The 71,689-nt window shown below is 48.1% G+C and overlaps 1 long non-coding RNA gene across 1 annotated transcript; it reads left to right on the forward strand.

Annotated features, from left to right (window-relative positions):
• The first annotated feature begins 2,320 nt into the window (after positions 1–2,320).
• On the forward strand, positions 2,321–25,068 carry LOC129784944 (uncharacterized). The gene is made up of 3 exons (XR_008748246.1): positions 2,321–2,578; positions 17,981–19,636; positions 22,233–25,068. It is a non-coding gene; the product is annotated as an uncharacterized LOC129784944 (long non-coding RNA).
• Positions 25,069–71,689: the final 46,621 nt, after the last annotated feature.

A 71,689-nucleotide genomic window follows, 5' to 3' on the forward strand; every position in this document is an offset into this window, starting at 1 on the left:
TTGAGCGCACAGGCAAGAAATGCAGGGCAATAGGGAGAGAGTGTCTTCAGGAGCTGGGGTGAGGGGAAGGGTGTCATGAAGAGGACAAAAGTGAGGAAGACCTCTAGAAGAAGTAAGCGCAAGTTTAGGGGGCCTCTCGGTGTGAGTATAAGGGCAAAAAACGTGCCAGTGCCAGACTGAGTAACTGGGAAGCTGTGAGTTTCTGGACATAGTCTGCAGGTTTAAGATAATTTAAAAAGAGACTCAGTAGTGTATGGGAGCAGGGAGGTGGACTGTGCTGCCCATGCAAAGTTGGCTTGGAGAGCCTGAGAGGTGCAGCGGCATAGTTCTGCATCAGGAAAAAAAGAGTGAACTGAAACAAGGTACTTAGGAATTGCTGTTCTACCTGACTGAGAACAAGAGGGATGCAAAACAACTGAGAAAATGCAGGTGGGAGGGAAGAGGTTATAGGAGACCTCCTGCTGCCCAGTGAGCCTGGCCCAGGGCACAAAGGTGAACTTTCAACAGGATCATTAATAACAGGAATTGTTTGAACTCCAGTTTCCAGGCACAAACCACAGCAATCCAGCGTGAAGAACAGCTGAGATGCCTTGGCACCAGCTGAGGGCTGAGGACAGCGTCTCTATGTACAAAACGTCAAGGAGGAGAAGGAAATATATAATATCCATTGTCCCCTTGACTGGAAAGGACATTTTTATGGGACTGGAGGTTGCCTGGAGCCTGTGGAAACTCGGGGGAAGGCACTACCACTTCCCTCTCCTTCAGACAAGGGGGGATTTCGTCGCTGGGAAGGATCTGCCCTGCCCAGGCATGGGGCTGTGCAGGGCATCGATCCCTGCAGCACTGGTTCCTGAATCTCAGCAGTAACCAGCCATAGTGTGTCGTCGATGAGTTGGTAAAAACCCATTTCATCATTGCATCTCCCAGAATGTATTTCAGGTAAAACAGACCTATGTTCACACCGCCTTGGGTATTACCACAGGATGGGTCATTTTGGCAATGCACAGGGGGTATTTCTTCATGTAGGATGACAGGCTGCTCCCCAGACAACAGGGAGGCTGCCTGGGGTGTGTTTAACTGATAACATTTATCGCCTTCTACAGGAATGGTGTGTGTGGTGGACATCCAGTGTCCAACCAGAAATCTGCTAGTGAGGTGGAAGAGAAAACATGCTCCGTCACGCAGCCGATGTGACAGACAGCTGTCACTGTAAAGTCACATTGTTTATGACTTGAGTGAGAGAGAAAAACGGAAAGTAAGAGAATAAGGATTCATTTTAGACAAACAGGGTGGAAGAAGTACTGGTAAAATCTAGCGTTGTGAATCCCCTAGGAAAGAGTTAATTCCTATAAGGCTTCTCTCTGCACCAAGCTGGGAACACTGACATTCCCCTCAGGCGATTATCAGCCATTGAGATTTTTTCCTGATGATGTAATACTTGTAGCTGACATCTTGCATACACTTCCTGGTTGGGGTGGTTATCTGCAGAACCGGAATGATACCCCCACACGTTGCGCTGGCAGTTGCCATGATGCCACGTAACTCAGTCGATTTGCTTTCTTTCTAACAAATTCAGTTATTATTTTATTAATCATTGCTTTGTTGTGTAGCACTGTGGGCCAAATTATTGATTTTCAACTATTCCAGCATGGACCATTTATGTTACAGGACATAAATGAGGGGGTGCAATGGAGGGAAATTATTCCAGCTACCCCAAAAGTAGCAATACTCATCTTCTTGGTAACAGGACAGCGAATCCAGGATCCTTCGCCTGGTGTCCAGGTAGCATGTGGGAAGGGCATTTGTCTCCTGCAGGTTGCTGTACATATATGTATATACCTGCCTGCCCGCACGAATGTTTGATAAGGTAGGGTAGCTCAAAAAGCACCAGGCAACCAAATCCTCCAATGCGTGTCGAGGGCTGAGCTGCTTTTCCAGATTAAATTTATAGTTTATAGAGGGAAGCAATTGTTTTGTGATTGCTGTGGGTTATTTTAGGTATCTACCATAGGAGAAGATGAATTGTTTCCTGTAAATGCCTGTTTATCTCTATTAACTGAGCCCAGGGTGTCTGGCTCACATGTAGATGTCACTCACGTGTAAAGACATTTCAGATGAAGCTACTGCAAAGTCTGGGAAGCGACCGCAGGCCAATTTCCCAAGAGTACCCAAGCCCCATTTTACAAAGAGCTAAGTGAATAAGTGCTTAAATTTCATGGAAACCACCGAAGACAGGGCTTCTAAGGCTCCTGAAGAACTTCCCCTACATTAATTAGAGGGTGGTGGAAGTCTTTATCTCTGTCTCTCCATTGGGGTGAAGTGCTGGTGGCTGAGCTCACAGGGCAGTGCTGGCAGCTGCAGCACAGCCCCAGCTTATCTGCTGGGCACCTGCTGGGGAGCTCCCGGAGGCAGGAAGGCCAGGACGTCTAGGCAGCTAAGTGCTAAGTATTCCCCAAAGTTTCTGCAAGAGTGCCTAGTGGAAAAAAAAGAAAAGGCTAGCAGGAGTTCTGCGTGAAGTGCAGGTCAGCGGAAGATGATGGCGTGGTGGAACGGCTGGCTGGGGCTGCCTTTGGAGCAGGTACACGACTGAAGTGGAAAAAATACGACAGGGTGCAACTGGAATGCAGGGGGATGGAGGGAACGTAACTAGGCAGGAGGTTTAGTAATGCTGGGTCTGTCCTCTCGGGAGGAGGGGGTAAGGAGGTGGGGTTGTTGCAATGCACAGAGTGCTCTTCTCTTGCGCCTTCCAGCTCAGGGCACACATTCCCATCCTCACATCGCTGCTGGTTGCTGCTGGTTTCCACCTTCTGCAGAGGGCAGGGCAGAGAGGGCCTGATGTAAGTCAGCTCACACAAAGCAAGGCAATGGCAGTACTGGGATCAGAGCTATAGCTCCCAAGGCCTCATCCTGCAGGCTGGGCTGCGTATGCTGGAAGACGGAGGCTTTCAGACTACCTGCACAGCATGGCGCACAGCAAGATACAGGTACAGCTTCAGGAAGACATGAGGGTCAAAGAACTGCAAGAAACGTTTCAAAACATTGCTTGTGCAGGGCTGCAGGGAGATTGCTGAGGTGATCAGCAGTTCTGGGGACAAGTGGGGTGTGCACCAGGGTTTGCAGTCACCGTGTGAATGTGTCCTGAACAGGAATCTCTGTTCGATTTCAATTAAGATATGGCAGAGGCTGCCTACAGTACTGATCAAGGTAGACAGTCATCGTGAGCCTTGCAATCATCCACTAACTGACTTTTTTTACTTCCCCAATGAGAGACATCTTATGCCACCTGAGTGTGCCTTAGTTTCCTTTCCAGGATGGAGAGATCAATACTGCTTGTCTGTGGGAAAGTGAGGGGAGGAAAAACAACGTCTTTGATACAGTCACACCTTCAGTTTCTGATGCTGAGGCAGAAAATGCTCAGAGTACAAAGCCTTGTCGTTGTTGCTTGGACAGAGATGGATAGAGCCCTTCAAGAAGTCAAGAAGGGTATCTCTGGGCTGGGATCATGGGATTGCAGGATCATTCTGGTTGGGAGGGGCATCTCAGGAGTCTTTAGACCAACCCTTGCTCGAAGCCAGGACAGCTTTGAAGTCAGGCCAGGTCAGGCTGCTTGACGTAGCTGGGGCTTGAAAGGCTCCTGAACTGGAGGCAGCACAGCCTCTGCTTGTCTGGGTTGACTGTCAGGCAAACACAGAGGCAGAGAGAGACCCGGCAGATGCGGCTCCATTTCGGAAAGGCATTAATGAGCTGTGAGGCTGAAGGATTTCCTGCAGCCAAACTTCCATGCCTGGTGAAGCCTGCTTGTCCCCAGTTTCACTGCAAGACCTGCAATGCAGTGCAGTGCAGTTTTAGGGTGCCTGGCTCGGCACAGAGCAATGGCTGGAAGATATTCCCAGCAGATGTTGCAGGCTACCCTGACCTCACTGTAACTACTAGACCTTGGTTTTATTAGCCTGCTATTAGAGCCTGGATGTATTAGATGTATTAGATCAAAAGTAAGGTGGGTACGTCTACAACACAAATCAGTGCGATGACTGCACTGCAGACATGCCCTTAGAAAGAAAATAGGTAAATATTTAGGGAAGATATGCCCCTGGCTTCTGAGAGAAAATAAATGGTAACTTGTGCTGTATGATGAAAGCAATGAAATCAGATATTCTTTCTGGCTTCTTCTCTGCTTAGGGTTTTTTTTCCTCTTCCTAAGTGAAAGCCCAAAATATTAAGGATTTATTCTGCAGAAGACTGATATTCTCTGCTTAAAGCCCTAAAGGCTTAAAAAAGTTCAAAACCAGACATTTGTCAAGTGAAGCGTTACGATCAGTTTGAAACTCAGCTTAAATACTGCCTGCGTTATCCCGTTAGCGAGGCTTCTTTGAATCCCACTTGCACGTCAGAGCTGTACGTTGCCTTACATATTATTATGGCTATTTACAGTGGCTGCTGACAGCACTCCTAGTTTAACAGAGAGCATCTTGTTCTGCAAAAGGGATGCTTTTAGACAGGATTCAGGGAATGAAAAAGAAGACTGGGAGTAGCAGCACACATTGGGTGCATCCTCTGCATCCTTGACACAGACCGGCACCTTCACTTGGGGCCGAACATAAGTCTTAAAACCATCGTCCACAGAAGCTTCCCCATGATGCCAACCTCCCACTGCCCACCCCAGCCAGCTCCTGCCTTCTGCACCGTGCTTGTTAGCCTCTCCCTTGCTGTGATCTAAAATCAGAAGTAGGCACAAGTTTGAACCTATGAACTCTGCGCCCAAACAAAAAGAACACCCTTGGGCTTTTGAAGGGTTCAGCTCCAGGTAGATGGAAATCCACCCTCATGCTTTGCTGCCTGCTGTCTGTAAAGAGCAGAGATGGGGCAGCCCTGCACGCTTCCAGCGTGCCCTGGAGCAAGCAGGACAAGCAGCCTCCAGGCACAGCTTGTTCCTGCAATAGTGCAGCATGGGTTTGCACATGTGAGCACTGGGCAGCTGAGCACGTGCAGCTCTGTGTGCGCAGAGGACCTCTCTCTTCCCATCACTGGGAGCAGCTCCACAGGAGATGTGGGGAGTTACACCCTGTCCCTGTTAGTGCTGATGAGGAGCACAGCGAAGGTCCTGGCTGCTGGAGCAATGTGGGGCCAGGAGCACTTGTGGTTGCAGACAGCCTGCCTGCGTGGGGTTTGTCACTGCCCTTCCTCCCGTGATATTCAGAACGTCACCGTTCAGCCCCCTCTCCAGTTAGGGATGGAACATGCCTTGGCAGGCATTTGCTAGCCTTCAGTGTTTTAAGGAGGGAAGGTAAAAGGGAGGAAAGGGTTTAAACTTGTTTTCATGGCTTGGGCAGCCATTGCTCCATTTTGTCCTTGCACCCAAAAGGCACCGGCCTGGCCCCCCCCCGCCATGCCTGTGCCCAGGGCTGGCAAACCCCAGCTTTCCCTTGTACCGCCGCATGCACACAGAGCACCCTAAATCTTTGTACCAGCCGCCTTCTTCACAAAGTCAAAGCAACGACCTCGTCAGGGTCTCTCAAGGTCTTCACAGAACATCAGGACAGCCAGGGCCAAATCCTGCGCTTTGAAATCTCCAGGCGGTTGTTCTCTGTGACAATTGTCTGTCTTGGGTGTGAGTTGCCAATGATAGCTGCAGAAAATCTGTGCACCTCAGATCAGTGGTCAAGGTAGAAGTGGAGGGTGGAGGCATCATACTCCCCAGGAGCTGCAATACCTCTGTAGCCCCAACCAGATTTAAATGAAGGCGAAGTTTGGTCTAAGGGTTCAAATTCCTAGCTGAGCTGAGCTGACCTACTGTTTCTCCTCAAAGTCTGGGCGTATAAGTAATACCAGTTTAGGATCATCAGAGTCCCTTAGATCCTGCTTGCATGACCTTCAGCTCTGAGCTTCCTACACTTCATGTCTAGCTTAGTCTCTCCACTGGAGAGATGTTTGGAGGAGAACCAGGGGACTGTCAGAGGGACCCAGGGCAGGAAATGGTTTCATGAGCCAAAGGGAAATTGGAGAAGGTTAAAAATTAGCTGTCTGAATTCTCTGCTGATATCAGTTGGCTTAACGTAATGGAGCTGCATTAATTTACTCTAGGAAACCATATGATACCACTCCTCATGCAGGGCTATGCGGGCTGAGCAATAACCTGTCTGGGAGAGATGGGGAGGGTGTCTATGTCCCATTCGGCTCTGACCCTTTGGTGCAGACTGTTGCATACACATGCAGCAAAAGACAGTGAGTTTTGCATATGTGAAAAATATTGTCTGGATGTAGGAAAGCCTTTGGAAGCACTAAGTCACATCAAGTTTTCTTTAGTCTCCTCTGAATCTGGCCCAGCGTTACTAAATAACTTAATGCTCTGCAGATTTACAATGTTTGCTGAAAACAGTTTGTATGAAACCTGACCAGCTAAAATAGAGTCTGAGAATATCTCCAGCTTGCAGAGCTGTCATTAAACATTAACAGCAAGCAGCTGGGTCTCCCGTGGATAACGCAGGCTTGCACTCCTGTCACTGCTAGCAGGAGCGAGCTTCAGAAGGAGTGGGAAGAAAACACACCCTGGCATGTACAACCCAGCCTGCGAGTCAGAGGAACAGAGGAGCCATGGGTTTAAAGTGGGACTACCTATCTTTGCCTCTGAGGCTGAAGTGGGAGGCACATGTCCCCAAGAAAAGTTAAACGGGGATGGAGCTGCCTCAGACACAGCTGTTCATACCGCTTTCCTTCGGTGTTCACATTGCTTTCCATCCAGCTCAGCACTGCAGCATTGTTAGGGGAAGCAGAGACTTTGGCAGAGAGGACATTTCACAGGGGCTCAGGTCCAAGATCAGGCAGCAGAAAGCAAAATAAAAAAGAGGGGTTTCACTAGTGGCTCTTGCGATGGGAGCTGTGTGGCATCCCTGTGCTGTGCCAGCTGCTCCAAGCAGATTTGGGCTGCTGCAGACATCTTCCTGTGGCAGGACCAGCGCAGGAGCTGGCCACCACCAGCCTGGGCACCTCCTGGGCTGCCATTCACAGCAGCCAACATTGCTTTGCCCTACAGACCTCATTGCTGTGGCACAGACAGGTGATGGCATTTGCCCCTACTCACACAGAGCCATCAGCAGCTCTCCTGCCGCCAGTCCTAGATACAGTTCAGAAGACAGCTCTGCTAACTCCATGGAAACCCTTCAGAAGAAAATTATTGGGAAAAGATGAAGGCAAGTGGAGGCTTAGGGGCTGAGTACATGAGTGTCCTGCATTGGATTTGCCATGTTCTGCATTATTCTGTGGTGAATGCCCATGGCCACCTGCTCGCTGATGGGGCAAGTAGCTCAGCCAGCTAAGGAGCCTCTCATCCAGCTGTGCTATGACAACCCATGAATGCAGGCAGTCACCACAGGTAGCTATGGCACAGTGCCCGTGGCTTTCACCTTCCCCTGGGTGTGCAGCCGTACCTCCGGGCTTGCCTTTGGAAAGGTCCCTTTGCAATCAATACGTCAGAGATTGAAATGTGAGGTAGTGACCCTGCAGACCACCACGTCAACCCATCCAGAGCCCTGACCACTATCTTCCTCCTGGCCTCTTCCCTGTGTGGCATCGCACAAGCACAGGGTGAAGGCTGCAGGCTGGTAGCTGCAACGTGTGGGGCTTGCCCATGTCTGTTTATGGTGGGTGTCTTACCCCAGGCCTCAAAAAAGACACACATCAAGCCAGGGAGGGGATGCATTTAGTCTAAGCATCTTCTGATTATGCCATGTTCAGCACTGCTCCTAGCTGAGGTGGAGCCTGTTATCCAGTGAAGACTGGCCGGATACTGATCTTCTATGGTACAGCCGAAGGAAAGAAACCCCTAGGTTTGGATTAGTAGATTGATTTAACCTGAAATCTCCTGTCTAAATGGGATCTGCTAGATACTTGTGTCACGTCCTTATTCATTTGAAATACACATGGTTTAACTGTGTACATTCAGGAGTCACTTGGGGTAGCACCACCCAGCTCCGTGGAATCCAGACAAGGTGGGCTCAGGATGTGCAAGCTCTGCATCGATCCCAGCCGCTGTGTCTACACAGGAACTTGACAACTCTGTTTCTAAAAGGCACCTCTTTCAGAGTGGAATTTTCAGAGTGTGATGCCACAGCTGCACAGGTAGACAGGCAACTTCAACTGAAGTTAATGAGAGATACGGAGCTAAGAACCACCACCCCCACAAGCCAGCATGACTTTAAAACTGTGCCCCATAACTTTTTTTTTAATTTACTGGACATTTCTTGGAATGGAAAACACATTTTGTAAAGACTAATGTGTGTCTCATGGGTAGCAGAGGTGGTGTTTCCAATGTAGGCTCAGCAGCAATTGGCATTAGAGCGTACAGGGGAAGACAGTGAAACAATACACAGGACGTCTTTAAAATACAGTTTGAGAGCACGTGCACTGATGAAATAATAATTGGAAGTCATATTCAGCAGGGTATGTAAGCATCTGCCTGATTCTGCCCAGAAACAGTTCCACTTGCTTCAGTGGAATTAATCATGAGACTACAAATTAATACTTTAAAACATCCTGCAGAATCATGGCCTGACCAAACAAAGTACATTCATTTGATATTTTTACATACACTTGTTTCAGGGCCCTTGCTTTGCTTGCTGGAGACTCTTGCAAGAGCTTGTTTTACTGGCAGACCTAGAGTACATTTCAAAATCCTGAGCGAGGAGTCATGGAAAACAGATTTCAAATGCCCGTCCTTGGGCAGCCACACCAGGAGAGCTGGTGCCAGTAGGGGAAGAGCCCCAGTGTCATGTGATTTATTTGTCTGGACAATGTAGCTTGGATTTCATGTACCTGCAATCCAATACTTCATGGAATGAATATCCAAACTGAGTTCTGTTTTAGACACCTAATACGTACTAGAAGCTTGAATAATGAATAAATCTGAAGAAATCCCAATATTTTCCAGGGTATTCTACCCACAGGGAAAAAGAAGTGAAATGCTTCCCTACCCTGCGAGCCACTCATTTAATTCCAGTAATAATAGTTCAGTTTCAAAGCCCTTTTCAAATGCTAATTAACTCTGACCACAGTCCTGCCAGAAAGGGAAATATTATCCCATGCTAGGCAGGTGAGGAAGACAAAGACATAAAGATGCTCCCTTCCTTGCCCCAAATCTCATAGGAACTGGTGGCAGACAGAGCTGGGGAGCTCTTTTTCTTTTGGTTTCTCAGTTTCTGGTCTTGTGCTTTAGCTGTTTGCCTAATCTGTGTCTAGACACTGCTTCCTTGTCCGAGCAGGAGGGCTGTGGGGGCTGCCTGCCTCTGAGCAGGGGTGAGGAGCAGGAGGCATGCACCTCCACAGCACCAGGCTCACGCTGAGCTTCACCCGTGGGTGAGGAAGAGGGGCAGTGACTGAAAGGGGTTCAACCTCTGCCAGGGACCAGATGGGCTGGCGGGAGCGGGAGCAGGGGGATGCTGTCCAGAGCAGTGCCCGGGTCATCAGCTCCTTATCCCCCAGAACAAGGAGGGGACAACTGGACACTCGCTGCTCGGGTCTCCAAGCCCCTCTGGGAAGGGGGCTGCAGCCTGGATGGGCACAGCTGGCGGGGCTGCAGCAGGTCGGGCTGCCCGCCAAGGCTGGATGATCTCCAGGCTTCCATGAAGGGCACCCCTTGGAGAAAGGAGCACTGAGAGCCAGCCAAACCACAGTACAAGGGTGAAGAAACCTAACCCTCAGCTGTAGAAGGGAAAGTCTTGAACCTCAGGCTGGGTGCTTGGGAACAGTTCACAGACCCTTTCTTCCCCTTCCCCCTGCCCTGCAGCATGGCCACGCGCAGGAGGAAGGGAGAGGGTATGTATTAAGGCTATTCACCATTACAAGGTGACAGCCAGCAGCTTGAGGGCTTGCCTATGGTGAAAAGGGCTTGCTGGGCTATCCAGGTGAAAATACAGCCTCATCCTGGCAAATAAAATCCAGATTGTCCTGCTGACATAGGCTAAAGCTGCTCCCCCATGGGGATAAGTTGTATCAGCAGCAAGATGTAGTTGCCCGTATAACTAACGCTAACAAGAGCATAGGTTAGGGAGGTAGTATGTTTTTCTTTTATTCCCGTGACTGACGTAGTTATACTGACCTACCTTTTAATTACAGTGCTAGCACTGCGCCTGCTGCAGCACACCTTATATTTTCCCATTTCTCTGCCCAGCAGGATGTGAACCACTTCAGATGTGGTTGAAGCATCTCAGGGCTTTTTTTGCCAAGGTTCTAATGAAAGGCATTTAGTCGGCAGAAGGTGGTGACACTTACATCCCCACAGATGGACTCCCCCCGACCCCGAGCCCTGTGCTGGCCCAGCACAGTGTGAGCTTGCCCAGGGGAAGGGCTCCAGGAGGATGCTCCCAGGAGGGACCGTTCCCGTTTTATGGATGAGCGAACCTAAGACCAGGAAGATTAAGGAGTCCTATTTCCTCCAGCCACCACTGATCTGGTGGTTACTCAGTTGTAATTAAAAACGCAGGTGGACCAAGCTATGGGGCATTATGCAGGGGGAAGGAGCATTCTCTCCATCACGTTAAGGCAAGAGCTAGGGGCTGGGTTGTTAGAGGTGGGCATCTGTCTGCTTACAGACCTAGGTCTCAGGACCCAAATACTCCCATAATTAAGTGTACAGGTCTAGTGGAATGAGGCACCAGGGTTAGACTATTAGAGAAGACCTGCACTGGGGTGGAGATGTGAGGCGAGCGTGCGGGAGCCTTGTTGGGATGGGGTCACCTGCACTGTGAGGAGATGGGAGCCATCCCATCCCTGCTGGCAGCTCCCTCGCTGCTCTTTCTCATTGTAGGAATGGAGAAGTAAGTGTGGATGTGTGCATGATGTGTGTGTGCGTGTGTAAGCCACCTGTGCTGACAGTCTTGCCTCAAAGGGTAAGGTGATTCCAGCATAACTCGCAGAGCAAGGCTGCACTTGGCGAGGGTGCCATAACGATGCCTAAAAGGGGAGAAATCAGAGCGTGGAAGCCCACGCGTGCATCTGTTTTAACTCCCATTTGTGTGATAGGAAGAGACACTGAAAAAAAAGAATGGTAGAGCATGTGCATGACAGAAACATTCTCTTTAATATTCCTGTAATTTGTGGTTTACATTGCTAAATAAATGTTAGTGAGCTTATAGGAGAAGGTGGAGGTGACAGTCTGTGTTCATCACAGATAGAGAAAGCAAATTCGCTGGATCCACCCACAAAATTAGGATCTTCCGGATTTTTTTCCCTTAACATATGCACAAGGTTTTCTCTGACTAGAAAACTCCAGAACTATTTGGCAGGTGTGTCTTAAAATGTTTATGGCCGTACTCATGACTTCACATCTGTGAAACACTGTCTGTGCAGGAGCCTGAGGGACAACTGCAGGCATCTTTCCTGGCCGCTCCTCTACAGTCCTCTCGGCAGATTTTGGCACCTCTAGTTTTTACATGAAAAAGCAGATGGGAGAGAGAGCACTTCTGAGACAGCCTAACACCTTCTTAGCCCAAAGATATTTTAAGCATAAATCTGCTAAGGGATCTCAGGAGGTTCCAGACTCCAAACTCTCCCAGGGCAGCAGACTCAGGTCTGGTGTCCCGCGCTGTGCAAAGGCAGCAGCGGTCAGGAAAGAGGTCCAGAGGCAGTGGGACCACTCCAGCCATAGTGGAGTCACACCAGATGAAGCCAACGTGAAAATTTACTGAACCAGAGGTGGAAAGACAAATCCTCCACACCAGAGAAAGCACCAAGTTGCCTTGAACTGATAACACATTTGCCTGTACGAAAGCAGCCAGTCCGTGGCTGGCCTGAACGAACGTCAGGAAAAGCAATCATGGGATAACACCAATTTTTGGAGCTGGATGTCAGCCTCTGCTGTCACACAGCTTTGTTTCAGTGCTGGTGGGAGCGGGGTGACCCCGGTGGGAGGAAGGTGGTGTGCCAGGAAGGCATTGTGGCTCAGCCAGGAGCCGCTGGGCCATCAGGACAGGCTGTACCTGTGCTCCTGATTTGTTCCAGCTGGGTGGTGAGGGTGCTTTGGCTTAGACCTCGGTGAGAAGAAAGTTATTTGTTGAGGGAGGAAATGCACCAGCAGCTGTTGATTAAATGAAGCAGGGGCCATGATCTGACCACCGATTTGAACGCACTTTCCTGAGAGTGCTGCTATTCAAGCCTGCTGCACCATTCACTTCTCCTTCCCTGTTAATAATTACAGTTGCAGTGCCACTGGTGTCAAATCGCTGTAGAGGCACTGGTTAAGCTCCTTTGTGAGCTGTTTGATGAATATAAAAGGATCTTTCCCAAGTGTTTCGAATGTCCAGCTGCAGAGCAGCCCGACTCCTCACTGCCTCCCGGCTCCCTCACCTGCTTCAGCTCAGCACCCTGCTCCGAGTGCCTTGCCCCAGCTTCAGAGCCAGGAAACCTGCTTTCCTTAGCAAAGTCCTTGCTGACTTCGGTTGCACACAAGTGCCTTTTCAAGTGGAGGAAACGGGGTGTTGCTTGGCCAGCGTCAATACGTTGCCTCTCGGGACTGGCACCATTTACTGATGTGCTCCCATGTGTGCCGCTTTTCTGTCCCTCTGCCGTACAATGATGGGGCTTGTGCCTCACCTTACTGATGTCACTTCACAGACCAAATACTTAAGCATTAACCCTTGATTTCAAGGTGAGGTTGTTTTTAAACTTCACATATCTCCCCACTCCACTACACAGTGCTTATCCTCTCTGTCTTCAGGTTTCAGCCTTCCCCTGACTGAGCTGGAAGCAGCAGCATCCCAGCATGATCGCTGTTTCCTATTCCCATCACTGGCTGTAATTAATGGCTGTTAAAGGAAGATTGGGACTGCCTTTTATATACATTTCCCCACCCAGCACTCCCTCAAGCTCTGTGTTACTCCACTGGAGCCGTGCTGATTTATTAGCACTCAAGCAGACCTGTAGTCATAACAGGCTGGGGAATATTTTCTGTACAGGCTCAAGATTAACACAGGGGGCTTCAGACCTTGCCCAGAGAAGGGATTACAGCATGGGTAAGTGGACTTCTGGTAGATGTATCTAATAAGCCCAAAAAGCAATGGCTGGGGAGCTGACAGAAGATGCCATGCAGAGCCCAGGCCATTGGGTCAGTGCTGCCAGAGCTGTAAGCTGCTCTCTGGGCATGCAGCATGTCATATCATGGCATGGGCATGGGCACTGCCACCACCCTCACAGGCTCACCCGGCTCTCCCTTGACTCCATTCATCATCCACCAAAGCCACAAACCATTCTGCTGTCCCTTCAGGAGGCAGAAAATGGGGTGTATCGTTTCACAGGGGTGTTTTCTGCCCTGTAGAAGAGCACGTTTATATGCCCCTATGATCACTGGACACATCATGCCATGAATGGTTCCAGTCAAGCCCGTAATGCCTTCCAAGGAGCCAGGTACTATCCAGAAGGGGTGGCCTACAGTTTGCTGCCCTGGGTACTTACATAGTGCTAACTATCTTCACAAAACCACCACGCTATGCTGAGTTACATCATATCATAGTGTAATGCCTTTAAATCATTAATCTGTCTTGCTTCTGGACTAGTGCCAGAAAAGCTGATGAAGGCCAGGCTGAGTTCACATCAAACCAGAGGACATTGTGGTTACGTTTATGGTTTTTCAGAGGATCTCTCACCTGCAGCCACAAATCTGCCTTTATTTGGCTTGAGCATGATCCAAAATTACCTCAGAGGTCAGCAGTGCATGTCTTGCGGATTAGTGAATACTACTGACTAACCTAACGTAATGCATTATTATTATTCCTGGAAAAAAGGGTGGCTGTAGTCTGTTGTTTTGTAAGAAAAGTCTAACGTCCATTTTTTTCCCTTTTGCAAAAGAAAAAGGAAAGGGGGGGGGCGGGGAGGGGGAAAGACAGGGCAGTGATTTGCACCCTGCATCTTGCTGAGTGCTTGTAGCTCTTGCTACAAAGGATTCATTGTAGGCAGCACTCTAAATCGGCTTTGCAAATGTGAATTAATGAAACCTCCCAGCACTTCGTCAAGGTAAGTCAGAGGGGCTGAAGTCGGTCTCTGCAGGAGCCGTGTCAGGGAGAGGAACGGTGACTCAGGCCCGTGGTGCCCCAGCCTCCGAGGGAGGACAGTGGCACTTCCCGGGATGCCTGGTGATGCAGCCAGGGAGCTCGGCTCCTGCCCGCAGCCAGGCTGGCTCTGGCTGTTTACTCCAGCTGCTCCTGTTCAAAGTCCCTCAGACTTGGTGGTAAAAGCACCGCTGACTTTCCCCAGCTTGAGATTAAGTCACCTTTGCCCCAGTTGTGTATCTGTAAAATGGGAGCAATAATATTACCCTGCTGCCCCATGGCCGGGGAGAATCTGTCATTGTTCCCGTGGATGAGAAGGGTGCAGGAAAGGGAAAGGAGAATAAATATTTACCCAGAATCAGAAACAGATAAATCTATTTGTGCTATCGTCCCCTCCTCCAACGGCATTCCCTTCCTACGGCAGAGGAAAGCTCCAGCCTCTATTTGGTTAAATCATTTACGTACATTAACGAACAATTAGGGAGGGAAGAAGGGGGAACCAGCCCAGAAAGCCTTCCACAAAAGAGCTGCCCTCGCTTGGGCTTGTTTGATTTAGGGTAGGAGGGGAGCAACCTGACTGTGATAGATGAGCACTCTGTCGTGACCCTGAGCGTCTGTAAAATCAAGTCTGGGTGGGAGATTTAAGACAAAGGGCCAGACACAGTGTTGATTTAAACTATTGTAGTTTCTCTGGAGTCACTGGAGCAATGAGAGTCATATTGGGAAGGTCCGGTCCCGTGGGTGCCAGAAGAGAAGGGCAGGGTCGGAGCAGCCCCGCACTCTTGGCAGGGTTCTGGCTCTGTCAGAAGAGTTGTGGGCTTTGCTCTTGGTTCTTTAATTCACGCAGCTCAGCCTTGCGCCGGTCCCCGGGGCCCAGCTGCTATTGAGAGCTTTCAGCTTTTCACATGAGATCTATTGAATGTGACAAGGTACACATGGGTCATATGCTGCTCTCTAAGTAAGCCATGTTTAAGTGCAGCATCGCAATAAGAACAGCAAAAACCCAAACCCATCCTTTTCACCCCAGTGCAAACCGCCCCACATCCCAGCTTGGTTTCTGGACTCTTCTGGCAGTGTTCCCCGCTGGGAGCTATGCAAGGGAGCGCTCTGCTGTCCCTCCGTGCATCCCGGGGGTCTCTCCGTGCAAGAAGAGTATTGAGTGCAGAGTAAGAAGCTGGTGAGCTGGCACACTCTCCTAGCACAGAGTGGCCAGAAGAGGCTAAAGCCCAGAAGGCATGTCCCTGTTTTATGATCATTTGGGCTGAGTAAACAGATCTCTGTGAGTTGGAGCTTTGGTTGCTAATTCCGACTGAAGTTCATCAAAGCCCGAGAGATGGGGGTGCAGAACGTGGAGTAAACTAGACCGGCTTTGTGCTGAAGCAGAGGAATATAGATCAAACAAATGCAAATTCGAGGAGAAACCCTGAACCCTAGAAATCCTTGTTTGAAACCATCTTTTTTTCCTCAAAAACAAAAGCATGAGTAAAGCAAGGGTAACACTGCTATGCCAAAGTCCTTTCTGCCCTGAGCACTTTGCTAACCCTGTGCAGCTCAGTTAATTCCTACCTTGGGGCACGCATCTGAACTGTTATTTCAAACCACCTCCTCCGACCAGAGAAAATCAGTAGTTTAGAAAGAGGGCACTGAGCAGGACCTCCGGGACCCCCCAGCTCGTTCTTAGCATGGCTGATCTGCCCCTTTCTTATGTGTTGGAGTCAATTCACTCCCACTTTCTCTGTCACAGCAGCCCTGGGACAGTCTGCTGGTTTTTGGGACGGGGCTGTGAGGTGACTGGGGGCACAGTGCCCTCCACGAGCCAGGCGGGGATGGCTGGTGACACTGCCAGCCTGACTGAAGTCTGCCCCGTTGTGTAGAAATCCTTTGACGTGGCAAGTGGCCATAACAGAACAGAGCTGACTCAAATCCCGGCGGGTGTTTGAAGTTAGAACTCTAGAGGTTCAAATATTAGCCTACTCCATCACCTGTCCATCAAACATTAACTTACTCCACCAAAACCACAATTACCTGGTCCCTTGGCTTCACTGCTTCCCATACCGGCAATTTTTCTTGAGACAAATGCAAACCACTGCACCCTGCACACTGCTGCTCTTGCAGAAGGAGATAAGCTCCAGCCCAGTTATGGGAGAACATTAAATACCATCGGTTCACAGCTGGGGATTTATATCTGGCTGAGGACTGAGGGTCAGGGTAAAGAAAAATAGTTTCAGTACATCTGTGAGTTAGTTGTACATCAAGTCTGCCTTCATCTTGGTAGTGAAAGCTGGATTGCCAATGCCATATATTTAAAAAAGCTCGCTTGAAAATCATACGGAGAGGTGTCCTTTTAATTGGCTTATGGTCCTGGAGGTACTAGGAGTCTGCTATTTCCATGCTACTTATTTTTCAGGGTGAGTTAGGTCCGTGCTGCTGTTCCTGGGAGTGGGGAGAGTCTCGGATAACCCGTTCCCTGGGGATAGCAGGGCTTGGAGGAGAACAGGCTATGACTCATGACGAGAGCTGGCAGCGCTGCACTGGCAATGCAATCTGTCCTGTCCTTTTTGCCTCCATACATCAGCTGAAATCTTCTGGGAGCCAGAAAGTCTCAGAGGAGCTTGGGCCATCCAGCCCTGTCTCGCCCCAGGGCTGTGCCCCCGAGCAGGTGAGGAAGCAGCAGGGGAGCAACGGGGCAAGTTGGTGGGATGCCCTGGAGGTGGCCTGCAGATAAAAACCTCTGCTCTCTCTCAAAATTCAACTGGTGCCTGAAAGGTTATAAAAGTAACAAGCTTTCCCTGATTCTTCTGAGATGCTTACACAGCTTGGGTCCCATTGCTTTTGAGAGATGGGAAACGGTGAGGTTGCAGGAGGCAGCCTTGTCCTTGTTCTAACGTCAGGTCTTTGCCCAGCTGTGAACAGGATTATTTCTATGTGTATTATCAAGATCATGTATTATACTCACAAAATGTTATTTTTAACCTCTATATATCATGTACTCCAAACTCAGTAATGTTTAACTGTGAGGGTGTATTCCTGGCCCTACTTCTCAGCAGCATTAGGAGGTTTGATTGAAGTGCTTTGAAATTCTGGGATAAAAAATACTGCCAAAGTGCTATGTATTATAATCATTACATATTTAGGAGACAATTCAGTGATCTGATGAATGAATGGGGATTTCACTCGCTATTCCCTCAACCATAAACATTCTAAATGAACAGAGATTGCAGAATGAGAACCTGCTTAATACTGTAAACTTTGACATAAACATGTAAAGCTGAGCTGGTGGTCACATTTCCATCGCCTCGCTGAAGGAATGCGCTTTGGACTCATTTCCCTGTGCCAGGATTTAGCACTTGCAGCTTCCATTCTGCGGAAGGTTAAACTCTGCTGCCAATGTTACCATGCTATAATATTTGAAATGGTTTTGCACAAGGACTGTGCAAGGCAGCTCTGGCTGGGGTGATCGAAGCAAAGTCATCTGGCTGCCGAGCAGGGGGGACAGGCTCCTTTCTCAGGCAAATTGCTCGGTGTTATTTTTAGCTGCAAATATACTGTCTGGTGCATTTAGTTTTTGGCTTGCAGGGCTGCAGGACACATCACCACGGCTCCTGCTAGGAAAAGTGACAGACATGTGTAGGGTGCTTGCCAAGTGTGAGCTCCCTGCTCAGGTGGCTGGCCAGGAGCTGACAGGGAGCCTGGCATCGCCGGGGAGCTGCTCTCGGCTCCGGGAGCGGGAAGCCATGCCAGGCAGGCTGGCAGCACTAGTCCCTACATAGGAGCTCAATAGTTGTGTGTTACAGGACAAAACATCAGTTCCTTTACTGGTAATAACATAATCATGAAAATTACGTCAGCTGCTGTTAATTACAGATTAACCCTTTCCGACCCCGAAGCAGACAGAGGAGTGGGTTGTGCTTCTTGCAGAGCTGAGCTGCCCCAAACTTTCCTTGCAGGTACAGGTGACTGTGATGGGGTACAGCCCATCTCCTTCCCACAGGGTGTCCAGGCTATCACTGTGACTTCAGCTACAGCGAGGGGAGCACACCCAGCGACGTGGTGACACCCCACGACGTGGTGACAAGGGAATGGGACGGTGGCAACTGGCTTTGGAGGTACCAGGTTATCTGCAGCTCGTATCAGGGAAAGATGCAAAACCCCTTGCTCTGTTCCTCTCACCCCTCGCAGAACCGAAACCTGCACTTCTGCAGGGGCATGCTCTGGTGTCAGAGCACAAGGATTTTTTTCAGTGTGAACGACAGCAAGTTTCCTTGAACCTGTTTTTCTGGAGGAGTATCTCCAAATGGATAATCACCCCTTGTGCACCTGGTAGTGGGCTGGAGTTGCAGTCAGGTGGGAGTTTACAGGATCTCAGGCCCTCCTCCTATGGGGCTGTGATGAGAAGGAACACCTTTGCTAAGGAGGCATTTATGGGTAGCAGTTATTTCTTGCACCCAGCCCTCAGGCAGGTTGCAGCTTCCCTCCCAGCAGGAATGAACTCATTGCAGGAGGTGACAGAGCGCACGAACAAGACTTTAAATACATTTCAGGCAGTTTGTGGTATCTCTTGCACCTTTAACACAGCAGGCAGCCAGAAAGCAGGTGCTGATAGACCAGGTGATAAGATGCCAACACCTGAATTACGCCTTGCGGTATTTCTGGTACATTACAGCAACAGACTAAAGATCTTAAAGCCCAGGAGAGTATCACAATGACCTAGTCAGTCCATCTGTGTAAAACAGCCCAGGAATTCCACCTCAGTTTTTACTCCACCAGCTTGAGTAATGTGTGGCTGAATTTTAGTGATGATTTAGAAGATCTGCTCTTGAATTATACAGGCTTCAAGTGGTGGCAACTTCATGCCATCCTTCAGTGAATGCTTTCAGCAGTCATTTACCACAGCTGTTAAAAACTGGCACCTCGCTCCTTGTTCATACATTGCTCTTTCAACTTACAGTTTCTGGCTTGCCAAGTGCTCTGTAACCTCCTGAGGAATTAAAAGTAGTGGGTAAGACCCAAATTCTCGCCTCTGACCCCTCCAGCATCCATTGATGCTCCCCGGGGAGCGAGCCGGGGTGCAGCCCTGCAGTGCCCTGCCTTGCTGGTGAGGTGGGCTCTGCGGGACGCGTCTCCCGCTCTGTGTCAGGGCTTCCTTTGGTGTGGATCGGTACAGCTTAGGTCTCCTGCAGGAAAACAAAGCTGGTTTAGTAACCTGACCAACCCGATAAAGTTTTCCCTGAGCATCAGCAAATATTTTAGAGGTGAGGTGGCAGATTGCTTCTTACTGCTATGCACATACCTACATATGTAAATAGATATAAATTTATATGAGATGTAGTCTTTCTGCTACTCCTTTAAAAGATTTAAAAATCCTTTTCCCAGGGGGTGTGTGGAAGCTGTCATATTTCTAACATGTTGCCAATCTGCATTTCCTATTGATCTTATCTACTCTGCTGTGCCGCAGCAGTCTCTGTTTCACATTGTAGCCCTGGGGCCTCCATCCTCATTAGAAATCCTTTCCCGGGAGACTGCAGATCACCAGCTGATCACAGATCCAGTAGTAACAGACAGCAACCAAACTCTCCGAGCCCCTGAAATAAAAGCAAGAAACGGTAGGTGAAGCACAAGGTACCTTACAAGCAGGTTTCCCCTGGTCCTGTTTAGCAGCCACAACAGTCACCAGCCCTCTCAAGCACCTCACAGGCATTAACTGCCAAAGAAAACAGCATGCACTTATCACTGGAAAAAGCAGGCTTTGGGGATTCATTGGTCAGAGGTTTTCTCCTCGAGGAGCTACACTGGCCCCAGAAGTTGCTAAAACACTTGGTTAATGCAGCCTAACACAGCACAGCATCTGCCTGGCCCAGGTGGTGCCTGAGATGGGTGACAGCCGGGGCAGGCTAGGGCATGGCAGGCTCTGCTCCATCCTGGCTCTGTCCCCAGCTTTCTGGCAGAATGTGCTGATGTCCTGGGACTTGAGTCAGGGAAGGGTGTAGGGACTGTAGGTGTGGTGGTGTAGAAGGGTCCCCTAACCCCAGAAAGGGGGTAAATTAGTTCCTTTATGCACATGATTTGCTTGCCAGAGTACAGCCAGCTTGCTTGTGGCTTGATGATGTTTGCAGGGGGTGAATCTGCAGGGCAGCACCCTGATACAACTGTCTGGTGGGCAGACCCACTTCCCTCCTGTGCTTCAAGCCAAAAAAATGAGCAAGCAGCTCACGCCAGGGACAGTGATGTTGTCAGCAGCCCAGCCATGGGTGCAGCTCAGGCTCAGGCTGGCCCCAGGACCACAGGGTTGCCTGTGCCTGGGATGGTGCCTGTCCCAAAGGTGCTGTGGGATCAGTGTCTCCGCAGTGGGGCTGATGTGCCCTTGATGCCCAGCCAGCTGCTTCCCAGCACTGACAGCTGGGGACAACGCTAGAGTTGCTAGTGATGCTCTGCATGGGGACAACCTTGTCCCGCCCTCATCCCATGCCAGGCTCTGCCTTGAGGTTTCCCACCCTCTCAAAACCTCACCAGCCCATGCAACTCCTTGCTGCCTCTGTGCTCCTTACACCCAGGAGCACATGCAGCTGAAACTTTTTTTGTTGTTGTTGTTGGTTTTTTTTAATTTGGACAGTAAGGAGTGTGCCCACCTCTCATATAGCTCAAACAGCAGAGTTATCCCACTTCTCTATCTCTCACAGTACTTGTGGGTAAACCCTGCTGTCCCGGCAGCACAACCCCCACAGCCCCCAATACCCTGAAGCCTGTGGGGCAGCAAGTGTCCAAAGGGCCTGAGACTGCGAGAGCAGGTGAACAGTCTCTGCAGTTACAGCAGCAAGAGCACAGTTTATGGGAGCTAAAAATGCTGGTGCCTCAGCAATTAACTGATCTGACTGGGCTTTTTCAGCCTGTCTTCACCCCAGAACTGCTTGCCAGGCACTGCCTGAAGTTGCTGCTTTTCTTTGACATGCCACCTTCTGAAAACATTGTGGAAAACAACTCCTGGACTGCATCAAGCTACCTCTCCCTCTTGTTGGGTTAAGCCACACGTGTATGGTTTTCCCAGCTACAAATCTTAACTGTGCTCCTTAGCAGGACGTTAAAACCCATGCTGAAATCAAAGTGGTATCCTTCATCCTTACGGTCGCAATAAGCTCTTGAGCCCTGCGCTTGTACCGTGCCTAATGCAACATGACCCTGGCTGAAAACTGGGGATCTGCTGAATCCAATAAAAATAATACATAAAAAATTCATTTTATATTGGGAACAAGGCGGCATCAGTCTCATATCCTTTTTAATATACAACACATGTGAAAATCAGCTACAGGAGCAGAAAAAGCTTTCCTGAGTCGTGCTTTTCTAAGGCAGGGTTGCTGCTTACCCCTTTTCTCACAGCAGGCAGAGGAACCTCAAAGAAGCAGGTGTTTTTCATGGACAAGACAAGTCCCCGTTCAGTGCTTGTAGTCTGCTTGAAACACGCCACTAATCTTCAGAGGAGTCTCTGCTCAGCTGTGCAAACATGATTTTTTTTTTTTTTTTTGAGGATTAGGTTCAAATTCACATGACATTTTGTGGCTGTGTTTTAAAAAGAAAGATGAATCCCCAAAAACAATAGCATGGATTACCTTCCATTTGGAGAAACAGATTGCAAGTTTTCCTGCAATCTAGGGCTGGACCAATCTCAAAGTTATACCACTCTAGCAGCTTCCATTCGTAGATTTCATGTCTCTTTAGTAGAGGAAACATGGTAAAATCTTGCAGCTTCCGTGGGTTAGGGACGGGAGAAAGAGGCCGAGCTAGCTTAAAGGATTTCCTAAGTTTGTGGAGAAAGTACTGGGCGCAGCCAGGGTGGGAACTGACTCCCAGCCTTAGAAGGTCTGCTTATGGGCAAAGCTGTCCATCTCACAGTACTTACGAAAACAGAGTGGGAAGAGTTACCAAGAAGCTCGTTGGGAGAAGCTGTTTTATATTCCTCAGTGTCTGTCCATCTATTGAGCCTCGTAAGAGGTGCTGGAGAGGTAAAGTGCAAGCACAAGCTATATAAAAAGGAGAGGAGGAATCAAGCATGATACCAGGGATGAGTTTTGAGCAAAGGTTCAGCTTCGCTCTTGTTTACCCCCTTCCACTGCACCCGGGTCACTCTGAAGGAACTGGCTTGAATTAAGCCTTTCTGGGGCTGTCCCCTGCATGCAGCGTTTTTACATTGGCATTTTCTCCTTACAGGACAGCGAGGGCTGTGACTGGCACCATGGGGAGTAAGTGGCTGGAAGGCTAACGATGCGACCTGCTGATATCTCCATTTTTACTACATCCAATTAAGCAATAAATGGTTCTGGTGGAAGTGTGGAGGCACACAGATTATTATGCAAATCAGGTCCCTTTGCTACCAGTGGGGTCCTGCATTGCCCGAAATAGCACCGGTAGGATATTAGTGCAAATGTCACCTTTCCTGTCTGTTAGTTATTGCCTCCCATCTCACCCATCGTGCGGCTTCCCAGAGGTCAGAGCCATGATTTCTCACAGACTCGGGACTGAAATGGATTTTAAAGAGGATATTTAACAAAGCTCCAGTCACCTTCCACGAACCTGCTGATGCAACCAACACTGGTGGCTGGAGAGCCTGCCGCAGTGGCAAAGACGCCTGAAGAAACCACCTTGACTTCTTCACCAAGAAATCTGTGTGGAGCCAAGCTATGAACTGGTTCACGGACATGCTCCAGACTAGAAAAGACATGTACTTTTGGGGAGGTGGTGGACAGAGCTGCCTGGAAGCAGCAAGCTGAGGGCTCTGGTGGAAATCTGGGGCTTTACCATCAGTTTACTTATACCATTAAAGAAGTAGATTGGAAGGAGTGACACTGAGAATTTTTAATCCCTTTATTTCCCAAGTTATTTTGCCCTCACTGATTCCCTCAAAGAGATCTCTTCTGCTCCGTGTCCCTAAAATGCGAGCGAGACAAGAGGTGCGGGCTGCTTGCCCCCATCCCTGCCACTAACCGTTGTTAGCTGACAAAAGCCATTGTTTGCTGCCACTGGTTATTGTTCCAGCGGTGGCAGCAGCCCCCAAGCGCCAGTCCTCAGCTCTGGGCCCTTTTTGTGCTCGGCACAAACAATTGCACAGTCCCTTTCTATAGATGGCTGCAATTTAAAGAGAAATACTTTTCTCTGCATTTTCCCACAGGCCCCAAGGATGCAGAAATTCACAGGCTGGCTGCAGACACCCTGGTGAAGGGGGACAGAGAGAGAGCAATCGTCACCCGTTGGTATAGCACGTGGCCCAGACTAAGCACACTGCAATTCTTCAGGTCACAAAAGGTATCGCCTCATCAGCTGCACTGGGGTAGATCTGTCCCTCAATCTCCAGATCAAAACCTCTGAGTTTATATCACAGTTCAGTGAGGTTTACTGCAAAGTTCCCGTCTCTGTCCCTGGTGCAAAACTACACTGAACTGAACTTGTCCAGATTTTGCAAAAGAAATGTAATTGTCCGTGGCCAGTGATGCCAAGATCTGATCTTTGGGCACAAGGCTGACAGAAAAGATGAATGCAAACAAACCCAACTATGTAAAATGTGCAAGGGACCCTGATAACAAGGCAGTCCACATCATTTGGTGATCTCTTGAACATCCACAGCACAACTCCAAGATGCATGATGAAACCTGATCAAACTGTGTGGATTTGTTCGAATTTGTCTTGGAGTTTTGAGGGTTTATGCAAACATGGGACTCAGGAGACAGTCAAGCATGTAGTCTGAAACAGAGCCAGGAGTGCCACGTGTCTCTGCAAACCAAAGGTCCCACTGCTCAGTATCTCTGGGGATAAATGATGTTCACAACTGTAAATCAATCTTCTGCTTTAGCCTCTGATCATACTTTGCTTTGCACCAGGGTAAATCCAAAACTGCCTAACCTAACTCAGAATAAAATAAAAGAGAGAAAGAGACAAATCTTTCTTTTCCTTCTGCAGTCAACAAGGCAGAAATCAGGTTTTTCTTCCTATGCCTAAGTTGGAGAGAAAGGGATATTTACCCTTTCAGATTGCAAATTTAATTGATTCTTGCTTGTCCCTTTGGGAGAAAAGGAGTGCAGTGAATTTTTAAAATGTCAGGAGGCTGGTAAAGATGGGCAGATCCCTTTGTCACCAGGCCATTATGCAGAGCTGACAAGTGGCCATCACACCCTGAAATCCCTGACTTGCTGTGATTGCTCCAGAATTGAGATAGGAGAGAAAATCAAGAGACAAATATGCAGGTTTTAGAGTTTCCTCACTGCTCTGACAAGTTGTTCATCAAACAGCAGCAAAGCAGTTTCAGTGTTTCCTTTGCCTTCTCCTATGAACTGGCTTCGCCCCCAACAAGCCGGGGCACAGACCTCAGGCTCCGTGTGCTCTGCAAGACAAAACTGCAATGGATTTTATTTTGAGAGCCATGTTCAAACATAATTCACACTGGGAAGGTGCTATCAAAAAGCCTCGCTCCTATGCCCCACTACATCTTCTGGTTCCAGGTGCCTGTGGTAGGCATGCGACAGGCAGAGCCGTGCTGTGCAATACCCCTTGGAGGCCATGTCCCCATGGTGGCTCGGGACTCAGGCACAGCATCGTCCCCTCCCACGCATGCTGGCAGCTCCCACTCCACTCTGCATCCTCCCAGGCTGCAGCTAATCTCTGCCACTTCATTACTGGTGGCCTGGCTTCACTCAGCGGGGAGGTGTGAGCTACACAGCCTTTGGAGGCTGAGAGCTTCGTGCTCCACATGCCTCTTGTCTCTTGCCAGCCACAGTAAAACGGGGGGCTGGCAATTGCTCCATGGGTTGAATTTCCAGCACGGCAGCCTGCAGTGCTAGGAGCCATTCGCCGAAATGTAAGGAGCTGGCTGGGACACAGTGCTGTTGCCCAGCGAGAGCTTCCCCACAGCCCTGGCCACGGAGAAGCTGGGAATTCCTGAAGATCCAGCTTGTCACGGGGCACGTGTCAAAGGCTGAATGACTGTTGCTACCTCATGTAGACTGCAAAGGAGCCCAAGCTGCAGAGGGTACCTTCTGGTCACCGAGGAAGGCAGGCTGGGGCTGTAAAAAAAGATTAGTTTTATACAGTGTGTATAAAACATTCATATTAGAGATAATAAAACATTATAGATATACATTTATATGAATATTTGTTTATTCATTCATTTATTTTAATGCCTTAATTCTCCAGAGGAACCAGCTTATATCCCAAAAGATATTTCTGCCACAGGCAGAAAATCAGACTTATTTTAAGGCACCTCGAGTTGGCCACACAGCAGAGGCTTCCCCATTCCCCCTAGACTGGTGAAAATCCCTACCAAGCTGACAGCCTAGAAGGCTCTGGACCAAGGAGGAGCAGAGCAAATAATGTAGTGTGAAGGTAGCTGCTGTCTCGCTTATTACAAGTTTATTTGTTTCATTTTTCCAAGTTACACTAATCGTCTCATCATCATGCAGCCCCTTTGCTCTTCCTCCACACTAGCTCCCAGGTTTCACCACACAGTCCCAACAGCAATGCTCTGATGACACTTGGTTTTTGAAGCATCACTATAAAGAGCAAAAAATGGAAAAACCCAAGCATTACATGCAACCTCTTGATAGTGTTTCTAGTAATACTTTTACATCACCAGTAGTGAAATACCATAAAGCATCTCAAATGCTTTCCACGGTTGTGGTTTTTTATTCTTCCCTTGCTTTTCCCACCTCTTAGTCTGCCCAGTGTCACTGCCAGGCAATTTCATGTTTTCTTGTGGTCTTCACCATACCATGGAGGTGACCATGTCCATGGTGATATCAACCTGCACCCAAAGCAGCCACCAGCCCTGAAGTCCTGGCTACACCTCTGGCTCAGCAAGAGTAATTTCCCGGTTTCCCTCAAGCTGTTGCTGGGGATAGTGGGGCCAGTGCGACCACAACACTGAGACCCTACACTGCCTGTGACCATCGTTTCCACCAGCCTGGGGTGCCGTGCTGCTGGCCAGCTCGCTGACCAGAGCAGAGAGGCTCAGTCTTCCAGCAGCAGACCCCACTGCACGTCACTACACCCACCACCACTGTTCGGGTGTCTCAAAATTTTATTTTTAATTTGGATTTCAACCAGTTTAGCAGATCTGAGGCAGAGCCACTTGACCCAGACCTTCCTCAACTGCAGATGCTGGCTCGAAGACATGGTCCCAGACTTCGCCGCTTGCTACTCCTCTGGGACGCGGACCGGTTTTAGTGAGGGAGCACGTTTTTGTTAGCTCAGTCACTGAGGTCTCCAACACTTCATTCAGTTCTTGTTAGTATTTACCATCTGGGTCCACTGACTTAGTTTATTAATTTGTTTCAGCACCTCCTCTTTCAACACCTCAGGTTCTTCTTGTGCATGATTTTTATTAGCTGAGTGTAGCAAGCCCCTCCAGCACCCTCTGTGGAAAAGACCAGTGTGTAAAGGGATCAGATACCTATTAAGCAATAAGATTACCACTTTGGTTAATTGCTCTGCTTCCTAGTGACCTGGTGGACAAATTTATTTTCCCATGTATTTGAAGGAATAGGTATGTTTGTGTTTTGTGATCTTGCTATTTGCTCTTCCAATTAGCCTTTCTGATTTACTTCTTATATTTTAATGATGGAAGATTTTTTTTCTTACAGAATTATGAAAAGGCAAGTCCTTTTCTAAAAATTCTAATTGAGTTTTTAATCCAAAAATTCTAAATTCTTTCCATGCTGCAGGAGCCCGATGCTAAAACAAAAGCTGCCTTAAGCACCATACCCCTTGTACCTCCCCAGGCAATAAATCTTCCTCATCCAGCAACTCTTCTGGCAAATCCATCCAGCCTTTGCCTCCCCACCCTGGACTCCCAAAATGGTCACCCATCCTCCTGGATGCCCAGGGCCCCAGTGCACCCTCTGTCATCTGGGTGCTGAGTCTAATGGTAATTTCTGGGAAAACACTGCATATATATGTGTGTCCGTGTGTATGTATATACAAATACGCATGTAAAATCCAATCAACATAAAACTGGTTAATTATTTGTGTGGTGTGACTTTAACAGAGCCAGAGGTCAAACTGAAACCAGCTGTCAACCTTCAGTCATTCCCAAATTAATAATACAATGCAAGACGGGCCTCTAAAGGTTTTTTAATGTGTTTATATCTTGGCTTGATAAACACAGTCAAGAGAGACAAGATGGAAGAGGCAGGAAGCTTAGCAGGGTTACTTTTCTGTAAAAAACAACTTGTGAAAACATCTGCACAGCCTGCAACTTCCCAGATGTTCTCTTTAACAGAGCACTTAACTTGTTTATATTTTGCCTAACACTGGAATCGTGGCAGATTATTTTTGTTGCGGGGTCTTTGCAACATTTTGTAGGTGGTCTCGTAAAAGAGAGCAGATATTTAACCCCACCACCACCACCTCCTTCTCCTTTGCCCTGGTTGTTTACACAGCGGAGCTTGGTACCAGTTCCCTCCGACAGCGTGTGCGTGGGGGGCCTGGGGGCTCGGCTATCGCTCCACTTTTGCACCAGAGTCACTCCGTTGGCTCTGCTGTGAGGGCTAGGGGCTGACAGCAGTGAAAATGTGAGATGAGATGATTCAGGCATTCACTTCAGCCGGGGATGGCCAAAAGATGGCTTGGAATCATTATTTGTTGCCTTTGACTTGTTCACACTAGCAGCAATGGGGCACCATCTCAAATCAGAATGACTTGTCTCTCTGAAGCCTGTGGGATGTCCCGTGTGAAAAAAGTGTGCCCACAGAAAAAGGATCTGGTGATCAGAGTCTCTGTATACAGGGAACATCACTGGATTTACTATCTGCACAGGCTGGAGAACCTTACGTATGTATCCTTTACTACATAGAGGTACAGCTTTCAGCTGGGACTGTTTTCTTTTCCTCAGTCCTAGATATTTTGCCACAATTGCATGAGATGCATAAAGTACCTGTGATCTTGTCAGGTCCAAAGCTTCTTGGGGTCTGAAAGGCTTTACCACCCTAGCCCCCCCATCCCCCAAAATTCCACCTTGCAATCCCATGTTGTATGGCACAGTTGCGGCTCCACAGGCTTTCCCTTGGGGCTGTGCCTCCAGCTCCGGGCCACATTTCTCCACTTCAGCAAGTTTGGGCTTATTTATGATTGGATCAGGTTTTGGATGGCATGTTCTCAAAGGCAAACCCAAGGGCTGGAGGAGATGTTATGGGCTGCTTTTTATGCTCCGCTTGTAGCTCCGACTGGAGCTGATGCTCTTTATGTCCTGCCCTAAAGGGCTATTTCTACAGCAGGAATACATTTGTGAAAAGCTGTTAGAGCATGGCCCAAAGCGATGGGCAAAGTGAGGCTGGATATGTCTCCTGGGGAAGACTTGCACAGCTGTAGCTGGGAGCGAGGTGCATTGCCCCCAGAAAGGTCAAACAGGATTTACCATAGATGTCTTATTGACATTAGTGCCTTAGATCCTTTTGAACATGTCTATATGATTGACAGACTGTTAGGTCACATAGGCTGAAGACTTGGGAAGTCTTATATTACTTTAATCCATTTGTTTTCTGGTTTTATTTTTTTTTTGTCAATTTAAAGTGAATTAATTCTTACTGCAGTGGATGGGTTTAAGTGAAGGGTGCTGTAGAAATACTCTACATTTTCCAGTAATGACACTTGCAAGCTGTGCTGACAATATTCCATCCCTTTGACAAAACATGGTTATAAAAAGTCATTTCTCCAGAGCCCTCTGTATTAAGTGCCTGAATGCTGGAGTACAAGCTGACAATAGTATGTATGGCTGCGATACAGCTTAGTGTATTGACTAATGCACTCTTCATCCATGCCTTAAATTCACAGTATACACTGAAAAGGGTGCAGCCAGCTTTTTACACCAGTGTGCACAATGTTAGCTACGTCCACTTGCTCCCTTTCTGGGCAGGTTTTTCAGGCCAGTTTTCTTTGATTTGTTGGCTGTTGTTTTGTTCTTCCTTATTCCCTTTTATAGCCATTCTGTTTGGTTTTCCCATGTGTGGGAAAAACATTGACTTTCAGCGCCAGAAGCCGCTCTGCGGGGAATGGTGCCTAACGCACCATATGGCGCAGGCCAAACATCTGCGAATCTCTGACACTGCAGTTCTGCTTCACGGGCCTGGGGTGCATTTCACACGTGTGCTAGAGAGAAACGAATATGACACCAGTGTTTTTCAGGAACCCTGACATATGATAAACAGAATGAATTAGCTAGAGGAGACTGTAAAAAAATCAGAATGCTACATTGCGCTAAACCAATTTCCCTAATGGAGCTGTATTGCCCCTATTATGCTCCCTTTCCTGTTAAATTGCGGTATCTATTTTCTATTTGCCACCGCGTAGTGTTGAAAATAGATCTCACGGTGAACGGAGATGGCTCATCTTACAACTTGTAGAAAGGTTAATTAAATGGTGCGTGGTGCTGGCACTTGCTCAGCACAGCCTGAACCTGGGGATGACAGATTGCCGGGGGCGTGCAAGCAGCTTCCTCCTCCCCCCACACGATCCACACGTCAGATAGCCGCACCGGGGGCTGCATCTGCAGAATATGCAAGCGCAGCAATAGTTCCACTTCTGCAGGTAAAGTTATTCACATGCAGATGGACTTTCTGGAAAAGAGAGATCAGATGTGCCTGTGTGTTTCAGATAACATTTTTGTAGTCTTTTTCTGACTTTTCGGGAGGCTCGTTGGCCTGCTTATAAGTGACTTCTGGTAGATTTGGTTTTTTTTTGGACTTGTCGTGAAGACCTTTTGCTTGCAGTGGTGGTCTGCGTCGGTAGTGATGCAGATGGACACTCAAGTGGAGACTGCTGCACACTTTCAGCATCATCTCTCCTCTTGATTTTCCTGCCCACATAACAAGGCAGAGCTCCTTGTTAAGTGCCACCGGTAACGTCAAGCACCCAGACACTGCCAGGGAATGACAATGCTAAGGATGAACTAGCATTTAAAGCACTTCACAGGGGCTGATGAGACTCACATTCAGCTGCTGGCTCTGCCCCAGCACGTGTATGCCATTCTGTGTCCAGACTTTGTGTGCCAGACCTCGTGCCAAGTTGCCGAAGCACAGGTCCTGCGGAGTGACAGGTGACAAAGTTTGTGAAATGCTCGTGATGCTTCCGTACCTCCCAGGGCCGCTTGGATCTGGCAGAGGACAGGTGGTAAGGTGCTTTGGTACTGGGGCAACTGGGTTTCTGGAGGGAGCCTTACATGGGGAGTAAACACCGCAATGCTCCATAGGAAAGACCAACTTTGTCTGGTGTGTGCTGCATGGAGGGTTGCTGGCTGCATGGGCTTGGCTGAGGAAGGGAGGTGTGTGTCTGCTGATCAAGCAGCATCACGGCAGAAACGTCATTCCTGGGACAGAGGCTTTCAGGCAGGGTGATGCTGGCTGCTCTGGGAAAGCAGCCAGCTGTGCAGCTCCTCCATAAGGTCACAACCCCACTGGGAAATGACCACCAGGGTAAATCCCTAAATCTTTCATACAGGATCCAGGTGTTCTCAGGCTGGTCAGATATTGAGGACTCCTGCTGAATTTTGCATCCAGGCACAAGGCACCAGCAGCAACAGTAGTAAAGCATCCAGAGGCAGAGTCCTTCCCTTGAAGCATACAGGCAAGCCCTTTCCTCCTCCCCGCAACAGTAAGGCTCTTCTAGAAGGACTCTGCATTATAACTTTCCTCAAAAATCAAGATGCTACAAACAAGGAACCTCATCTGTGAGCTGACAGCCTTCCCTGTGGCTGCACTGAAGGGGCTGGTGACCAAAAGCTGAACACTGTGCTGCAAACCTGCAGTACATAACAGTGCAGAGTTAGAAAGAAAATCCAGGCATTTCTTAGCCAAGAAGTACAACCATAACCTTTAACTGTGAGGGCAGCAAATACACCAGCAGAAAAAGTTATTGCTGTTACTAAAGACTGTAGTTTAGTGCTTGGAGGACCTTGTTATGCCTCTTGCATTTGTGGCTTCCTCGTCCCTTCTTTATTGCTCTGCTTAGCCCTGTTAAACAGGGAATGAGTGTGGGAGTGCCTTGGAGTCATTAAGGAGATTTAGGAGTAAAACCCTAGTCAAGGCTGTGAGAAAAACTCTGCTAAGTGGCAGCAGCCAAAGGCCTTGTTCCCACACATGCTTATGCACGTGAGCAACTGCACCCACAGCAGTAATCGCCCTGGAGCTCGGTAGGATCAAGGACAGATTCCTCTGTCAGCATCAGCAGCAATGGGCATCTCAGTATGAGACTTGTTGCACGGCTTTTCTCAGTGCATCTACCCACGGTGAGCTGAAATACTGTCCCGGGGTCTTTGATCAGGATACACTTCAGTGGGATTTGAATGTTGCATGGGCCTTGACCTGCAGGGAGAGGAATTTTACTCTTCCATAAATATGCTGTGCTCTGGCAGGTCCTGCTCTCTGGGGCTGCCTGGAGCTTGGGAAAAACTATCCAGCCACAGCATTTCTAATGTGGGTGCGTGGGGTTTGCTCACGCTTGGCTTGCTGGCGCACGTGGGCCACCCTGCACATAAGTTCTCCAATAATTTCCAGGGAGGCAGCAGATCAAAAAGCATCGCACGTGTTTCCTGAGCTCCCACCCAGGGCTGTTGCCTCTGTTGGTCCAGCCTCAATGGGCAGGCAGAAATGGTGCCAGGAGTGAGGATGGTTGTAGGGCCCATGAACATCTGCTGTACGTGACCAGGCTGGGACCATGGACTGGTTTTGCAGAGTTCACTACACAAGGATCTTCAGGTCCCCTGGACCCCAGCTGTACAAAACCCCATGATGTTAATGTGAGGGACACTGACTCACTGCCCTCCCAGGCACTGCTCCAGCATGTGCAGCATGAGCCGCTGTGCACCCAGCATCAGCTTTCCTCTCCCCTGGAGAAGAGGCTGAGTCTTGTATCAGGGACGCTGACAGTCCAGGGATGTAGAAGTGCCAGCGTACAGTTTGCATTTTCTGGACTGGGGATGCAGAGTGTGTTTACCTTAACTTAATGATGAGCACATTTAGAGAAGGTTTCCATCACAGAAGACTGGGGAGACTGATAAAACCGAGGTCTGGTTCCTCCTGGACTGTAACACAAATGTTTCCTTTGGCTTTCTGTTTTATTGGCTCCATTCACGGTGGTCTCCAAGGAGCCCATCAGAGGCCTCTGTGCTCGTTGTGTTCAGAGCAAGCATGATTTCTACAGACAATTGCCTGCAGCTTGCAAAAGCAGATTTGCCAAACCACACGTAATAAATCATAACACAATTTCCAAGTGCTAGAATGGGCAAAAGCTACATCTTATTACAATGCACTCTTTCCGGGAGAATTTCTTGGCCTTGTTTTTTAAGGAACACATAATGAGAGGGAAGAAAATGGGTGGGTAGTACAGAAACAAGATAGCACAGGTAGGTGGCTCACTGACTTTATCTGGTTATTCTCAAAAGCAATCATTTTACAGCTGTCAGTTACAGTCTTCCAGAGCTGCTTTATACTCCCATGTGCCAGGAGCTCCCACAAGCAGCCAAGCAAGTTCAGTTACGATCCTGCATCACCCTTCAGAAGTAAACTTCCTTCAGAAACAACTGTCTTCTTTCTAGATACAAACAACCCTTCAAAAAAAGTCAAAGATAAAGTTGTATTTAAGTTTTGGAAGGTTATAATAATTACGTTTTTCTACCTCCCAGATAGTCATAGATCTCTTTTTGTATAGTAACAAAACTTACAGCCTGCAAATTGGTTCAGCACTGTCTTAATGTTTTTAACACCAGATTGCATTGTATCAGTGTCAGAATGTACTTACTGGAGGTCTGAAAGAAAAGTAACTGTAGATGTGATTAAAAAAAACCCAAACATAAAAACTGGGCCTATTGAATTAAGGTCCTAGCACAAGCCTCTATTTCTCACTTACACCTCTCTTTTTCAGCTGGCATCTGAAACTAACCTGAGTTTCTCTGCTCCCATCAGAGATCGCAACAAGATGCTTCCTGACAGCTTTTGCCTGTCACTGCCTGTAACTCAGTGCAGTATCAGTATTTTAAATAGGTGATGCAAAGGTATACTGTCCTACAGCATTAATTCTTAAAAACTATCTTGTACGGGATCTTTCTGACAGCTCTGCAGCCAGACTTTTTGTTTGCATCTCACAGTTGTCCCTTTCCAGGGAGCAGGCTTTTAGAAATCCATGAGACACCTCCAGTTATGACGCACAAAGCACAGCTCTGGCAGCTGATTTGTAGAGGAATAATGCGTGTGAATCAGAAGGTGCCTTGAACTACTTTTTAAAGTGGGCCTACCTGGTTACCATCTTTCATTAAACAAATGTTAATAGGCTGAAATTGGTTCCTTCTCTCCTGCCATTAGGGGCAGGTTTGTAATGCAGACCGGTGCCTTTGTTTCATGGAGGAGCCTCAGTTAAACCCATGTCACCTCTGCCTGTCAGGAGCATCCCTTCAGCTCAGATCCTTGGGAACCATCATCACCTGTATTTTTCAGCTTGCGTTTCCCAGTCCCAAACCCTGCTGCAATGTCACCCTTTGGGAGGCCCCCACAAGCTTAGTGCCTGTGGGGGGGAGGAATATTCCACGCTAATCTTCCAAGTTAGTTTTCAGGGATTCTCATGCTCTTGGTGGGAATGAAGTGTACAGCTAACTCCCTTTAACTTTAGAGTTTTAACTTATCCATTAGCTAAAGCTTAATTAATTCTTGCAGAATCCATGCAAATTATATATCAAATACCTAACTCATGCCCATTAATTTTCTGCACTCTCCAAGACATTTAATATTCCTGTAGATGACAAATGTCCTGCGGGGGCTATGCTAATACACTTAGCATCTGCAAATGGGTCCATAAAAAGGGGCAGGTTCCCATTCACTGAAGTGGGAGATGGCGGGATGCTTTAGAGTCACCATGCCTGCATCCCCCCCACCCCCAAGCACACCTTCAGGCATATTCTTCTCCAGGGCTTTGGTGTGACTAATTGCAAATGGCAGAGGAGATGGGGAATACCTGCTGTAAGTGAAGGAGAATAGAAGCATTTCCCTCCGAAAGTGCCCTCCTTTGTTCAGAATTTGCAACCAAGTCAGGAAAAGCAAGTTTTCCCATGATGTAGTGACCAAGCCGGGGCTGTGATCTCTGTCTCTCTCAGACAAGAGTGCAAGGGAAGCGAGGAGGTGTGAGGTTTGCCAGCACTGCAGAGCTGGCAGGAGCTGAGTGAGCCTGGGAGGCAGTGGGTTCACCTTTCCCCCAGCCAAGGGTCCAAAAGGGGGTTTCCAGGTGAGACCCCTTCAAATAGCCCTGCTGGGAAATCTGCATCAATCCCAGGAGATTTTGAGGTTTATTGTATTTCTTTCCCTTTCTCTCGGTGTCTTTTCCCCACCACCAGAGTATCAAACATCTTCCATTTAAAGTAATTAACAATAATGAGGTCCCTGGTGAACTTCGTAGACTGACTGCAATTCCTGCCTTTTCCCAGTGAAATTCTGCCTGGGCTGGGGCGAGCTGCCTCCCAGGAGGGACAATGAGATCGGGCAACGTTACCCTGCCACAGCCTGACTGTGAGTCTTTCAGTCCCCTCCTGGTATTCTTGAAACCATTGACTAGGGAAGGACTTAATCTACATTCATTCCTTTAATAGCTTTTTTAAATTGCCAGCCAGGCAGAAGCGAGGTGACCCAGCAGAGGGAAGGCAGGGGACCGCCACTGTTGTGAGTTCAGCTTGCAGCTGCTGGCAGACCCTCGTGGCACCAGCTCTGGCATGCCCTGCCTGCGGGTGCTCCTGGTGCCCGCGGAGGAGCTGGACATACTGCACCAGGGATGCGAGCCAGGACATACTTCCTCTGCCCAACAAACGATGCCTTTCTTTGCTTTTATTATTTTCAAAAAGCCAAGGTTTCTGGAGTCATCAAAGGACATAAGGAACGCCCGGTTGTGGCAGAAAAGCCTGAAGCCATGAATCCATGAGGCTCAGCCTCTCCTCTTTCCCCCTTCATCCTCCAAAAAGGGAGACAAGGCAGAAGGCTGGGGCAGAGCCCCGCGTTTGGGTCTTGCGGGGTTCCCAGGTCCCAGCCACTGCAAGTGAGGGCACCTGACAGAGAGGGGATGCTCCCACCGGCGTGGGATGCTCATGCCCTGGGCATGCAGGGTTTCTAGCCGTTATTGCTCCACCTGCATCCCTGTTACTACCCCTTTCCAGAAGGCAATGTGGCTCAGGAGGAGGAGGAGAACTGGGGATCTTGGTTGGGCACTTCTCCAGATTTCTCTCCAGGGTGTTGGAGAAGCAGTTTCATCCTGCCTCCCCCAGCCCCATGCTCAGCTGCCTCTGGGTCTAACCCAGTGCCCTCCAGTGCATCTGCCTCCATGGTCCATGTACTCCACAGTACCAGGGCAGCCCCCGCGGCCCTTGGCCCCCACCTTGGCAGGCCTCCTCTCCATGTCTAATTGCTAGCATCTGTTGGGACAACCATTTCAGCGGCCTGCAGAATCCAGGGTGGGGATCTTTGGGTTTTCTGTAAGAAACCACTTTCTTTCAGGATGGGATTATACATTTCCTTGAGCTGTAAGAACATGCAGATGTTGCAGGGCCAGACAGCCCCGATGCTCACCAGGGCAAGAGGAAATTACCCTCTTCTCTCACTTATTTATTACAGGGGGTGGGAGTCTGTGTTTCCACTCCCTCCTTGCGTTCGCACACAGTTCCCAGGCAGCAGAAGCAGGAGCTTTGCCCACTTGCGCCAGGCTTCTGCTCTTCAAAACTGGGCATCATATGAGGTGAAGGCAGGTGCAAACCTCCACCCCAGATATTAAACCAGAGGCCCCCACTTTTCCTGCTGGTTTTTGCAGCACTGTTACAGCACTGGCGCCTGGAGGTGGTGAAAAAACTTACCTCACTGGGTTATTCTGTAGCCCTTCACCTGTGCCTCCAGAAGCACTTGATCATGGAAAGAGAGTGTCATTGCTGCCTCCACAGGCAGGCAAAAGCAGGCACAGAGAGGTGGGCAGCTGCCCATGTGAAGGCAGGAACAGGATTCCCTTGCCCTGGCTCTCAGCCCAGGGCGGACTCGCTTACCCTTCCTACTAACCTCCACCAGACCATCAGAATGGGACATCCTCTGCTACCAACAGTTACTGCTCTCCTGGCTCCAGAGGCTTGCAGGGCTCCATGGGCAGGCTGGAGGTGTTGTAAGCCAGCTCGTAAAATACAAATGGCAGCAAAGCAGACATCCCGGAGTATGGCATCATTCGCAGGTTGTTGCAAAAGGGAGCAATGCTTCACCTCACCTTGGGATCAGAATTTCATCATTTTTTTTAGTTCCAGATAGGAATGAGAGGCAAAAAAAAAAAACCCAAACAAAACTAATCAAAAAATCCCCACAGTTCTCCATGAAAGACACCAAAAAAGATTCTAGTTTGACTGAAGCATTTTGAGTCAATTTTGGCTTTTTAGTTAATAACATGTTACAGTAGAGATAATAACACTTAAAAAGCAGTCACATTAAAAGGCTGCTCCTGAGAAATCAAAACATTTAACTCTGTGACAATATTGAAATCTTCTGCTTCCCTGCTTTCATTCTTCCTCATTGCTCCCACTTTTTGCCAAACACAGATTGGTTTTTGTTCAAAAGAAAGCCATGTTCCCAGAGGCTCAGCCACAGTTGTCACAGCTGGCTCTGACTGCATACTCATAAAATTAAAGAGAAAGATTTAAAGGCTCATGTGATGTGATGTGATGTGATGTGATGTGATGGATTGCTGATCTGGGTTAAAAATCTGCCCCGTCCTGACTCCTGTCTCTCAGAGCCTTCCCACCATGTTGGTTGTTTTGGTTCTTACTGCATCAGAACTGCCTCTGTATCTGTGCCTGTGTCTGTACCTGTATCCATACCTGTATCCATATCTATATCCTCTACATGCCTGTTGCTTCCTGAATTGCATCACGTTGCAAATACTCAGACAGAAGCGGCCCGTTCTAGCAGAGCAGCACCAGACTGTGCCCTCAGCCTTCTGTGGTTACTCACAGAGCAGAGGACCTCTTTTCTTTCACCCTGTATATGTATCACCTATGCAAGAGTCTGAGCCAAGCAGGAGTACAGCTGAGCTTCAGGGCAGGCGAGAATTGGGTCTGAACCTTGTGGTTTGCCAGTCAGTCCTTGGCCTCTCATTAGAGTGTAAAAATTAGTGCTGATTAGAGCAAGTTAGTATCTGTAGAGATTTCTCAGCCTGGACTTTTTGCAAGTGTGCACACTCAATTCAGATCCATAAGTCAAATATTGGGAGTTGCATTTGGATGCCAGGCCAGCACTGCTGGGCCTAAAGGGGCTCTCCTCTGCCTGCTGTCCAACACACACACGAGCTGCAGAGCAATGGGTTAGAAGTGGTTCTTTGACCATCAGTAGATTACCTCTGGGATAGGTACGTCCCACCCTGGAGAGCCCAGAACTGCCGCTCTACACCTTGTTACATCCCACTGTGCTTTTCCCCTTTATGCCCCCGTTGGTTTCTGCTGTACAGCCAACGTGCCCCACGTTGGCAGCTCTGACATATTGAGCAGCAATGCGACCTGCCAGCAGGCTGTCCCTGTCAGTGCTGCCAGGCATCCTGCTGGGTGCATTGCCAGCAGCAGGGGCTGAGGAGCCCAGGATTCAGCTGCTCCAGCTGCAGCGCAGGTGACCTGGCCCAGCACCGGGTTACTCTGTAGTGGGGCTGCTCTTCCTCAGGCTGGACTGGGGGGCTTCACATCAGGTCATAAGATAGCTGAGCTAACACTGAATGGAAGACAAGGTCATTAAAAAAAGAGAAGTGGAAAATTTTCTGATTTATCTAGGGCTGATAACTAATCTATATGTATAATTAACCCTCTCCTCTCCTTAGTAGGTTGTGGCAGTGGATAAAAGGGATGCGGGTAACGTGTTGGTACCAGCCACAGCATTAAGGAACTTTTTAGATGAGAAACAATCCTTCGTAAAGCTCCCCACAAAATTTTGTTCTATCAAAACCTCAAAGTCTGGATCTCCTTCCAGGGGCATAGTGTGGGCAGTTTTTACCAGATTTCCTTGACTGCTCAGTGTTGGGAGCTGATGGACTTGTCAGGGGGTAAAGACGCACTTGGGCTTGTCTGCTTCTCTGCAGAGAGCTGCACGGGCTCAGGGGTCTCTGTCCAGAAGGATGTCCTGACCTATCCAAAGCACAGAAATATTGCAATGCTCCAAAAACTGTGGGAAAGAGACTCTTGTTAGACTTTAATCTTCCATCGACATGTGGCTGACGTGTTCACTGTTGCCCAGGCCTTTCTCTCTGAAAGGATTACTTTATCACAGAGCTCTTTTCCTCATTAAATTAAAAAATCAAACCAAACTAACCAAGACCATAGTTTATTTTGTTTCATGCTATGGGTTTATTTTGAATGTATTAGATTTCCTTTAAAAAAAATGCAATAACTGATAACGAGTGCATATGGATCTTTTCAGTTTAATGCTTTGTTTACACTGAACACTGCTTTGCCTGAAAAGTGTGTGTTTTAAATTACTCTGCTTTATTTTAAACCAAATATTAACCTCTTTGTGTGTGCATGAGAGAGAAAAGGAGAAAGGGAGATGAGAGGGAGCTGGATGATGAGGGCCACATTGTGTGCTGCACTGTTGGTGGGTGCCTCTTCCCCTCCTGCTCCTGTGTTGCTCCTGCTGCTCCGCTCTACCACCCTTAAGGTGAGAGTCTGAGTTTGGAGCAACATAATTCGATGTTGGTGCCACATGCAAAGGGAGATGAAGAAGCTCCTCTTTCTGCCCAGTCCAGAGGGGCTGAAAGGATGTAAGTGGCCCCCAGGGGCATGGCCTGGCTGTGCAAGGGCACTACTGCAAGACCTTGTCCTTGCTGGTGACCTGGAGGATGGTGGTGTCACCACATGGTGGAAGACATGTGTGCTACAGCACGTACAGGCAGGGAAGCTTCGTGTGGTCCTTTGCTCCTGTCCAGGGCAATCCCATCTGCAGTAGGTGTCTTTCCTCTTGTGGAAGAGCTCAATTCAGAAGACCACAAAGAGGTGTCAAAACCACATCTGCAGCCCCATCCCCATGGGCTGGCTTTCTCCTGAGCCCCCACTGCTCCTCCTCCTGCAGAGCCCCACGGCGTGTCCCCCCGCCAGCCCCGCACCTGGGCTTGCATACAGCTGCTGAAGCACCGCGCTCAGAGGAGTGGTGCTCCATCCAGCATATCATTTATCACCAAGTTGCCATCCCTGCTGTGAATGTGCTGTCCCCACCTCTGAGAGGAACAGGTAAAAAGGTGCTTTCACCCTTGGGGCTGCAGCAGGGGAGGGAGCAGAACCAGTGCTGCGGGGCTCAGCCCAGGAACAGAGTTTACAGGGGTTGTCAAACCCTGTTGAAATGGATCTCCATCAGGAGGCAAATCCAAATCTTTCCTACAGTTACAGACATGTGGGTGCCTGGCTAGGACCTTCTTGGAGACAAAGCCTGCCTGAAGCAGCCTGTCGCATTGAGGAGGAGCTGTTCCTGGGCTTTCCTTAAACCCATGACAGTAATACAAAGCTCTGGAATGGCTTTCCAGCTAGCATCCAAAGTTTTTTGGCTCAAGCTGATTTGACTTCAAAGGCAGGCAAATCCACGAACTTTCTAAATCTCCTCAGCCTATTTCTAAACACAGACCCGACACGTTACAGAGTGCTTCCTGTCTGTTGGACACATACCCCCAGTATTAAGGGAGCTCTAATATCACAGGCTGAATCCCCTGGAATATCTCCAGACTGCCTAGAAAACATGACCCAGACTTGAATTAAATCCTTTAAAACCAGAAGCAACGCTTCTTGCAAGCACAAATCCTGTGGTTTTCAGTGCCTTCCAAAATGAATCTCAGCTCTAGGCTGGAGCTGGCCTTACACATCATTCCCAGTCTGCAGCTGAAATTTCTCTGAATGTCACTGCCTCACCACTGGGCTGTCAATTCAACCTTATAAAGTGCATGTTGTCCATCTGTGGAAACTCCTGTGAAGCTAAGTGACTTCTGAAGGGAAGGACAGGAGCAGGATAGAGCCCATGTGTACAAGTCTGGGCAGATCTTGATATAAAATAACCCTCTTTTTTCCTAATACTGCCACACAGACCTTAGTCCGTGTCTTAGTTCCATTCTTCTGTTTGCCATGTCTGCATCAACTGAATGTATCATCACTGTATTCTTTATTATTGTCGTAACACTTAATCCCGAGCACGGCTCCATTGTGCTGAGCACAGCCTAAGAAGGTTGTCCCTGCCCCAGGGAGCCTCATTATTAAAATGCAAGACAAGAGGCAGCAGACAGCCATAGGCAGGTGAGCAAACACTGGCTTGTGGTCTCTGCACACCAGACATGCCATTTTCCAGCCCAGGGGCTGGTAGTGATGCTCTGTTTAAACTTTTCATGAATATAGGTGAAAATACACTGCCTTCTAGTTTTTACTAACAGAAACCAGTGGAGAGTGTGCTGGAAAGGAGGGACAGAGCACCGAGGAGTTTTGTGTTCCCTGTTTCCATCAAGTGTACAAGGCCAGTGCTGAGGTGCCTGCATCCCCACCAGTGTCCCAGTGCTGCTGCCAGAGAGGGTGCCTGCTGACCCACACGTCCTGCAAAGGTGGCAGAGGCATGAGATGGAATAAAGGCTTCGACGAAGAGGGAAACGGAGTTACCTCCTTTGCTGGGACATTGAGCAGAGCTGAGGGAAACGGCCACGCTGCAGCTCCCCGTGTTTGGCATCACGGCATGTTTGCCCTTCCTCAGTACAGGAACAGGTTTCTGGCCAGCTGGACTGGTGGGGTGAGGGGAGAACTGGGGCTTTCCCTGTGCAACAGCTGGCACGTGCCCCAAAGGGAAAAGAAATCTCTCCAAGACTTTGGAACAAGCCAAATCCTGCAGTTCCTTTAAAGCGTCCCTGTACTGTTTTCTCCAACAGAGCCTGTATCACAGGGGGGCTGTGACGAGCACGGTGGGGCACTGGCCGGCCAGCTGCTGCGTGCTGCCCAGCCCAGGAGTTTCAGGGAAGCTCCGCTCCCCTCATGGGATGAACCCTCCAGACTGCTCAGCACCCAGTGGCTCCTGGGGTGCTGTTTCTGGCACACTTTTTAGGCAGCATGGGTTTAAAAACCTAGCCGCTAGTTTTTGGCCTGTGGTGGGAAGAGATGAAATATTTTGCAAATTATTTCTTGCAGAGGCGAGTCAGAAGGGAAGGTATTTGGCATGGTTCAGGGAGCAATCGCAGTGTCTGCTTCACAGCCTCTCATCCTCTCCATGCTTCCTAGCACAGTTATCTGATGTCTATTATAGCTGAGTTTATCAACCTTTCACCTGGGGGAGCGCTGGCAAGATTTTTTTCCATTGCTTCATAGTTTATTTTCACAACCTGGGAGAAAAACAACAGCTTTTAGACCTCCACCATCCTGTCCAAATGGTTGAATCTGGCCAATGAGTTGAAAAGTTATTGGCAGCAGATAGTGCCAGATGAATTCACAAAACCTGATCCTATAAGCCTTGTTTTCTAAGGGAAACAGGCTAAAACCAGCCATAGCCTGAAGGTCATGGTATTTTCAACCACAACAAGCCTTTTCAGTCGGGACAGCAACCAATTCATCCACCTAACACTCAAAGTAACACCTCCTGCTCCATCTGTAGCAACTAGGAAGCAAGATGTGTTCACAGTTTTCAGGCAGTTTCAAAGCTGCTGAAGTGGACCCCACACTGATAGGACCTTCTCCCACCATCCTGAAGCCCATCACAGAGGCAGTGACAGGCATTTGCAGGGCTCTGCTGGGAGAACCAGTCTGGAAGGGAAGGCCGGTTTTGTGGGGAGATGGAAAACAAAATGGGCTGGATGATCTGGAAGAGGGAAGGCTTCCTTTGTAAGGGAGAGTGGCTACAGGTGCAGAGGCGCCATGTGCTTGTGACTTAAGAAGCAGTATACATTATTATTTATGATTAAATGTCCATCTGTCAAATTAAAATGCCTTCTTTTGAAGTTACACATCACAGAAGAATAAGAGTGAAGCCACAGACATCTCTGTACAATGTTTTTTTGTCCATCATTCTCTGAAGCCTATTGAAGCAGAACACTCGTTTGCATTACAAAGGATGCAGTGTCTTTGTGTCTCAGTGCAGTGTCTCAGACCTGAGTAACCTGCCTTTCTAATGATGGTCAAGTAAAAACCCTGGTCCAAATCGATCAGTGGTGTGACTCCTGTTACTTCAGAGGAGCTACAGCCAGAATAAAGGCACCCCACTAATCTCTTCTCCCAGGCAGGGCTCTTCCCTTTGAGTGCAGCCTGTTGCATCAAGTCAGTTAGCTACAGAGGGGACACGGGCAAAGAGTCCCCAAGGACCTGGTTCTTCTCATCCTCCTCTTGGTGTACATCAGGCTTGACATGAATCAGCTGGATTAAGACCATGTAAAACCTGGGATGAAAGAAGGGAAAAATCATGGAGTTTCTACTCATCAAGCCCACCTCCAGTATATTGATTTGGAGGCTTGAGCATGTACATCTGCTGTCCCAGTATTCAAAAACTGAAGAAATGTGACAACTCCAGCCCACCTGTTTCTAAAGGAAAAAGGGATCAGATGTTTACCAAACCTTTGTGTGACCCCTCCAAGGGCCTGGGTTGATCTAAGTCAGGGATTTGTAACACACGTTTGGTTTTCTTGCTTTCACATTCACTCTCTAAGGCCACGTAGGGTGGGCAAGTCAGCTCTGCCCTACTCCCTCTTGTTCTGCCGTTGGGATCTTGCCTCTTTCCCATTAAGAGGTGCTCTTTCCTCCCCTGCATCCTGCGGCACAGACCCTGGTGGAAAGCCTTCCCTGCAAGGGGAGCACAAAGGTACAAGCGTCTGCGTTGATGCCAGCAAGTGAGCGAGCAATTAAAGCGCTCCTCGTCAGAAAAGAGCTTCTGCAGACGGTTGCTGACTGCAGACCGTGTTTCTGACAGCAGCAGCTGATGCACAATGCTCCCATTCAGCCGCTGACAGGTCCTCGCCGCTCACAGGACGTGCTGGCCTTCGGCTTAATTCAGTGTGTAATAGATAAATCACACAGAGGCTTTGCTCCCTGTGCTCACCCCCGCTGGCAAGCGTGGCACTGGGGGAGCCTGAGCAGCCTTTACCATGTTTTCACTCCCAGGTTTTCAAGGAGGCTGCCTCACTGGCTATAGTTTGTAGCTGCTTTTCCTTGAAGTCTCAAGTCTCTTACCTACTGGTTTTATCAGGTTTCCTCATTCTTGGTTTCCTCCTCTGCTCATTGCTCCCCCCGGCCGCTGAGCAGTGCAGCAGCCTCCCTTCCCGTGGCATCAGTGCTGCTGAGCCTCAGTGGTACCGAAACACCACCGCCAGCACCACACGGCATAGGGCATCGCAGGCAGGCTCACTCTGCCGCAGTGTGGGCTGGAGGCTGGGGGCTTCCATTTGGATTTAATCAGGTGTGATTTCTGTTTGGAAAATGAGGGGTGGAAAAACAGGTTAGGCAGTGAAAGTGGGGGATTATGGTTTAAGAGGCCATAGTGTGTGACTCGGAAGGAGAGGACAGTTTGGAAGCAGACAGAATAGAAAGCAGGGGGGTGATGGTTAAATACTTCTTGCTCCCTCCAAAATTTTCTGAGCCAGTTTGATCAGGAATGCACTAAGAAAATCCCATCTTGTTTCTGTTCCCATGTTGCATTTTGATTGACCCCAGCAAGGAAAGCTGTATCCACACCATATACTGCTGGCAAATCTCTGGCACGCTCAGAGCAGGAGAGACACACACAAGCTCTGACTTAAGCTGTGTGACACCGTAAGTGCGATGCTCAGCCAAGCCAGCACATGCTGCTCCTCAGCGGAGCTTGTGCAGCACATGCGAGGATGTTTCTGCGCCATGCAAGCAAGTGCCATCCCTTCTGCCCTCTGTCTCCAGGGGGAAAGAAGCCTTTGCCAGCATGGGAGCCAGCTTGCAGCTGATGAAACTGCTCAGAGCAGGGAGGGCCAATGAGACGAGGTTGCTCGGGGCAATGTCCAGTTGGGTTCTGAATATTTCCAAGGATGGAGATTGCCCAGCCACCCTGGCAGCCTGCTCCTGTGCTTGGCCAAAAGCATAGTGAAGAAGTTTTTCCTAATATCCATTGACTCATAGAATAATTCAGGTCATGATGACTAATATTATCTTACGATAGGAAAAGCACCTTTTCTTTCCTTGATGTGTGTGCCCTTGTACTTGGAACAGTATCAGCTTTACTGCTGTGCGTGCACAGAAGAGAAAGTGGGGGCTCTCAGTATGGGATGCAGGGCTGCCTGAAATGTGCAGGCAAAGGTGGCTCTGTGAGGAATAAAAACCATGATCCAAAAGCTCTTAAAAGGCCTTGTAGCTCAAGCTTGGCTCGAGAAGTTTGAAATCTTGTCAATGAATGAGGCTTAGTTTATGGGTTTAGATAGAAATCAAATAAATATGTACAGTTCTGGCTAAGAAACATGTTTGGGATTAATGGCTTGTAGGATTTAAAAATAGCTGTATCATTTTAATTAGTTTGGGAGTCCTTTGGTGGTCCTGTGTTGTGAAAGCTGCCAGGAACGTCTGCAAGCAGCAGGACACATGAATATCTTTTTCACAGAGGATTATGTGGGATCCAGTTCTGCCCATGAGGTCTCTTCATATCAGTCAGCTGAGTAAGAGCAAACAACCGAGGAAAGGTGGTGCCTGCCCTTGGGTTTCCCCTGTGTTTGGGTTTGTTGCTCTGACGTTGTCACCTCAAGTCCTGCTGCTTGGTGGCTGCTGGGGAGCCCCGGCGATGCATCTGTGGGGGCATCTGAGCCATCTGCAGGTCCAGCCCACGCCTGGAGCAGCCCCCAGCACTGTCAGGCGACTGGTGCATCTCCCCGCACCGCAGCCCTCTCTGTGCAGGTTACTGGTGATGGGTGTGAGCTGTGGGGAGGAGCAGGGAGTGCTGCACACTTTGGAAGGGTGGAGGAGGAACTGGACTAGACCCTGTGGTCGAGCCCAGGCCAGGACACCAGGACCACATGGCACTGTGGCAATGCCCTGGCCAGGGCAGGTGGGGCAGGACTCAGCCAAGTGACTTCTCACAGTGCACCAGACCTGACAGCTCCACATGAGCCCCGCCAGGTCAGTGGGTCCCAGGTGAAGATCTGGCTCAGGCTTTGCAACCAATGCTTTCTCCTGTGTGAGCACGATCAGGGTTTGGATTGAATCCCTCACCATTCAACCAGGAGCTGAAGAAACACCCATGACTGCTCCCTGGTAGCATCTCCCCAGCTGTGGATGAGCCCATACCAGAAGCTCTGCTTATTTTGGAGGGTGACAATTTCTGTATTCTCTTGATCAGCGAAAAAGTCTGCAAGTCTGGAAATTCATTCCCTACAACCTCTGTCAACCATGCCAAAAAATAGCGTTTCAGCAGTTAAATCAGCTTCTACCCCACCCCACCCTGCCCAAGAAAGCACGGAGTCAGGGTTTGCTGCTGTACAGCCCTCTCCACCGCGCACCCAGAGCAACTTCTCCAATAGCTCTTGCTGGTCTTTTTTTCTGCCGAGCCTAATCACCAAGACGCTGCTTAGTGGCCCAGGTCACCCTGACTCTCTGCGCCACACCGTTGCACAATTCATGTGTAAATGTCAAGTTTTAGCTGATCCCATCCCCAGCCCTCCTACTGCAACAAAAAGCGAGCAAGGAGGGGGGCGAGGGTCGGGGGAAGGGAGTGGGCTGTGGCAGTACAGTGGGGAGGAAACAATAGCCAGTGCATATGGGACAGGTCAATAGGCTGCCATATGCTGGCTCCCTCAGCGCTCTGCTGCTTAATCCCCACTTTCAATATCATTATCAGCGCTGGTTGTTCACTCCCTCTGCAGAAAGGTGGTTTATACTCTGCCGTTTAATGCGTTCTCAGTTTTAAATCCAAGAGCGCTTTTGCTTTGTTGAACCGTTATTGAGGACAGATTAACAGGGAAAGGTTAGCTCGCTGACAGTCCCACAAGTGAGGCCGCAGCCAGCTTGAGAAAAGCATGAAATTCATCTTTTCTTAGGAAAAGGTTTCAGTCACGAAGTTTAGTTTGTGGCATTCACTCTGTGAAGCAGCGGGGCTGTTGGGAAGGAGTACAGAAAGGGCTTTGTTCATGCTTCCTCGGCTTGATTTATATGATGAAGGGGTTCTTGCTCCGCATAATATTTCATCTGTGCACGAAGTTGTGGTACCGATGGAGCATGAAATTCCCCAGTGATCAGAAATGAGCTCTCCACTCAGCAGCCTCTTATTCTGCATCCTTCCCAGATCCTCATTCTGCATCCATCCCCTGGCACCCCGCAAGCCAGCAAAATAAGCAGGAGGGTGCTTATGCAGACCCTGACAGGTCCTCATGCTTCATTCAGCGTGGTACAGGCAAGCATATGTCTTTCCAATTACAAATGAGCAGTGAGGGTACGTAGCACTCCCCGTGAGAGCAGGCGGGGTTTGCAGCAGGTTTTCAGGGCACCTATGCAAAGGGAAAGGGGAAGGAGGGATCCCAATCCTGGGGGGCATCCCAGTCCCAAACCACTCGTGATGGGGTTACTCCCCTGTGTGCAGGATGCGAGCTAGCCTGCTCCCCATGGATGGCAAACAGCAGATAGACCCCCGGCGGGGTGGCCTGCCTGGCAGCAGCCACACAGGGTGGTGGGCTTGCTGCAAGAATGCAGAGGGCACCCGACTGGAGGAGGGCTGGGAGCCCACTGGGCAGCACTGGCTCAGCTGGGAGGACACCCGGACTGGGTAGGGGACCAAGCTGTCACGCTGCAGCAGCGTAGCTGCTGTGGGGTGTTTGCTCCGGCACAGCCCCGGCACTGGCAGGGCTGGAGGGTTTCCCCAGCATTGTGGCCGGCCAGGCAGAGCAGTGGGGTGCTCCTGCTTTTCCCCTGCTGAATGGCCCCGGGAGATCCCTGCAGCTGCCCCTGCTGCATTGCCACCACTGTCCCCTTCAGCAGGGCAAGGCGGCCTCCTCCTGCCCCTCCAGATGACTCCCACTCCTCACCACGGCACCACGCTTTCCCACAAGCTCTCTTGTAGCGCCTCTAGCAACACTTCCAACTTCTCCAGTGCAACGTGCTACAGTCCTGCCTTGCTCCAGCACTACCCAGCTACTTGCCTACAGACAACTGTGCCGTCGATGTCTTGGGGGGAGTTCTGTTGACCCTGTTTTTGGCTCTGGGGCTGAACAGACACCATGCTGCTTGGTCATCTTCTTGCCTTCCGGACAGAAAGGCAGCCAGGGGCAGGGATCTGACACAATCAAACTACCAAACCTTTAACTTCAAAGACCACTTTGGGAATATGGGTGAGGTTACTGGTTCATATGTCCCCACTGAAGATGCTTATGTTGGTGGTGGGCCTGAAAAATGCTTTGTCAGGTTAGATTGCTCCTCAGGGAGGTATAACAAACAGGCAGAAAAACTGTCAACCCTTTTCTGAAAGTAAGACTCCAAGTGAGAGCTCTGCGGTGGATTAATTAGTAGGTGATGGCTGGGAATCTGATGAGCTGCTGCTTAAAACTACAGCCTGCCTCTCTGCTTGTGGGACAGCTGGGCGATGCTTTTCAAACACATGAGTGCGCTTGGGTGTCTTAAATTATCAAATAGATGCTATATCAGAGAATGGGTCTCCACTATAACCCTGGATGGGTATTTCATTTCAGACAGGAGCAAACCACCCACATAGCCATAGATCATCCCAAACTTAGTAGTTACAGTCTGCAGCCAGGTGCGGCAGTTGTCAAAACCTGAGGCACTCAGACTTGACCAGGAAGGGAGAGAGAGATTTGAACTGCAGGCTTGAAATGGGTTGCGAGTTGAAATTTTGCTTTCATCCACCTCTAATCCTTAATAATCCTTAATATCTTCTTTTTCTCCCTTAATATATGAATTGATGTCACTGGGTAATGGAGCAAGGAACCTGGGAACGGGGAGCCTCAGTATTACATATGTACATGCCTAACATCACGCTGTGCTTGACAATAAAATTATATAAGCAAAGCTCAAATGGCTTGTGGTAGCATCAGATGCCCTGGGACGACCTGACTCATCTGATTCTTCATTCTCTTTGTTTATAGATTTTGTTAGACCACCAAAAACATAACGACACAAAAATCTCATTAAAGATCGCTGTCATTCTCTCTTCCTTTTGTTGTTTGCTGTCTATATCACAGCAGCTGCTGCCCACGACTGTGAGCTGAACATGCTCCCCATCACACAGAGCTTGCACATTGCATACGAGATGACAGAAAAGAGTGAAACACCCATAATGACATCATTAAAGGAATCACAGGGCTCCAGTTTCTTACCTGCAGCCATGGTACACTCAGTTTTGAAACATTGCCATTTGATGTCTTCATAATGATCCCCAGGCCTGATACCACCCTCCAGAGAGATGCTTTTAGGTTGCTCTTCCCCAGCAGGACTTTCTGTCTGACATTACGAGCCAAGGCACAGGAAAGGCAGCTGTGCCAGGGACCGGGTGAGCATAAGGCTCTTATCTGAGGGGCTTGAGTGCCTTGCACATGCTGCACACCCCCCCTCCCCCTCCCTTCTCTGCCCTGAAGGGCTGAACCAGTGCTGCGAGGCTCAGGGGGAAGGGAAATTTCCTCTTATCAGCTGGATTTTTCTCTAACTGTTGCCTTCTGAGGTACACGTCTCATGTGTTTGGTTGAAGTCCAGAAAAAAAATCAATAAAAGCTATTCGCTCCACACACACCCCACCCCCCACCCCCCCCCGCAAAATCAATGCCCATGGGCTCCAATGATGAGATGAGGTCTGGCAAAGATGCCATGGGGAGAGGAAGATCACCGCCTGTCAGGAAGGGCCCTATTACAATTTAAGTACCAAGTGGGTGGGTGCGTGGGTGGATGCTGCTGCAGGAACCTTCCTATCGGTTTCTTAAATTCGTATGACAAGAATCTCAGGCTTACCTAGGGATTAACAGAGGGTTTGTTAAGCAATTAGGGCAATGTCAGATATATACATATATTCTGGTGCTTATCTTCTGTGAATGCAGACTGTCATTAAAGAACTATGGGAAGCGAGTATAGTGGGCAGCAGCCACAGCACTGGCCTCTTAAACATTTAATCGAAACCTTACATGCCTGCTTATTCTGATCCTTATTATTTATTAAAATAAAAAATGATCCAGGTCAGTAAGCCACCGAGGATCCACTATGGGACAAGGTAAGAGAAAAATGGAAGGGCTGCTGTATACTTTCAGGTGGAAAAGGCAAGCTTAGAGGGTTTGAGTGAGTGATTAGGGCTAGTCTGTTCACTGCGAGCTTAACCCATCTGGCAAAACTCATCTGGTGATTGTCTGCCCACTGGCTAGAGAAGTATTTTGAATGTTTTTCTTAAATTTTAGCCTCAGTGTGAGCCGAAAGGCAAAAGGATGCTTTTAGCCTTCAAAATTACATCTGTACTAAAATAGCCAGAGGTTTCTTGTTTCATAATCAGTAATCCTGTTTTATTAATAAATGAAGACTGTCAGTTATCTTCCTCTTTTTCAGCTTCCAGATAAATACTTCTATCCGTATTCCTCCTTTCTACATCCCTAATTGGTTGCTGCCTCAATTTTTTATTTCTTTGCTTTTTTTTTCTTTTGAGTTTATTTGATTTACAAACTCACTAGAAAGAAGCCTTACGCGATGCTATTTTCAGCAACATCAGGAAAACCTCCAAACCATATGAAAAATGTGTGCTGCAAGCATTCAGAATGATCCTTCTTCAACAGAAAATGTCTTCTCCTTTTGTGTTTGTAGAGCTGGCTGTCTAAAATCATGAATCTGCTTAGTTTTACTAGCACGATTGGCTAGACTAGAGCCAGGCTCCTGCGGTTCCTCTTGACTAGAAAAAGAGTTTTGTGTTATCAGGCCATTCTGGGAGAGCAGGTGAACACGGATGGCTCTTTCTGAAGAGATTTGAGGTTTAGCGCACAGCTGGCAAACTGGAAATTTCTGCCTTCAGGGTGAATTTGTGAAGCACCAAGGGTGTGGGCGAGGCTGGAAGGGAGAGACCATTGCAACTGCCCACTTGGTGCCGTAGCAGGCACCTTGGTAGGGGGCTTCAGCCTTTCCCAACTGCCTTCAAAGTCAGCACCATTTTCAGTGGTGGATGGAAGGGATATTCTCTCTGTCCAGCTGTGAACAGCACAAGTGAGAAATGCTACAGAAGGATTTCTTGAGTTTATGTCTGGTTAATTCACAGAATCATAGAAGGGTTTGGGTTGGAAGGGACCTTAAAATCATCCAGTTCCAACCCCCCTGCCACAGGCAGGGACACCTTCCACTAGACCAGGCTGCTCAAAGCCCTGTCCAACCTGGCCTTGGACACTTTCAAGTCAATTCACCCCAAATCAAGAGGTTAACCCAAACAAGAACTCCATAAAACATTGTCCTTTTACGAGAGATGTACAAGGACCTGTGGGTAAATAATCTAAAAACGCTAGCAAGCTGATGCCAGCCCCTGGGAAAGATTGGTCCTGGAAACAAAGCCTACACAGCACTTCCCTGATCTCCTCTTGCATGCCCACATTCACTGGTATGCATCACAGTAGTCTCATTTTCCAGGGAAAAAATCAGCAAAGCTACAGTTTTGCAACCAAAACCTGTAAAATTAGCAGTGTGGCTTATGTAGCAGACTAAGGCTAGGCTGTATTTTTCTGGAGAACTTTCAAGCAAAAAATCTTTGTTGTTTTGCTCTGAATCTGAAACTCCAAGTGACAAGTGAGAATGTCATTACCAATACGACCCACTTTCAAAGTAAAGGAAATTTCCATGAGAAGTCCTGGAAATGAAAACAAGCAAGTCTTGCAGAGCCTTACAGACCTCAGAGCAAGGGTAAAATGATGACAAATTCAGTTAATAGTGTTCTTCCTCTATGAATCCACTGTGACAGAGAAGACCTTCATGAGCTGCATGAAATGTCTCAAAAGTGAATTAAAACATCCCCTCTTCATGAAGAATTTCCCAGAAAGTATTATCTTAATAAAATCTTCAAGGAAAAAGCTGTCACTACCTATAACATTCCTTCAGACATATGCTTATATTTTTACAAATAGGAAATATTAATAATCAAAGTACAACCAAAATGTAGTATTAAACCAGTCCTTTTCAAAATGCATGATTATTGCATATGACACTAAATGTTTTCTCTTTAAGTCCACCTTCATTCATTTTGAAGGCGGAAAAATGAAGCGACTTCTAAATTACATTTCTGGGTGATCGAAATGAAAAAAATTAGCCATCAGTAGCAATGCCCAAGCTTTTTACCTCGTGCCGTATTTGTATGAGGCTGCTGCAACTGCATTAGTCCGTACTGTTCTATTAGCTGGGAAATCAGGAGGGATTATTCGTAGGTTTTCTCATGCTCCCAGCTGTGGGGTGGTTTTGTGCAGCCGTGGCAGGACACCAGCTTGTTGTTAGAGAGGCCTATTAGATCGTTATCCGGCATCATAGCGCATCACAGAGCCATGCAGTGCTCCTAAAGTGAAAGAAACCTGGTTCCCTGGTGAATTTTAGAGAAATATTTATAGTGGCACTTGTTAAAGTTAAATGTCTATTAATGGTCCTACTAAAATCCTCTTTTTTTGTGGAAAGCATGCTCTAATCAGTCATTTAAACTCTTTCTGGGTAGAAAGATAGGGTGTGGGAAGCCTGTATGTTTGTGATTATTAGTTTATTTTGAAATAAAATGCTTTGGGGTTTTTTTTTTCCTTTTTTTTTCTTTTTTTTTTTGATTTTTTTTTTCCCCAGAAGATGTGGGCACAGGAAAAGCTACAAGGATTAGTTTTTAATATTTGCTTAAAGTTCTTTTAAAAGCTGTAGGTTTTGGAAAGCTTTTCCCTGCTCTGTAAACTAATGAAATCCTGTATTTATATAAAACCACAGCAAATAATCACAAATGACTGGAAAAATAAGTCTCAGTCAGGTTTTGTTCAGGCAGAGCAATTGGTAGCTGCAGAAGTGGTGGTGGGGAGGGGTGAAATGAGGAAGTTTCGGGTTTTTTTCTCTTCTGTCAGCTCTAAGTGATTGAAGTTACAGGTTTTTCATACTCCATTGCTTGTGTCTTTCTTACCGTTAACTCTGCATTTTAGTTTTTTGGCTCTAGTCTTGCCAACACTAAAGCAGATTCTTAATGTGACTGTCCAGTAATTCCCATGGCTTTTCACTGAATCTTCCCCAATTTTTCAGCATCCTTCCTGATTCACAGTCCCCAGGAGCAGCCACAGTGCTCCCACAGTGGCTGTGACAGTGATTCCCTCCTGCTTGGTAGTTCCCTGGTCTGCAACCCAGGGCAGTGCTGACCTCCCCAGCTGTAGCGCGATGCGTAGATCTACCTTTCTGCTGACCACATGGCTGGACCTCCTCCTGCTTTCCTGCAGTTTTGGAAAGGACCTGATCCCCCTGTGTGCCTGCACTCTCCAACACCGCTGTAAAAGCCATGTCTTGTTTGCTGGGGTTGCATTCCCAGGGAACCAAATCCCACTGGATCACTAACACACCTGGTTCAATGCTTACTGCTATCTTTTGATCAGGCTTTGCCAGTGATGCATCTTCCAACTCATTCACAGAAATATTAAATAAAGGCTTATTTCTACTAGCTATTTCTATATACTATATAGAAATATGTATGCTATATATATATCTATGTATCTATCTAGCAGATCCCCCTGCTACTCTGCAAGGAAACTTGCCAGAAATGCACTGCTTTGTAATGCCATCCACGCTTGCACTTCCCCATCCACTATTTAATAATCTTTCATTTTCCCTTCTTCCCAGTCAGTCAGTCAGTGTCACACTGATTTTCTTCACTGCTCACATTTCTTAACCAAAATGTTGTATATCGTCAAGTGGGAAGCCACATGGGTGCTGAAGTATATGGTAGCAAATTAAGCTTCTGCCTCTGCCAGTCACGCCAGCAATCCCATTGAAAAAAGGTATCTGATTAGTTTTTCAGGTTTCTTTACCTTAATTCATAAAAATCATAGGAAATGTTGGCAGGAGATTATGCAGACCTCCAAGGATGGCAATTCATCAGCCTCCCTGGGCACCTCTTCCAGGGCTGCCCTACTCCACCTCCAGTGAAGAGGTTTTTCCTAATGTCCAACCCTAGTGCCTCCCAAGCCACACTGTGTGTCCATTGCCCCCTGCTATGTCATCTGGCAGTACTACCTTTGTAACCATCCTTTAGATATAGGCAGCTATTAGGTTAGCCCCCACCCTGCAGTAAGCAAGCCTGGCCCCCCAGGTTCTCCTTGCAGGGCATGTTCCTTCAGCCCTGACCATCTCCGTGCCCCTCCACTGGACTCACCCCAGTTTCTTCACATCACTGTTGAACTGGGAGACCCCAAATGGGGTGCGGTGTTCAGAACCTGTCCTCACCAGTGCTGGACACAAGGAAATAATAACCCTTCTTACTTGACTGGCCATGCAGCCCAGAGCAAGGAGAGCACACTGTTGGCTCTTAAGCAGGCTGGCATCCAATGTAACCCCGAGGTCCCTTTCAGCAAGGCTGCTACTACATCGTAATGCTACCCCCTTTAATTCTTTGCTACGCATGTCCTGCCCCAGCCAGCTCTTACTGCCCATTGCTATGAGCTGAAACGATGTAATCGCCCTACTTGCCCAGTGTACCCCTCTGCAAGTCTAATAGAATGTTAGTTTTTGTCCTAGTCCTCTAGAAACATCCCCATAAAGATCCATAGGATGCAGCATAGCCACCATAGACTCTTGGAGGCAAATAGTTTTTAACTGCTGGTTCAAAAATAACTATTATTTCAGGAAATATTTGTTAACATTTTCTCATTGCCAGACCGTAAGAATTACGTTGCAGTCATCCCTCCCCTCACTCCTAGTATCATGAAAAAAACATTGACCATACCTATCTTCCCACAGTGCTACTGCCAAGTGCCGCTTAGAGAGTGTTAGCACCTTTTGCTCCTAGTGTAAACCGCACCTCCTTCATGCCCTTCAGTTCTACTATGAACACAGGATACATTTTCTTTGCCTTTTCTGATAATTTTCCTTAACTTGTAATTCATATCTGTATTCAACACCTTTTTGTTTCACCTAATCTAACATTTGTTTTGCGTACCGGCCTTCACTGATCCCCTCAGCCAGGTTTTTTCTTTTTTAAAATCAGTGCATACATCCCCTCCCGATCATAGGACAGGGACTAAAAATGGTGTTGCAGTAGCCTACCAGTGTCCATCTGTACATGAGGTTATGTGCAGAGGGAATATTGTTTCTGTTTTAACACTTACATATTTACAAATATCAGGATTCCTTAACGTGCAAGTTACATGGAAACCAGCTACCGTCTGGCACTGAAACTATCTGGCAATAGGCTTTACCTTGCTCGCTGTGCCAGGCTATAAAGCAGGAGTAATTTGTGTTCTTGCTGGAGTGAAACAAGACTGAGGGTGAACTCTCCTTTAGATTGTTGCAAGTAGCTGCCTGTGAGACAATAGACCTTTCTGGTTTATATCCCACCTTAAACCGATGTAGAGGCTTCCTCATGTGCCTAGAGGAGCTGATCCATGCGCCAAAGGCTCCAGCGCGGGCAGAAGCACACCATCTGGCTGCAGTCAGGCATCACTTGCCCAAGGCCCTGCTGATCCATCTCAGTTTGCAAAGCACCCTTGGACAGGATGGTGATGCAGGGCACAGGCGAGTGCCCCACTTGGGCACCCTTCCCTGTCATCCCTGAGGACTTTCTAACACCACCATCAGGATGACTTTTCCAGCTGTGGTTCTCCACCTCTGTTTTTCTGTTACTAGACAAAAATGGGGGAGAGGAGGCTTGCAGTGCAGAAATACCCAGCTCTCACAGGCTGCATCTTTACGAAGACCATACACCTCAGAGGGGATGCCCAAAGAGCGCATGCTCACGGCAGTGCCAGGTTTCTGCCATCCCTTGCCATTGCTGTGCTCGCTTATTTGAGAAGTGCCCACTGGCATTTGTGTACTCACCAAGTGCTCCGGGTGCAGGTCTAATCTGTGGCTAGCTCAGCCCTTCTGGACCCTTTTTTTACCAGTTTTAGGATTACCAGCAGAACTGGCAGATATGTTTTACAGTTTTACAGGGCTGGCCACAGGGCTTTTGCTGGGGCCTAAGTCATCCTTTGGTCCTCCTCAGCCAGATGCAGCTGGGCAGACACCAGCCCTCTGGGTGCTGGTCCCTAAAAGAGATGCGAGTTCCATCGGAGCCAGTCAGTGCTGGACCTGGCCCCTGGGAAGGATCTGTGCTGCTCCAGCTCATCTTCGGAGCATGCATTTACAGCTGAGTCATCAACACTTGAAAACCCAGGCTCCTGGCAGAGAGAAAAGCAGGACATTCGCCTGAGCAGCGTGAGCCGTGATGTGGCAGCTCCAGAAACACAAACACCCATTTACAAAATGAGCCCCTGAAGTCCAGAAGAAAGAGAGCAAACACATATTTGACAGAGTCCGTATTACCTCACCCTCTGTCTGCGAGGACAGACATGCTTTATTAATTGAAAACACAGATGATTATGTTTCTGGTCTTGTCTCTTTGCGTGCCTCCTTCCCTGCTTCTCCAAGCAGCAGCTCTTGCTAGGACCTGGCGTGCCAGCTGGGTTTGCTGGTGTGGTGCTGCTTCCCTTCCCTGCTCCAGGTTTTCTCAGCCAGCTCCTCTGCTTTGCTGTGTTCCAGCCTGCAAGGAGAGCAGCCAGGCAAACGGGGGTTGCCAGAGGGGGTATCTTTTTACTATCCCAGCCTCCTGAGAGGGGGTGTCAGGTCGCCCCCAAGAGATGGGAGTGCTGATGTGGGGGTTTACTGTCTTGAGGCATCAGATCCTGATACGCCGTCCACCAGCCCAAATCTGGAGTAACTTCACTGCTATCCCAGAGGCCCTGCAGGAATACAGCAGCCCTTCAGGACTGTAGCCCACTGAACAGGGCTATAACTCACTGAACAGACCAAAGCAGATTACACCAAAAGCTGGACCAGATGTTAAACCTAATCCAGGACTAAGCAGAGCAAACCTGTAGGAAGTGTAAAAGAAACATCTTTTGCACTTGGGACTGTGTGATCCTGAAACACTTGGCTTCAGCTGGAGATGATACACATCATCCTGGCGTTCAGTGTTGCTCCTCAAAACAGGGAGAGCCAGGGTACACAATGTCCTGACCTCCCACATTTAGGCTGGATCTATGACCTGCTGAAATCCAGGGCCTCTCCTCCTGTCCTGGGACAGGCTTTGCAACTGACCCTGTGTGCTGCGCTCAGCTACCCTGCTAGCAACTGAGTTTAACGCAGCTGAAGGTCTGTGGAAAGCAAATTTCAAAACTCATGGTGGCATCTCTCTGTGAAAGCGGGCTGAGTATCTCAGAGGAGGAAGAACCTGTGCCAGGTGTGGCTCTGCTGTCACCTGGCCTGGGGACAGTGAATTCTGAACAGCACTACCCTGGAAGTTCTGGACAACTGCATTTAAGAAACACAGCACTAAAATTTGAGCACTGTGAGCAGGGTGGGGGGAAGGTTTTCAGCAATGATGGGGCTTAGCATCAGTGAGAGCACATCAGAGCGATAGAGCATTAGTCTTGGCCTCTCTGGAGCCACAGCAAGCAGCGTGAAGGGTCCATAATCACAAACCTGTAGTTATGAACAGACAGCACCACCCTGCTCTTGCTTGAAAAAGGGGGAATCACCACGGCATTGCTTATCCGTTGTGATGGGCTCAGTGTGTTGCTTGCCGGTTATTTCTTTCCTACTGGAGACAAATTGGATCTGTACCACTTTTGTTGTCTTTGAAATATTAAGTGGTTTATGTCCAGCAGAGCTGAGCACTTAACTTCAGGGGGTTCCACTTGGCTTGCTGCCCAGCCTGGTGAATCCCCAGGAAAGATCTTTAAAGGCTGTCCAAAAGAAAACAGCTTTAATGACATAATAAATAAGTACACCCACACCATGAGGAAATGGCACTGCTCTTGGAAAGGTGACATCCATAAAGGAGTTCACCAGCTGGATTATTTCCAGGGGTGACCTCTCCAGGCTTCTACTGATTGCTGGTGATTTAAAAACACTTGCGGTATTAAGTGTTTTCTTTTAATTTCTCTCCTCTCACTTCAAGGATGTGGTAGCTATGATGTGGAAGGAAAAAACAAAGGCAAGAAGAAAAAGGAAGAAAGGCAACAAGAAAAAGAAAGTGCATAAAAGGCAATAGCAAGAGTGTTTCATGTAGTCAAGATCAACTTCAGTCAAGCCCCAAGCTGCTAGAAAGCAGCACCTTAAAATGTGAAGTCTGCCAGCAACAGGGGAGACCCTTACCATAGGTCCCCAGCATCATTTTTCTGCAAGCCTGTCTTATCTCCCTGCCAGGCTGGCTGACCAAAGCAGGAGGAGATACTCACCTGAACACGGGCTTTCTGACCCTGGCAGCAGGAGGGCTGAGGAAGGTGGGTGAACTCACTAGTTACAGCTGATGTGATCTGTGCCTTTTCTTTTCCCCTCAATCCCCTCCCAAATGTTTAAAGGAAGAAGTAATTCCTTTCTGGTGTTGCCACCAGACCCAGAAAGGGATGTGCAGGGCAAACGTCCTCAGCTGCAGGAACCAGCAGTGAAGCGCACAAATTGACTGCCTGATTTTCACAGGTGCTGGGTACTAAGCACATCACCTTTAACACATGCTGGTACCCAGAGCCAAATTTTCCCCAAGTTTTGAAATAAAGTTGGATTCAGCATTATTATTTAAATCACTTTTATAGCTTCAGCTGAGCACTGACGTAGAAGAACCAGACCCACCACAGTGATGTAGAAGCCTAGTCACCTAGATTTTGAATCTGAGCTGTAGGGACATGGAAATAAATAGGATAACAGGCCTCAGGTAGCACACTTTTGCACCCCTTTCCCTGGAAGGAGGAGTACTGGAGGGACACAGCCCTCCATGCTGCCTGTGGAAGCTGAGCCACCCTCATTTTAAAGCACAGGTAAGGTCTAATTAGCCTGAGACAGGTGTTTTTTACACCCGCCCCAGCTGTATGCCAGTTCCTGCAAGCATATACAAATACCCTGGAGGACATTTTTGCAACGTGCTGTGACTGTTTTGGATAGCAGCTGCTCCTTTTTATTATTTATAGGGACAAGCTCTATTCTCGAGTGTTGTGGGTTGGTTTTGCCTCTTAGAAGCTTGCCAAATGCTTCCCATTCCAGGAGCCTGATTTGAGGTATTTATCAGTGTCGCCAACACTTCACCTTGCAGGCTGAAAGTTTACATTCCTGGGGGTTGCCCCAGACTGAATTTTTGGTGAAACAGGTTAGCCATATCTGAGAAGACTAGAGACTAATGGGCATGTTGACAAAACCTGATGGCATATTCTTCTAGAAATCCAAGTGCTCTTGTAGTTCAGAGCAAGGACTTGAAAGCACTCAAAAAATGAGGAAGCAAAGCAGCAAAACGTTTGGCTAGAGTGATGTGTTTAACATCTCCAAGGTGCTGAGCAGGAAGGGCTCCATTACCCAGGGCAGCACTCGGTCACTCAGCACCACAGCCTCTCCTCTCTTCACTGGATCTCCTCCTGCCTTCATCCTTGCTTAACATGTTAAGTAACATGGGGAAAAAACACCAGCAAAGGAGTTGCAAAGGCTGAAAGAGGCTCCGAGAGAGTGTCACGCAAGTGTTACCGCTTGCGTAAGTTGGAAGAGTGTTTTGTTTGGAGCCAAGCCAACATAAGCTCTTCCTCTTCCCCAGTATTCACTCTCATCCTCACCCTTGTACATCCCCCCCAGGCTGGGCACAGAAGCGATATGGACTAGATACAATCACTAGCTCCCACTGAGATATTTTCCACCCATGAGCTCCTCCACCCACTGGCCTGGTGGCCATCCGGCATCGCGCTCCCACGCTGCAGGGCGGGTGGGAGGGACAATGGCTGATGCCTCCAACACACCGGGCCAGCCCTGTGTGACCACTTTGCCGTCGGGGCGTGCAGTGCCGCCTGTGTTTGAGTCCCTGTGAGAGTGGCAGAGGGTTACTGAGGACACCCAAAAAGTGTGGCCCTGGGTTCTCCCACTCACGGCACACAGGCTGCACAGAAACCAGGCAGCTGCTGAGGGAAGGTTCTGCTCTTCCTGTATTGAAGTACAGAGGCAACATTAATTCTAAAGTTTCCTAACTTTCTGAGTACTTAGCTTTTCAACCTTAATATGGTGTCTGGGTATAATTATACTTTGGATGGTAACCCTGTGAGAGTCCCACTCTGAGCATGGTTTAGACATTAAAAAAGACAGTTCAAAGAGGTTAGAGAGCAAATGGAGAACACAGGCAGAAAACACAAAACATAGGATGTAGGAGGCAGACCACAGACTACATCCACCAGTGGCTGTGCACCCAGGGCTGGGAGCCCTGGCTCTGCTGAGTTCAGGCTGTCTTGCTCGGAGTGGGGGCTCACACAGCCGCCACAGGGCCCCTGCACGACTGCCCCCATGCCCATGGCAGGAGGTTTCTCCCTGTCTGTTTGGGACAGGCAGGGCTATCCCTTTGCCCTGTCCATGCAACCCAAGAGAGGCAAGGAAGATAGAACCCCAGGTGTCCTTCCACCCCTAGCTTCATACAGGAGCCGTCTGTGCCTGACACCGACCTCGTAGAGGAATTGTGCTAGGTTTAGTGAAGCGAGGCCATGACAGAGCTGGGGAAAGCTCACAGCTGGGACCCTGGCTTCACTGTAACCAGTGCCTGCAGGACCCAAGGGCAGCATTTTTAAATGAAGCAGACAGCATCAGTGGGGTCTTTCCACACCGGGTTTGCTGTTTTGCCCACTGCTCTTTGCTGCAAAGTTTTGACGAAGCCTGAAAGTGGTGCCTCTGTTGTTGTTGGCATCCCTCAGTGAGGGATTGTTAGCACAGGCTTCTTCTGCTCTGATTTTCTTATGGAAAAAAACAAACCAAAACAAAAGAGTGTGTTTGCATGTTCATTTTGAGAGCAAACACAAAGAGTTACGCAGGCTTTGCAGGCAGAGCCAACAGAGCAGGTAGGTTGTGAGATGAAAGTAGATGAGCCACAGTGGAATCCCCTGAAGCACCTCGCAGAGCAAGCTTTTACTTGGCCCAGAAACAAACTCAGCCAGTCCCTCTTCCAGATCACTGCCCCAGTGAGGACAAAGACCTTGAAGTGCAGAGGACTGGGAGCCCCAGATGCTACCTGCAGTAGCGGCTATATTAATAACAAAGGCAGCGTAACAGAAGGCTGCACCTTCAGCTCATGTACCTTAGTGCGGCTCCCTCAGCATCAACAGAGCAAGGGTGGCACCGCTTGCTGGGGGATCGTCTTGTCATGGCCTGAGGGTCAGTCTCTGAAGGGCTTCTTCCATGAGGCGTGTGCAGCGCTGATCTGCTGGCACCAGCCATCCTTCTGCTCGGCTGCCTCCTTTCCCTGTTCGCACGCTGCTATTGGCATTAAAGAGACAGCCACTGTCTCAGGTGGATGCGAGTCACGAGGCACTTGAGTGAATCCACAATTATTTTAGATTGATCAGAGATGGTCCTTTGGGGGCAGTGGTTTTGCAAGTAACGCTATCTGCTAAGCACTCATCTCTAGCTCAGCAATACATGGTATACAGGCATGCACACATACAAGAAAAAGCTTTATTGATGGAAGCAGTGATGTTCAGGACATGCATCTCTTGTTGCCTTCTTATTCCCAGCTGCTTTCTGTTGATTCTTTTTTTTTTTTTTTCCTGGACAAGCAGCTAACAACTCATCTGAAGAATATAGCTTATCCCGTTGCCTGCATGGTCATGTCAAAAGGCTGCTCTACCTCTGGTGTGAATTTACAGTCATCCTCCTTGGAAAGGAAAATGTTGGTTTTTTTTAAAACAAAGGGGTCTTGAGAACACAAAAGCTGATGGACAATTTCAGGTTGGATATACCCAGCTCAACATGTCATTTCTGCCAATGAGCAAGTAGGAGGCACCTAGGAAAAAAAAAAGCAGCAAAACGATATGGATCCTCCCCTCGGCCTGACTTTCTGGTTTCAGGCTTGAATCTACAGAATCTCGGAAAGTCTGGGTTGGGTTCCTGCTCCTGGGAACCATCTGGTCTATGGAGAGTGGGCCTAGATGGGCTATCCAGGGCCCTGTCAAATTCAGTCAGGAATATTTCCAGCAGAGTCCAATTCTTCACGCCACCCTAGCTGGCCCAACCTTCCAGCTTGCCCAGGGCTCTCTGTGGGTTGACTCTTCCTTCTGACCACCTCTACTGTCCTCTTTAACCACTGCTCACAGGCCACTCTGTGTGTTCAGCTGATGTCTTTTGCTGTACCTACCTAAGCATTTGCAGCTTCCTCTGGCAGTGAGTTCCACAGTTTAAACCAAGTGTCGTGCAAAAGAAGCACCTCCTTTAGTTCAAATCCTGGTGCCCAACCCTTTCACCAGAGACCCTCCTCCCATCACTGTGAGAAACAGTGAATAACTGGTGAACTCCTCTGTGCTAGGTTTCAACAACAGTTCTGATGCCAGCATATAATTCAGCATAAAGTTTTATCAACTTAAAAACAAATTACAGCCCAAAGATTGAATGTCTCCATAACTCAGCCTGCTATCTCAGTAGACCTGCGATCTGCAAGGAGACCTCTGTGTTTTCACTCTTGAAGCTCGTACTCAACCATTTGAGACCTCATACGCTTGCTGCCAGGCTTCTGGCTTACAAGCAGCCAGAGGAGTGCAAACCAATGCAAGGAAAAGCAAGGAGGACTAGGAGGGATGAGGGAAACAGGGGCTATGCAGGCCAAACCCAGCATGTCTTGTTAGGCCTAAAAGACATGCTTAACTCCACAAGCTCTTCAATGCAGGGAGGAGAAAGGGCAGATCCTGTTGGAAGCAGATGAGATTATTAAAGCCACGGCTGCTAGGATCCTATTTCTAGCAATGCCTCCCTGCTTGTCTTGGTGGGGCTTGGTTTTGATTTTAATCATGCTTTTCCAGAGGTTGCTTAATGACAGGGGAATAGTAATGGCTCATGAGTGAAAGCAAACCAAAGGAATTCACAAAAAGCCTATTACATTATCAGCTCTTGGATGGTTTTGCCAAAAGCCAGTGGCACTTGCTCACTAATTCTTTCATCTGCTTTTCCTCCTTAAATGGCTCATCCTCAAGGAAAACATCAGATGGCTTATTGAATACCTCAACTCTAACAGCTGAGGTGACCCTCTGTCTTCTTCTTCCTTCTCTCCATGGTGTAAGAAAAGGCATTTCCACAGGAACACCATGGGGAAGATCCTGCTCCCACTATTTGGCATGAGTCATGGTGCTGCTTTCTCCAGGCAAGAGCAAGCCTGTGGGATTAGTTGCCTTTGAAGGTAAACACAGCTGAGTGCTGTGCATTTTCTTCAAACCACCTCCAGCTTAGCTGGCCATCTCTCTGCACTGTATGACAGTGTACCTCCGTCCTGGCACACGGTGACCTTATTCATTCAGCCCTGAGCGAAGGCTGCACCATGTGCTTTTCCCAGGCCTCTGTCAGAAGGCTAAACAAAGATGCAGAAGGCAAACACGAAGCCTCCTTTCACTGGGTTGTAGGCTAGTTTTGATCCCCATTGTTGATGAATATCAAAAGCAGCTGATGATTATCAAAAGAGGGGGAAGCCAGTCATATAAAGCATAGCTGAGTACTATGTGTGGAATGAGCCTCAAAATGAGAAAAAGATTGGGATGCATAAACCTCATTGATTTTCAGAGGAGATATATGCCTAGCTCTTTTCATTTTTTAACCAAATTTCCTCCTTGGGAGGATATGAGATGTGCTTGGCATTGTCTCTTCAACAGCAGAAAACTCAGGCTACTATGAGGTACACAGAGGAAAAACTGCTTGTTAACTTTTTTCTAGGCAAGGGGTTCTCACTATAGGCAGCAGTATCTTTACCCTATGTGAACAGTGACTGGTGTGGCCCTTTCTGTCTCACCCATGGTCAGCAGCTCTGTTGTGGAAAGCTTTGCAAGCCTCACTGCCTACCTCCCTCAGGCTTCAGACAGATGCTTCAGCAGAAAGTGAAACCACTAAATCCCAGCTTGCATCTCCATGTGCTGCCTAGCACCAGCTCAGAGTGTCAAAGCCAGTCTCTGTTTATACAGATCCACTAAGAATGATACTTTTGCAGGTACCAGCTCCATGGTGGTGTAGAGAGCAGCAGCCCCATACGCAGTATAAAAGCTCTGAAGAAAATAATTGGTCCTATTAGCTTAGGTTCATTACCTGGGCTGCTTAGAGACCACAAAGCACAGAAGACCCACATGGATCAATACTGATGTTTGCTTTGGTTCCGTTTATTCTCAACACGGCACAGGCACTCTGAATGCCGAGCTCCAAGGTCACTTAGGTTTTACCCAGAGTCACTAAACCAAACAGCACCAAAGGCAGACAAAAGATGCATAGGCTTTCTCCTAGATGAGAGCGTGAGGTCATCCTGAGACTTCTTGTGTATCATAGGGTACGGAGTTTCACAGAGCTACCCCAGTGCTGCACCCAATAAACAAGGTTTGATCACCCATCTTGGTGCAATCGTCAGGATTCCCGTGCTTCTCGGTCCTTGATCTTCCTGCTCTCCAGTGTAATAGGAATTCATTCCCAACACCCCACAGATGGACCCCAGATGAGTAAGCATAACAGTGCGATTGTGAGGGGGAATGATGACATTTTGGTGTGCATATTGCATCCACACCAGCAAGTATGGGTAGGAAGGGAAAAGTTAAATTAACCACATAAGGTGGGGGAGGAAAGCCACATCAGAGGAGCGGGGTCTTACCACAGAAAGAAATGATTTGCCTAAGAAAAGAGCAGAGGCTCCATTGCTTGAGGTTTCTGAGAGGAAATTAGACAAGACATACAGACAAATACATCTGAAGGGCTCCTGCCTGATTGCGAAGTGGCTAGAGTAGATGGCCCCTTCTTGTTCATCGGTTGTTTTAAGAGTTTTACTGCTACTGTAGTTAAGCAGGTGAACATCTGTTGTCCACCTGACCCACCATAAAACCACAACTGTCAGGAGCAGGACACACGGCACTGTGATCAAGGGGAGAAGTTTGCTTATTCTGAAGCCTGAAGGCTTTCACTTGTGTCTCTCCATCCTGTTAACAAGCAGCTGAACACGCGTTAAAAACAGGCTTGCCCAAACCAAACAGCATGTGAGTGCCTGCCAAACAACTGGCATCAATTCTCGGACATATATGGGACAAACTACACTTTCTCTTATTATTAAGTAACTGCGTTGAGTTCTCACTTAGGGGCGTGGATGCGACACAGCTTTCGGTAGGTTTGTGTGCAGTCCCAGTGACTGCTGCTGACCTGCTGTGTAACGGTGGGCAAGGCATGCTGCTTTGTTGCACTTCAGCTTTTTCACTCCTTAAATGGCAATAACAACATTCCTCTTTCTTGGTAAAGAGCTCTGAGCACCACAGGGAAAAAGCAATCCATGATTATAACTGAAGAACACTGATGCAGAGTCCCACTGCACGTTTTGGCTCTTCTCTACTTAAGGATTAGACGTCGGTTGGGAGCTTCTCTACAGGATACAGGACAATTCTTTAAGGGGTAAACAATTAAGAAACCAGGACATGATGTTGGTTATGACAGTGTGAGCCAGAAGAACCATTCAAGGCTGATTCCCCTTTAAAAGAAGTAGTAAGTAAATGGCTGTCCGTGATAATAGAAGGGGTAGTGTGTTATTGCCTAGTGATGCTTGTAATATGATGAAGCATGGCTCCGCCACAGTGTTATTAGCATGTAATATGTTGCAATGGTACCAAAGAGTCTTGACCTAGGTAGGGCTTGTCATGCTGGGCCTTGTACAAATGTGTAGCAAATGGCTATTGCTTCCCCAAAGAGCATCCTTGCAGTAAAGTGGTGGTGAATTGGTAAAAGGAGAAAAAAACCCACAAACCAGAATGGGGGGAGAGTATGCTAGGGAAAGGGTGGGCACAGTTCCTAGCATGCCCTGCAAAGGAGACATGGCATGAAGAGAGAGCATCCCATGCTGCTCGCAGGGAGGCCAAGGAGGTCATGTCACTTCTGGATAAAAGCTGGTGGCAGCTTCCGAGCTGTAACGACTTAGCGTTGAGTGCTGCATCACTGAGGACTGAAGCACACAATGGAAAATAAAATTCTCTCGCTGCTTCCAATTTGCGATGAGCTTCAGTCAATTTCCTGAAAACAGTCATGTTTAGTTAAAAGCATAAATCTATGCAGATGAAGCAATCTTGGCTCTGGTAGGACACAATAGAGCAAGGACTGTTCTCCTGCTCACCAGGGCTTGCTAGGAGTGCGGGTGGGCAGCTGCTGCCCAGTATCCATTAGACCTGGGTGAGGTTTGTCCGCTGACGGCTCCTGAGGTTCCACTCCCTGGGGACGGCTCCTGGCCGAGCCCCACACAGAGCCTTCCCTCTTCCCGTGTGGTTTTCAGGCAGATGCCAAAAGCTGAGGCAAAAGCTCATAACATGCCAATTATCCTGGCCTCAAAACCACAAATGATTGTATACAGCTGTTGGCAAATGAAACCTTGTTCCAAACATTTAATACCTAATTGAATAAACTTGTGGAGCCCAGCTCAGGGTTCGCCTGTTCCCCTGCCCTCGTGTCATCTCTCCAGCTCACTACCAACCCTTGTGTTCCAGCAAGAGGGGAAGGAGGTTTGCCTTATGGCTTTCCATCATTCATTAAAAAAAAAACACCCACAGTCTGTCATGGTGTAAGTTTCAGATCTATCAATTTTCTGGCAGAGCACTAAGAGGGTTAATTATAAAGCCCATTTCCTCTGTTTTCCCTGCACCAGATTCTGCTAATGGACAAATAAACCGATTCATAGCAGCTTTTGGTTCTCCAGTAAAGATGCAACAAGCGTTTCATTTAGATGTGGTGAATGGTAATTGTGTTTGATGGGAAAAGTGTGCAAATTTTCCTTTCTTTGTCAAATGCCTTGGATAAATTGTTTTTGTGACCTTATCTAGAACACAAAGGTCTAGTCACCACTTAAAATTATAAGGCAATTCATGAAATACATTCCTGGATCAGAAAAAGAGACCAAAAGTGACTTTGCCAACAATAACTTACACCACAGAGAAGGTCAGAAAAGGTTAGCATTGTCTTTTTTTTAGAATAACAATATCCTAAACTAAATGTACCATGTTTAATTTCAAAAAATCCAGAAATTATATGGTTTACTTCTAAAGAAACAGTACCATTCCGAAACGTGTAATGTTTCAAAGGTTATGAGAAACAGATGCCACTACCCCATCTTTTTTGAATAACATCTGAAGTTATATGTAATTTTCTCCAAATTGCCTTTTAACATGTGATTGCCTCAGATCCAACTAACTGAGCTGCACTGTGTGATATGCAAATGGGAAGCTTACTGCTGCAATCAACATCTCCCAGGGAGGGAAATATATCTGATCCAGCAAATAATTTTGACCCATCAGTAATGAACTCTGCTGCAAGGAGACGTTGCTCTCTTCTTCAAAATCTGTGCAAAGTGAACAGCTTCTAGTCTTTTTCTCTGCTTTAGGTTGCTAGTGTTACTAAAATAATTTTTAAGGTTTTTCTGGCTTAGGGGAGAAAAAGGACTTGTGTTAAATATCCCAAAGGGAATTTATTTTTTCAGTGCTAGCCTGATTTCTCTGGTCCAGAGAGTCAGTATTCTGACAGAAAGTAGTTCAGATTATAATCCAAATAATAGATCCCAAGAGAAGCTTCCACTCTTCGGTGAAGACATCAAGAAAAAAAGAAACAACGACCAAGTACTGTGTTTTATCACCATCTAAAATCACTTTTTGCTTCTTCAGTGGAACTGTTGCCTAACAGACAGCTTTGTTCACACTTTATATAACTCTCCATTGGAAAGACATTAAGGACTTCATACTCAACATAAACAGTACAATTCAAATAGTGATGCTGATTCTTGAATTAATTGAAAAGAATTCATTATTCACACCAAAAAAAAAAAAAAAAAAAAGGGGGGGAAAGGAAAAAAATCTTCTTCCTTCAGTTCCTTCACATACAGGATGTTGCAATGTCCAGGGGGTTGCCTGGGCGTAGTGAGGGGCAGGATTTTGTCCTGATTCTTCCTTCAGTTCCTTCACATACAGGATGTTGCAATGTCCAGGGGGTTGCCTGGGCGTAGTGAGGGGCAGGATTTTGTCCTGATGGGCTTCTGCTCTAATTCTAATGCAATGTGAGGAATTTGCCCAAAGACCCACTCAGCGAGGCCCGTGGCGGCTTCATGTGCAGTCTATCAAGTCCCCGACCCCACTAAGTCTCTCAGCAAACTGTAACTCGTTTGTTCCCCCACGTGCCCCTTGTGTGGATGCCCGGGATGTAGCGGAGCAGGGTTCGCTTGGTCACGCAGCCCCGCCGTGGCTCCTCACCTTGGGGTGCACGGCACCTTGAAGAGGGCTATTGTCAGCACGGGGAGGTGACAGGGCTGCACAAAGGCCCTTTACACAGTCAGCTCGGGACGGAGATCAGCTGAGAGGCACAGATGCCCTCTGCCCATCGCCACCCGGACAGCCAGCCCTGCTAGCCCCAGGTGCCGGGCGTCCACAGGGGCACAAAGCCAAGCTGGGACTTGTGGAGGTGGCGGGTCAGGCTGGCTGCAGCAGGGTGCCGGCTAGGAGATGGAGATGGACCTGAGATGGGATGAGATGGGCCTGAATACAATAGCAGTGGTTGGGATAAAGTCAGTTTGGGAATGAAAAGGAATTAATGATTGAGCTCCTCTTTGGGGCAGGCGTATAAACCTTTGGTTCTTAACACCCCAGTTACTTCACTGAGTTTAGTGGGACTGCTCACATGTGGAAAAAATGTGTGTCTTTAAGTGCTTAGCCCGAATTAAAGGTCTAGCCCAGTGTCGTTGAAAAGGAAAGGGGTGATGTGGAGCTCTACTGCTTTGGCAACTGCGTGGGCAGTACGGAGAGCTTGTTCCTCGGCATAAAACCAAGAATGGTCCAGGAAGAGCTCCTCATCCTGAAAAAGTCTATAGAGATGGCAGAGAGAGCAAAATGGGGGATACGGGCAAAAGCAGAGGGTGGGATGCAGGCGAGGGGGAGGAGAGGAAGCAAAATACAAGCACAACCATGGAAGCAGGGAGTGAAGAGACAATGGGAAGTTTGAAAGGGAAAGCTGGAGAAACACTCTGCAGTCTTTCCCTCTGGGGCTTGCAGTCAGTGATGTGGGTTTTCTGTAAGCCTGTGTTCAGATAACTCTCTTTTCCCTCTTGTTTATTCCCCCTGTTAAGATCTATACCATGTTTGCATTCCCCCCCCCCCCTCCCCTTTGCCATGGTTGCTCAAATCTAATTACCAGAGGTTCGCTATATTCATTAGCTTCGTTCTCGCAAAACCCTGGGCTGCACGTCATCTGGATCTGATTATGTATGGTGCATTTCGTTTTCCCAGCTATTCCCCTACCTGCTTTTAATCAGCATGAGATTTTTCATCTAAATGTCATTAGACTTTTGAATAAATACGTAAAGAACATTACAGATAAATATAAAAGCTTCACGCAAGTCGGGCACCAGGAAAGCTGTGCCCAAGACCACCCATTGCAGTGTCCTTCTCTGAGGAGGCTACACCAGATGTGCCCAGAGGTGCTAACGCAGCCTGCCCCGTTTTGTTAGAAGAGCACTTTGTTAAGCAGCAGGCTTTTACTAGCCCCTTGAACACTCCTCCGAGGTTGTATATGAGGTATGTATGAAGCCCAACACTCGGCAACGCGTTTGTGCCTTTCATTTCTGTGCGAGTTCAGTAACATTTCCGCAAGCGATTTGCCCTGTGGCTTGCGAGGCAGCTGGCCAGACACGCTCACCTGAGAGTGTCTGTCAGCTCATGGCCTTCAGCGCCTTTCCACGCAAATGAGAATTTATTATTATGCATGCAGAGGGGATCTAATCAACAGAAATAATTGAGCTATACTCTTTGTAGTGAAGTTAAAGCATTGTTACGTGCCTAATTCTCCTTCCGTGACTCGTTCAGCTGTGGTCAGTATTACAAACTCTCCTGTTGCCTTCAAACTTTCACTTCTTCCCTCCCTCTGGAGCATTCCATCTAGAATAGCTTCACTTATTTTTTGATTTGTTTTCTATCTTTTCCCTGTCATAAAGTGGTCCTGTCTGGAGTAAAAGAATGATTTTGACTTAGGTTTGAGGACCATCATAGCCCGGGTAATTAAAATCCCCATGAGCACAGTATCCTGAGCTCCTGTATAAATGGTTCAGGAATGTTTCCTTCTTCCTTTTTTCGAGATCGGTAACAGATGCCCTCAGCAGTGATCCTTTCGTCTTTCATGTCATGACTCCTTACCCAAAGCATCTGTGTGCTGGCTTCCTGACAGTCAAACTCTGCTGGCAGCTGTTTTTCACAGGTAGGAAGCGTAGCCATTATCCACTGACTTTTACGGATGGACTGATTCCTCAGAGGATGGGGGAAATCAGATCAATGGCACAATAGTATTTATTCCTGGTTTGCAAGTAGGCTAAGTACCTCTCAGAGTCTGTCTCTTTTTTTGGGGGGGAGGAGGGGGCAAGATGTGAGCAAAGTTGCGTTCTACTTGAGAGAATTCAATCCAGTATGTGCTTAAATGCTTGCTGAACTAGGAATGGGGCATACAGTTTGCTAAATCCAGTATGAAGCTCATAAGCAAAGAGAATAGACCCCTCAAGTATCCGTACTTGCTGCTGCTTCGTAAAGAGTAAACAAACTTGGTAGGAAGTAAACAATTATGAATCTTCAGTCAACGAAATACTCACTAGCCAGGTGTTGGGCAATGTTTCATCATCACAAAGTCCATGTGTTTAAACGTGAAACTGCTTCAACTGAATGCCACCTTCACTTCTACTCGATTTGTGTCCAGTTCCTCCACATGTCATGTGTTCCTCCTTGCAACTGACCTATCATGGTAGAACCTCTCCCAGGTCTGAATCCAGACTTTCTGACAGAAAATGCAGATTCAGATCCAAATCCAGACCAAAACTGGAGTAACTCATGTGTATCCTCAGTGCTTGACATCAAAGCAGACAGATAATGACTGTCCTGACCCTTTCATGACCCAGTGCAGGAGCAGGAGTGTCAACAGTCCCTGACCATCCAGGCCTGCTTTCAATCTCTGTGACACAGAGGTTGGGAACCAGCCCGTGGAGTCAGTGAAAACCAGGTCCACACAATTTGGTGAAATATCTTTGATTTTAACACAAGTAAATGATTGAGGAGAAAATCCAGCCCCCTCTTTTCAGAGGGTTAAGCGATGCATGAGAAGGTGGTCTTCTTCAAGTTAAGTTCCCCATGTCTGTGCTACCTCATCCCTTCACTATTCCCTAGTAAAGATGGGACTAAGGCCTGAGAGGAAAGAGAGAAGCCACAAAGCGAAAGCAGAAGTTCTTTCAGTGATGGGGAAGCCCAAAGTGGTGGGTTTACCATGCTATGGGTTGATATAGCCCACAAGTGGGAACGGAGGGGAAGGAGTTACTGACTGTGAGTAGAGAATTACAGAGGTCTTTGCAGCCCTGGTGAGTCACCGTGGGTGTCAGGCAGGGAGTTCAGACCCAGGTTCCTTGGACTGTCACCTCTGGTTGTATAGATTCAGGATGATTAGCAAGGGGGCTTTTGTGGAGGAAAGGCAGCAAAACACTTTGCAAGGAAAGCTGAAACTACAGCTGAAGCCTCTTCCTTGTAATGAGAAACTGTAATTCAAAGCAAGGTTTCCAAGGCACAGATACGCGTATGTGCTTATGAAGACTCACTGCATTAAAGAGGAAAATGAGAGCACAAAAGAATTCTTTTCCTTGCTTTAATGAAGTTAATGGCCCTTTACTCTCCATGGAGCGCTGGAGGATGCGGCCATTAACTTTTTATTTGCAATTTGTATGCACCTTGCTGCACTTGCTTTTTTTATAGTAGCGATCTCAGTGCGATATCTAGGATGGAAGGGAAAGCAGCATGTAGAGAGAGGGTCCCTGTGGTGGGAAATGATGAACTGCCTGGCCTACCTGCCCCAGAAGTCGTGTGCCATGGTCAGGTAGCTTGGCCACAGGATGAGTTGTTCGTAATGTCCACATTCTGAGACCCTTTTAGAAGTGCCTTTGCAACCGAAAGCTGAGCCGCTTATCTCAGTGGTGGTGTGAGGAGCCCTTTTATTTGAATCATGTCTTTTAGAGAAGCTGTAGCAGATGGCATGGAGGGGAAGGAAAGCACAATGTAGGGAAAAAAGGAGGCAGCACATCCTGTTCCGTAGGAAGCCTTCCTACCAGGAAGGAAAACTGTAAAAATAGTGTAAGTATATAACGTTAGCATGTGCAAAAAACATATGGCTCTGGCTAATATAACGAAGGCTTTGCAATGAGTGGCAAGACATTATTATCAAGGTACCAGTGTGTATGTACATATATATGTGTGTGGGATGGGAGGGAGGGTCAAACAAAAGTCTAACTGGTTCCTCAGGCACTTGCAGGTTTTCTTTTCTTTTCTTTTCTTTGGTGGTAAATCTCAACACAAAGGCCACACTTCTGACTGATCCACTTTTAGAAGTCAGTAACAGCTGTGGGATAGCTTAATTGAGGACTGGGGGTCATGCAGCAAGAAGAGCTTCCCGTTGTTTTTTAGAAGAAAGAAAAAGCTCTTCCAAGTTGTGGTGTGAGAAGGCTGCGTTCGGTCCAGACCCAAGTGGGGGACTTCAGCCC

This window comes from Falco peregrinus, chromosome 7 (assembly GCF_023634155.1).
Source record: "Falco peregrinus isolate bFalPer1 chromosome 7, bFalPer1.pri, whole genome shotgun sequence".
NCBI lineage: Eukaryota > Metazoa > Chordata > Aves > Falconiformes > Falconidae > Falco > Falco peregrinus.